The following is a 57664-nucleotide window of genomic DNA, read 5'->3' as shown; positions in this document are numbered from 1 at the left end:
AAAGATTAGAAAATCATGGATTTGCACCATTGACATATATTATCAAGCGTCAGTGATTTTAAGAATTTAATATCAATAAGATGAAGAAAATCAAAGAAATATAACAGGTTGAGAACCTCTCCTACATAGGAAATCTGATTGATTTAGGATAAGTCTATCCATCAATATGGATCTCATATGATGACCGAGTTCGATTCGGTCAGAAGTACCGAGTCGGATTGAATTGGCAACGAGTCGCATTGAGAGATGGGGGAGGAAGGGAGTGGAGAGGAGAGAGGAGGAGGAGGAGGAGGGTGATGGTGGTGGGTGTTTGCTGGGCTTGGAAGAGGAGGAGGATGAGGAAGGGAGGGAGGGAGTGGAGAGGAGAGAGTGGAGGAGGAGGAGGAGGGTGATGGTGGTGGGTTGTCGGGTTTGGAAGAGAAGGAGGATGAGGGAGGGGGAGAAAGAGTTTAGGATCGAGTCCGGGTAGGGTGCGGCGGCTAGGGTTAGAGAGTCGGGTCGAGTTCGATTTTGGATCGAGTCGAGTCTAACTAGATCAAGCTTTGGGTCGAGTTACCAGGTAACTCGAACTCGACTTGGTTTGAGTTCGGATTGGGCGAAGCCTACTCGGTTCGGACCGACTCACCCATTCAGTTCGGGTCGAGTCGAATCTGAACGAGTCGTATGAGTTGAGTTAGCCGGATCGAGTCGTCCAGTACCTTGTGATACTTTACTCTTGAGAGCTAATAACATACAATCGGAAGTAGGTGAACATGTGGTGCAGCTAAATCATTCCCTCCATCATGCCACTGATGTAGAACATCCGTACCATGAAAAATGATAAGCCATCTCATAAAGATCAACTGCCAAGTGGTAAAAAAATAGGCAGGTCCGGCGCTCATTAAGTGGTCCAAATCTATATGTCAAGTTAGATGATTGATTGTCTGTTTGATTCCAACCGCCTGTCGCAATTGATGAGTGGACCTTCCTAATATTTATGGTCTAAACCAAGTGATCTTCATGATGTGGTTTACCATTTGAATGGTACGGATTCTCTAAACAAGTGACACGTTGATGGAAAGAATGAAGCTATACCAGAAGTTAAGCGTACACCAAGCTACATGTGTTCTCTTCTGGAGCTAGGCATGGTACAACCCGACTCGGCAGACTTAACTTATCCAACGATCTGAGTGAATGAGTCAATCCAAACTACGTAGATTTTCCCCAGTTCGAACTCATACCAAGTCTATTTTGGTCATCAAGTGACTTGAATCGACTCGACCCAAAATCCAACTTGGCACTGACTTGACTGGATCTGAAACTTGAATTAACTCAAGTTTGAGAGAGAGAGAGAGAGTGTGTGTGTGTAGAGAGAGAGAGAGGCATGCTCACCTACGCACCTATGCACGTGCGCACCTTTGCACACATGTCATGGGTGTTGAATCTGAACGGTCCATAAGATGCAGAATCCCATGAAACCTCAAGGGGTGAATTTTCACCCTGATCTAAGATTCTGGTGGGCCATAGCAAAAAGAAATTCAAATCAAAGGAAGAAACTGTTTGCATTTTTCATGGCCCACCGAGTTTTGGTTCAAAGTAAAAATTGGTACCAGAGGGTTTCATGAGGTTCTGCTCCATGTGGACTGTTTAGATTTTCGAGACTCTTCAGATATGATTGTGATTGTCGGCCATCAGTTTGAAACCGTCCTTTTTTTTTTTTTTCTTTTTTTTCCTTTTCTTTTTACGTGTGTGGCCCACATGAAGTGTGGACTGGCTTGATTTTTGGGGCATGACATATTCACATTAGGTACTAACTAATGAACGGCCCAGATAGGGCACTTAAGAATACACGGTGTACGAAGTGGTGATCAACGTTCATTAGACAGCTCTTTGCACTAGGTCGGATGATGTGACACGTGGAGTGGGCCTATTGCTGTACCAACGGATATTATTGAATCCGTACCTTTTAATTCGTTGTTATAATTGAAAAATAATATGGTTGACTAAAAATGCATTTCAGTTGGACGGTAGCGATTATTATCCAACGGTCGCATAGTTACCCACGTGTTATATGTTTTTACGTGTGAAATCCAAACCGTTCGATGGGTTGGTCCCTCCGTGAAGATTACCTAGGTGGGCCGGACGTGTACTCTGGACTAAATGTGCAGTTGTCCATTGTTTTCTATTGGTGTAGCACACTTGATGAGTGGATTGGGAGGAGTTTTACGCCACTCGTTCTTTGTGATGGGATCAATCTTTTAGACGGGTTGGATGTTGTACAGAGGGACCAAGTCAAGTGTATAGCGAGGGTACCTATCCGTAAATAATCTAGAACGGTGATCTCCCTGTCGAGCGGTTCACCAAGTTATTGAATTCAAACACTGCTTGAGACAAGGCCAAGCGGTTCACCATGTTATTGAATGCAAACTCTGCTTAAGACCAAATCCCACGCTGGTTTTCTTCTAAAATACAACGAGGGAAGTTTCCCAACGTGCGATTCACAACTTCAGTTTGCCCATCAGTCTGTGGATGGTAAGCACTGTTGAATTGAAGTCATGTATCAAATCGATTCCATAAAGTCAGCTAAAAGTGACTAACGAACCTCGTGTCACGATCGAAAATAATGGTCTTGGGGACCCCATGTACCCGTACGACCTCCCTGAAAAATAGATTCGTCACATGTGTTGCATCGAGGGTCTTCTTGCATGGGATAAAGTGCTCCATCTTGGAGAAACGATCTACCACCACCAACACCGAATTCATGCCGCATTGTGTTCGTGGGAGACCAAGCACGAAGTCCATTGATAAATCCTCCCAAGGACCGTCAGGCACAGGTAATAGGTTGTAGAGGCCCGTATTCTGAGATTGCCCCTTAGAGGTCTGACAAACATGACAATGTTGTACGGCTTTTCCCACATCGCGTACTAATTGAGGCCAGTAATACCGCTCTTCCACAAGAGCTCGCGTATTGTCTCGCTCCAAGTGTCCACCGAGGCCACCTCCATGTAGTTCCTGAATAATCTGCTCCCTCAGAGAACTTTGGGGGATGCACAATCGATTCCCTTTGAAGAAAAAATCGTCCTGTATATGAAGGTCACTGGGGTGATATTCTTGGCACTTCATCTAAGAATCTTTGAAGTCCTCATCCTCGGCATACAGCTCCTTGAGACAGTCGAAGCCGACCACCTCGTTGCTCATCGTAACAAGTAGTGATGCACGACGGTTAAGTGCATCAGCCACTTTGTTCTGCTGCCCTAACTTATGCTTCAGAATGAAAGTGAATTCCTGTAAAAACACAACCCATCTAGCATGCACACGATTCATATTAGTCTGACTATTAATAAACTTTAATGCGTGATGGTCAGTGTACAAAACAAACTCTCTTTGAATCAGATAATGCCGCCAATGTCGCAGCGTCTGAATAACTGCGTACAACTCAAGCTCATAAGTCAACCACTTCTTTCGGGCTTCGCTGAGCTTCTCGCTGTAGAAGGCTACCTGCCTGCCTTCCTGTGATAATACTCCTCCAATTCTAACGTATGAAGCATCACACTCAACCTCAAACAATTTGTCGAAATTAGGAAGCACTAAGACCGGTGTTGTAGACAAACGATGCTTTATCTCATAAAAGCTCTTGTTAGCTTTATCGGTTCACTGGAACGGTCCTTTTTTCATATAATCTGTTATAGGCGCGACTATGGTGCTAAAATCTCGCACAAATTGACGATAAAAAGTCGTCAACCCGTGAAAACTCCTCACCTTATGAATGTTTATCGGGATCGGCCATTCCTTAATAGCTCGCACCTTTTCATCATCGACACGAATGCCTGTGGACGTTACAACAAATCCTATAAACAACAGGCTGTTAGTTTAAAAACTACACTTCTTCAAGTTGAGGTACAACTTGTTAATTTGTAGGACCTGCAGCACCTGCCTGAGATGTTTCCTGTGCTTCGCCTCATCGTGGCTATATATCAATATGTCATCAAAATATACTATCACAAATCGGCCAGTGAACGGTTTTAGAACTTGATTCATCAAACGCATAAAAAATTACTTGGTGCGTTCGATAGGCCGAAGGGCATGATCAAACACTCATACAACCCTTCCTTGGTCTTGAATGTCGTTTTCCACTCATCACTGGGTTGAATACGAATTTGATGGTACCCGCTCCTTAGATCTAATTTAGAGAATACCTTGGCCCCTTCTAACATATCGAGCATGTCGTTTAACCGTGGTATTGGGAACCGATATTTGACGGTAATTTTGTTGATTGTCCGGCTGTCGACACTCATGTGCCAGCTTTCATTTTTTTTGGCGTTAATAATGCCGGTACGGCACATAGGCTCATGCTCTCTCTCAAGAGACCCTTACGGATCAATTCCTCCACTTGCCCCTTAAGTATCTCACACTTCTTCGGACTCATCCGATAATGAGGGCGATTGGGCATGCTAGCCCCAAGGACGAAGTTTATGTGATGTTGGATGTCCCTCATGGGGGGTAATCCATCAGGTAATTCCTCAGGCCAGACTTCTTTTAATTCGTTTAGCAACAGTCTTAAACTTAGAGAGATATTTTAGGGTTCCTCTTCCTCACCCTTCACCACTACGGTGTATACCTCGCCGGTTTCCTTGGATTCCTCCATGAAATTCTGAATGGTTAAGAGGGAACTCTCCTCCACTTTAGAGGCTTCAGGGTGGTTCTCTGGTGCCATAGGGGCAAAGATTATTCTTCGACTATCCTTGACGAATACGTAGACATTATCTCGTCCCCGATGGGTCGCATCACGGTCCGACTGTAGAGTCGACTGAGTAATATATGACAAGCTTCCATATCGACAACGTCACAAAGTATTTGATCCTTATAATTTTTACTAATTGAAAACGAGATAGTGCATTGTTCAGTTACATTGGTTTCATTCACCTTTTTAATCCAGCCAATTGAGTATGGGGAGGATGTTTCATCGTTGGTAGCCGCAACTTGTCCACCATCACTCTCGAGACGATGTTCTCGCTACTACCACTGTTTATGATCATATCACAGACCTTTCCGTTAACGGTGCACCGAGTACGAAATATATTGTGTCCCTGTGGGTGTAATTTCTTTCGTGAGCCATATAGTAATCGCTTCACAACTAAAAATTCGTCACGATCCTCGCCCGTCACTTCATCGCCACCTGTTATTTCTTCAGTGGTTTGTTCATATTCATCAAAGCGATGGTCTTCTTCTGCGGCCTGACTTGGTGTTGACTCAACTTGACTCGGTTCCATTGAAAGTCCATGAGATCGCCATGTCATCTGGAAGATCAATAACATAAGCGTTGTCATTGATCTTTCGAATGATTGGGACAGGTTCAATCTTTTTATTTTTCAACTTGTTGTACGTCCCGGTTGGAAATCTCTCTTTGCGCAGATGGACCATAACGCGGTCGCCTACCTCGAACATTTTTTGTCGCCGATGCTTGTCCGCTTGTTCCTTATACTTCTTGTTCGAGGCATGTAGCTTGGTCTGCACTTCTGCATGGATCCCATGATCTTGTCTGTCATATGTTCTACTTCAATGCTCGTGCCTGGGTGCTTGGGCAAAGGGACCAAGTCAAGTGTATGGCGAGGCACTCGTCCGTAAATAATTTAGAACGGTAATCTCCCTGTCGAGCGGTTCACCATGTTATTGAATGCAAACTCTGCTTGAGACAAGGCGAAATTCCACTGCTTCGGTTTTTCTTCTAAAATACAACGAGGGAAGTTTCCCAACGTGCGATTCACAACTTCAGTTTGCCCATCAGTCTGTGGATGGTAAGCACTGCTGAATTGAAGTCGTGTATCGAATCGATTCCATAAAGTCCGCCAAAAGTAACTAACGAACCTCGTGTCACGATCGGAAGTAATGGTCTTGGGGACCCCATGTAACCGTACGACCTCCCTGAAAAATAGATTCGTCACATGTGTTGCATCGAGGTCTTCTTGCATAGGATAAAGTGCGCCATCTTGGAGAAACGATCTACCACCACGAACACCGAATTCATGCCGCATTGTGTTCGTGGGAGACCAAGCACGAAGTCCATTGATAAATCCTCCCAAGGACCGTCAGACACAGGTAATAGGGTGTAGAGGCTCGTATTCTGAGATTGCCCCTTAGAGGTCTGACAAACATGACAACGTTGTACGGCTTTTCCCACATAGCGTACTAATTGCGGCCAGTAATACCGCTCTTCCACAAGAGCTCGCGTGTTGTCTCACTCTAGGTGTCCACCGAGTCCACCTCCATGTAGCTCCTGAATAATCTGCTCCCTCAGAGAACTTTGGGGGATGCACAATCGATTCCCTTTGAAGAGAAAATCATCTTGTATATGAAGGTCACTGGGGTGATATTCTTGGCACTTCATCTAAGAATCTTTGAAGTCTTCATCCTCGGCATACAGCTCCTTGAGACAGTCGAAGCCGACCACCTCGTTGCTCATCGTAACAAGTAGTGATGCACGACGGCTAAGTGCATCAGCCACCTTGTTCTGCTGCCCTAACTTGTGCTTCAGAACGAACGTGAATTCCTATAAAAACACAACCCATCTAGCATGCACACGATTCATATTAGTCTGACTATTAATAAACTTTAATGCGTGATGGTCAGTGTACAAAATAAACTCTCTTTGATTCAGATAATGCCGTCAATGTCGCAGCACCTGAATAACTGCGTACAACTCAAGCTCATAAGTCAACCACTTCTTTTGGGATTCGCTGAGCTTCTCGCTGTAGAAGGCTACCGACCTGCCTTCCTGTGATAATACTCCTCCAATTCTGACGTATGAAGCATCACACTCAACCTCAAACAATTTGTCGAAATTAGGAAGCACCAAGACCGATGTTGTAGACAAACGATGTTTTATCTCATAAAAGCTCTTGTCAGCTTTATCGGTTCACTGGAACGGTCCTTTTTTCATGCAATCTGTTATAGGCGCGACTATGGTGCTAAAATCTCGCACAAATTGACAATAAAAAGTCATTAACTCGTGAAAACTCCTCACCTTATGAATGTTTGTCGGGATCGGTCATTCCCTAATAGCTCGCACCTTTTCATCATCCACACGAATGCCTGTGGACGTTACAACAAATCCTATAAACAATAGGCTATTAGTTTAAAAACTACACTTCTTCAAGTTGAGGTACAACTTGTTAATTTGTAGGACCTGCAGCACCTGCCTGAGATGTTTCATGTGCTTCGCCTCATCCTGGCTATATATCAATATGTCATCAAAATATACTATCACAAATCGGCCAGTGAACGGTTTTAGAACTTGATTCATCAAATGCATAAAAAAGTACTTGGTGCGTACGATAGGCCGAAGGGCATGATCAGCCACTCATACAACCCTTCCTTGGTCTTGAATGTCGTTTTCCACTCATCACTGGGTCGAATACGAATTTGATGGTACTCGCTCCTTAGATCTAATTTAGAGAATACCTTGGCCCCTTCTAACATATCGAGCATGTCGTCTAACCGTGGTATTGGGAACCGATATTTGACGGTAATTTTGTTGATTGTCCAGTTGTCGACACACATGCGCCAGCTTTCATTTTTTTGGCGTTAATATGCCGGTACGGCACATAGGCTCATGCTCTCTCTCAAGAGACCCTTACGGATCAATTCCTCCACTTGCCTCTTAAGTATCTCACACTTCTTCGGACTCATCCGATAATGAGGGCGATTGGGCAGGCTAGCCCCAAGGACGAGATTTATGTGATGTTGGATGTCCCTCATGGGGGGTAATCCATCAGGTAAATCCTCAGGCCAGACTTTTTTTAATTCGTTTAGCAACAGTCTTAAACTTAGAGGGATATTTGAGGGTTCCTCTTCCTCGCCCTTCACCACTACGGCGTATACCTCGCCGGTTTCCTTGGATTCCTCTATGAAATCCCGAATAGTTAAGAGGGAACTCTCCTCCACTTTAGAGGCTTCAGGGTGGTTCTCTGGTGCCATAGGGGCAAAGATTATTTTTCGACTATCCTTGACGAATACGTAGACATTATCTCGTCCCCGATGGGTCGCATTATGGTCCGACTGCAGAGTCGACCGAGTAACATATGATAAGCTTCCATATCGACAACGTCACAAAGTATTTGATCCTTATAACTTTTACTAATTGAAAACGAGATAGTGCATTGTTCAGTTACCTTGGTTTCATTCACCTTTTTAATCCAGCCAATTGAGTATGGGGAAGGATGTTTCATCGTTGGCAGCCACAACTTGTCCACCATCACTCTCGAGATGATGTTCTCGCTACTACCACTGTTTATGATCATATCACAGACCTTTTCGTTAACGGTGCACCGAGTACGAAATATATTGTGTCGCTGTGGGTGTAATTCCTTTCGTGAGTCATATAGTAATCGCTTCACAACTAGAAATTCGTCACGATCCTCGCCCGTCACTTCATCGCCACCTGCTATTTCTTCAGTGGTTTGTTCATGTTCATCAAAGTGATGGTCTTCTTCTGCGGCCTTATTTTTAGTGCCCCTTTCGTTTATAGTCAAGTGTGCTGCGGGACGTTGTGGACAAGTGTTTGATAAGTGGCCTGGTTGACCACAGCGATAACAATTGTTTAACCTTGGCCGAGCATAAGGATTTGAAATCCTACTTGGACCCGCTGTTGTGGGTGCTGCACGTTGAGGTCTGGATGATCCACTCCCCGTATCACGGTTTGCGGTTGTAGGAAGTTGAGGTATTGGGTCTTTTCCTCGTGGTAGCACTGGATCTTGCGTGGGATCCATCATGGGGGGTCGAGTTGAAGGATATGGACGAGCAGGAGCTGTTGCAAGTTGTGTTTTTGCCCTACCCATCAATTGAACTGCTTCATCTATGGTCCCAACTGGGTACATCTGAACTCGATCTTGAATTGTCGGTCGCAACCCACCTATAAATCGTGTCATCTTCTGTGACTCAGATTCTGATAAATCGTTTCGTGTAGCCAGCCGTTGGAATTCTTCAGTATAATCTGTGATGGTTCGATTTTCTTGTCTGTAATTTTGATATTGTTGGAATAATATCTGCTCATAATCACTGAGGAGAAATCGTGATCGAAGAAGGCGTCTCATCCGTGGCTATGATGAAATGAGCGTCTTGTTCTGACGGGCTCATGAGAGTTGAAATTGTTCCCACCATGCAGAAGCGCCAGATTTTAATTTAAACGCTACTAATTTTACCCTTTTATGATCTGGCACGTCCATGTAATCAAAATATCTCTCTACTTTGGCTAGCCAATCGAGAAAATCTTTTATACGTAATAAACCGTTAAAACTAAGAAGTTCAGCCTTACCTCGATAGTGTCTTTCAACACGATCTAGATGATCACCTCCATGGATTGGTCGTCGGGCAAAACCCTCATTAAGGTCCTCGTCGCTAGAACTTGAATCATCTGGTGTAGCCCTACGGTTTGCCGCTGGTAGTGCTTTACGAAAATCGTGGTTGCGTCGTACAGCAACCATGGGTGGTGGAGCCACCATGGGTGAGGGAGCAACCAAAGGTGGTGGAGTACCGCTTAGGGCTCGAGGCGGAAGTAGAGCATCCGCAAGATGGTCGAGAGTTGCCTGTAACCCTTGCATGGTCAACTGACTCTCCCAGTGAAAAACTTACATTCTTTTCGAAAGATAACGAATCCCTGTATTACCATGCACAGGATTTTAATTCATACCTTCATTGTTTGCCATCGGCCCGAGGAGAATCCTCGCTCTGATACCAATTGACGCAGGGATGAACGTGATGAGGATAACTATTCTGAATCTACGGAGCTTCTCTAGACTCCTCACAGAGACTTCTCGAATCCACGAGGAAAGAAATCAGAAAATAAAAATAGATTCTAATAATTCGAAATTGATTAATTGATGAATAAAAACGAGTTTACAATCCTTTAAATAGGGGTACCAAGCAATGGGAAAGAAATCAGAATCAAACTACAACTCAAACTCCTAAAATCTGCGACTTACTATAAATAGTAAACTTACTATTTATAGACGGTCGTGATGTCTTCTAGTGCGCAAGGTTTTCGGCCAAAAATATTAAGTGTCCTATTTAGCTTCACCAAACCGTTCTCCTAATTATTCTAAGCTCTTTTCACATTGGGAGCAACTCCTAAAGCCCGACGGGTGAAGAGTTATAATCAAACTAAAACTTACTATTTATAGTAAAAACGAAATTAAAGCAGGGAACGACCGTCGATCCAGGGATTTTTCGCAATTTTGGGCTGTGCAACCCGGCGTAGCGGGGTTGGTTGGCTAAAGTAGCTCGTTCTACCCCAAAATCATATATTTTACGTCAGATAACTCATTCCAGATTGCGAGATACGCCCGATCTAAGGTCCAACGGTCCGGATCACTTCTATCATCGACCGGGTCTTTTCTGATCCATCTTAGCCATGAAACTGTCTGCGACCCGCTTTACATCAGTCAGTCTCAATTCAAGTTAGTCCGGGCTAGACCCTGACTCAAACTCAGATCAGGTCAAGCATGTTGGACTCGGTACCGAGTCAAGTTGAGTTCAAATCAGGCCTATTTGAAAATTGGATCAAATCAGGTTTAACCCTAACTTGGTCCAACTCGACCGGATGCCCAACTCTATAATCTCTTTTCTTGACTGGCTACAGGGCTCCCACTCGTATGCCGGTCAGCATACTATAAAAATTGATAGTGATTAGAGACTTTTCAACCGTACACATGGCAAAGTTTCATGGATTCATGAATCCAACCGTAAATATAAAAAATGGCAATGGTCATATAGTTATTGAAAGAGTACTTTATGCAGAAGTAGTATAATAAAATCAATTTAGATTTATTTAAGGCATGCATGAAAGTATACAAATATAAAATATATTTTTAATAGATATATACATGCATGCGTGTGCACATGTACACACACATATATTGAAAGGATTTTAACTAAGTCAAATGAGTATGAGTTTATATAGACATATGTAATCACCTTATCTTAAATTATCAGACACATGTTCTTGGTATTGTTGTCTTAAAGTCAATGGACAATTGGTTAAATGGAAAATCAAATAAAAATTATTAATTTTATAAAATTATTCATATGATTAATTTAAAATCAATTAGATAATAAAACAATATCTTTAAACTTAACTTTTTCATTTCCTAAGGATACTGGACCTTCCATGAAATCTTTTAATCATATCCATTCCACACATATACATTAGATGAATAATAAACAAAGCAAAATAAATAAAATTCAATGGACCAAAGACCATGTATTTAAACAAAGAAATATAGATCATCTAAAATTTTCCCTTTCAATTTGGACCACTCAATATTTTACTTTGAATCCCGCACTCCATGGCAATTAATTAGATTGTTAGAAGTTCTTGATTTTAAGAAGCTTTTGGATCATTGGTTACTTAAGATAAGTAACTTATGCCTTAAGTAGCTTATCTTGATTTCTATTTATTAATCTGAAGCGATTGAGTAACTTTAAATAAAAAATAAAATAAAAATAAAAAAACTTTTGTGAGTAAAAATAGACCAACAAAAAAGAACTCAAAATGGAAAGACTATGGCCCTCCTGACCTCAAAGTTAATGGATCATGCCAGCTTTGGTCCTAACCCGAGACCGACCCTAAGTTTAGTCTGATTGACCCCGAGCTCATTTTGACCAACTTCGGTGACAACCCATTTAACTACGGACTCAACATCAAACTTCAATTTTCTTAAGTTTGAATATGAGCTCGGTTCAAGCCCTGAGTGGAGCTCGGCCCCATACCCCGACTTGATGAGCCTCCCATCACCCAATGTCTAGTGGGATATCTCCCAGAGTTTCTCTAAGAATCCTAGGATAGCGATTGGGCTCCTTCAAATCAGCTTCCTTGCATGGCATGGTACCAAGCGATAGATTTAATACTATACATGGAACTGCCAATAATCATATATATACAGATCCCATCTCCAAAGAAGGGTACACACAACGTCTCACCTAAAACTATTAGACCCGGATCCCTATTCTGGCTTTGGCATCGGAGGGTCCCTTGCCTCTGGCTAGGGTCTCTTTTATCTTCTTCCTGAACAGGTACTCGAAGGTCACTCAAAGGTCTAAAGAAGGTAAATCAGATTTCTTCGTCAACAAAAATTATTCATAATTGATCATAAACCAAACTTATTTAAAATAACTTACCTACTTCTATAAGCAGAAAAAGTAACTTATTTGGTGGTATCCAAACAAGCCCTAAAGCTACACTATCTATATGCATTTTGAACGGTTTAAATAGCTGTATGACACTATCTATTCACCCGCCGTAAATCTTATTAGCATGTGTGGAACTTGTTCACTTGTAAATGTCATTCGGTTTTCTGTCTGGGCTCCACAATAATGATGAGAACCTCAAAGAATAAGTATAAAATCTTTAGGTTGGCCACGGGCGACATCATAGCAAACATTATACATCCAATAAAAACACTTTCAAATATATGGTGGCCCACCTTATGGTTGAATTAACTTTATTCTGGATGGTTGGATTCCGTACATAAACTACAGGGGCCCCCACAACAAGACTAGTAGGATGAGCTTTTCCTACTGTCGCCACAGGAGATCTATCGTTACACAGGTTAAAGTATGCGTGCATTTGAGGGAACCGAAAAAGGGCGGTTTTAAACAGTTTACCAGGCCGTAAAAGGAAAGATTGTGCGCAGTGCACCTTCTGACGTTAAAGTTCTGCATGGATTATTCCGTAATGACACGTGGCAAATATTACAGTGCTGGGTGCTGTTATATTTGTTGTACCGTGATTGGAAAACTCAATTTAAAAGTAGAATATTAGAAAGATATTATAGGGTAAATATCTCCGGGATGATCAGAGGACATTTTATTGAATGGAATAACCACTAATAGATAATAAGACAACGAGCAATTAGGATGAATTTAAAAAGCAAACCAAATAATTGATTAATCAGATAGCTATCTAAGAGGTCAAGCAAGTACTTGATGGTCATCCAAGAGGCTGACCATGCGGCCGATATCCATCCAAGCTGCTGATGGTCATACAGAAGCTCGACTAAATGACTGATGGTCATTTAGGAGCTCAATCAAGCAGAAGATGGTCACCCAGAAGCTTGAACGAGCAGTTGAGTGGAATGCGATCAAGTCAGTAAGGGAGCCTATAATGGTTACTAGGACAGATAACAAGGAAATCTTCAGAAGATTATGTAGTGCTAAACAATTATAGCAACTGTTGAAACATGGAAAGCATTCATAAAGCCAAGTAGTACTGAGATGGCTGTCAATATCTGTTAAAACATTGGAAACATCTAGAAGACAGTAATGCTGAACAATTATAATATTTGACCCGATTAAGGATATAAATAGTGGAGGAATTCGCTAACAAAATTTTGTTTCGTACTAACCTAATTAAACCAAATATTACATTTTAATTATCCTTTTAATTTACCAATTAATTTACATTACATGATATAATCATTTATTTTCCCTGCCAAGTAAATTACATTTCTTATTATAATTCTTTAAATTCAACTTGTTGTTTACATTCCGTGGTGCAATACATGGAGTTAATCAAGTAGCTGTTAGTTTTTAGCTGTAATTTAAATTTATAATTGCAAGTTGCATTTGATCTTTTGCTTGGAAAGGCATTTTGCCGCTATTTCTTACAACTGATGGTAAAAATCCCTTTTTCATTTTACTTTATTCATATTAAAAGATTCATTTTTTATATAAGGTAAATCTATAATCCATTGTTAGATAACGAACCCCACCCTCTAAATATCATCCAATCCTGCTTACACAATAGACGAGTGGCTAAATAGGCGGTTCTCAGGGAATTTTCAATGGTGTGGGTTGATTGCCCACCTTTAGATGGCAAATAAAAATCACAGTGGGTCCTAGAAATTTTCAACAGTGGGCATTCAATCTACACTGTTTCCCGTGGTGTGGTTCACTTAAGGATGAATGGAGTGGATGTAACACATTCATCACGGTGGACCCCGCAGAGCTCCAGGCGCTGCAGGCCTGTGATGGAGATGCCTCTGTCCCGATACGATAGCGACCCCATCCACCATTGCATGCCCGGTAGGATCCCGTGTTTAGTCCCACCCGCATTCTATCACAGTATCTGAACCGTTCATCTGGCGATCCTACCATCGGTTAACAATAGACAGACAACTGCAAGGATGGGGATGATCTTAGCCATCGATTAGGGGAACTTCTTCGATTTGATCATGGACCATTGTTGTTATTATTATGTCCAGACCGGGTGGTTTCATCATCTAATGTCGTAAGGCCCACGAAAACGAACGGTCTGGAATTTCCGAGGGAGTGACACCATCAGCAGCTTTGTTCCAAGTCTCCATCTAGCTTTCTTACGCAGTCAGAACATTCCCAAACGAGAAACGTGTGACCCTTGTACGGTTGTCAATGGGCCGGGCTCGGGCTTAAAAGTCAGAATTTCGAATACTATAAGCCCGAAGGCCCCGCCCGAAACAGTTCAAAAATACGGGCCTAGACCTACCCTAGCCGCGGCCATTAACGTCCCTAGACCGAGGAAATCTTCAATCCGGACACGCCCAATCTTCAAGCGCCAAACCCAAACGCCACATCTACCCCCGTGACTCACACGTGTCTCGATCCATAGACGTCCATCCGTTTTTCCGGCTCATTTTAGGGGTTGAGCTCAAAATTGTAGCATATCCAAAGCTCAAGTGGACCACACCACAGGATACAATGGGAATAATGATTTCAACCGTTGAAATTTCCTAAGGCCCACAGTGATGGTTATTTGTCATCCAACCTGTTCATAAGATCACACAGACATGCATGAAGGGAAAACACAAATATCAGCTTGACCCAAGACTTCTGTGGCCCCCAATAAATTTTCAACGGTAGATATACAGTTCACACTACTTCCTGTGGTGTGGTCCACTTGAGCTTTGGATATACTTCAGTTTTTGGGATCAAGCTTAAAATTAGATGGTGAAATGGATGGACGGAGTAGATAAAATACATAAATCACGGTGGGCCCCACAGAGTTTACTCAATTCATTTAGTGTACTGAGTTACTCAGTACAAATACGCTTCCGTGTGGCCCACTGGTAAATGGACCCCACAGATTTTCGGGCAAGCAAGTTTCCCCATGCGGACCACCCATTGAATGGACCGGATCGTGGATGTGGGCCCATAAATCACTGGTCCGACACTATCTATTTATTTGAGACATTTTTGGTGCAACGTCCATCTAAAATAGGCCTATTATATCAATGGTTCGGATTACTGGATCGCTAGAAACCTGATCGTACCGTTCAAACCGCTGACTGAGCATTGAATGATACCTGTTGGCTCTTACCATCCCTCCCCATGTGAGCTTTGTTCTACTCCCATCAGAGAGGTGGGCCCCACTCCATTCTCACCGTTGAATTCTGGACGGACCCACTCGCATTACGTGTGCCGAATATCAGAACCCCCCGCCATCCGCGGACCAAAAATCCTCTACAACGCTTGTTGTACTAAAAGCATGCAACACCCGACCTCCGTGGGGCTCTTCGTGATGTTTTTATAAAATCCTCACCGTCCATAAGTTGAAACACCTCATTTCACGAAGTAAAATACAATATAAGTGGGATCCGAAGCTCATGTGGGCCACACCACATGAAAAATATAAAATCACCACTAAAACCTTTAAATTCACTCGATGGAGCCCACGTGATTTTTGGATCAAGAATATTTGGTGAATATTTCAAGATTCTTGTGGGACCCACCTAATGAACGGGCGGATGGAATTTGAACAGCAAGGTCTCCCTAGGAAGGTTTCTATAGTGGGCGTTCCGATCCCCACTGGTTCTTTCTTATGGTATGGCCCACCTGAGTTGTGGACCGGCCTTATTTTTATCCGTAGATCCTTTCATGACGTATAATAACTGATGGATGGAGTGGATGTCATGCATACATCCAATGGACCTGAAAACCCCAGTTGTTGTACGCTCTTCCAACAACACGTGTTGCATTCCGGTCCCCATTCCACTATGTGTAACGTGATTATATTCCAAGTATGCTTTACCACCATTTTAGAAATATTGGCAACTCTTCCTTTACACTAGGAACAATTTTTCGGTAATCCAGACCGTCCAAATCTCTGAGACAATTTTTTTAAATGGCTGTTAAGATCCTTTTGGCCATTGAGATTTGGATATCTAAATATTTTACGTAGCGCATTTTATATCCATCAATTGGAAGGTTAGAATTACCTGATCAGTTCTGTTTTCAATATATACACCATCCACAACGTTCCCAACAATTTTAATGGTCTGGATATGTGCAGATGACTGAAAAATATCATGAGAATGAGTCACCACTATTTATTAAATGGTAAAAAGTTATAGGAGTCTAACTCATCTCATGCACGGAGCGGATTAGGTGCGGCCCTTTCTGTAGGACCCACCTTGTATGTAATATATATCCACACCGTCCATCCGTTCTTATAGATAATTTTAGGATATAAGAACAAAAGTGAAAGAGATCCAAATTTCAGAGAGACCGTACCATAGGAAAAAGTGATGATTTACCATTAAAAACTTCTTGTGAGCCAGTAAAAGTTCTGGACCAATCTTATATTTGTTTTTTCACTTCATCCAGTTTTATTTAACCTTATAAACAGGTTGGATGGAAATTAAAAATTATATAAACATTAAGTTGGGCCCTAGGAAGTTTTTAATGGTAGAGCATTCAATCAACATTGTTTCCTATAGTATGGCCCACATGAGATTTTAATATTATTAAATTTTTTAATTGATGATCTCAAATGATCTGAAAAAACGGATGGACAGAGTGGATATAGAATTCATTAAGGTGGGCCCCACGTAATGGCCGCATGGTCTTGGATACGGCTGGGTCCGCACCTAATCCGGTCCGTCTCACCAACGGCTAAAAAGGAGAAATACCATCCCACCCAGTGTGGAAAAAAGAAAAAAGGAGAAGTAAAAAAGAAAAAGAAGAGAGAGAGAGATTACAGTTTGGAGATGGAAGTGAATATGATTCTTTGCTTGGTTTCAAAGATTATGAATAGACTGTGTGTCTTGAGTCAGAAGACTGATGAAGATTTGTTAGCCTTATATGGACTGAAGCTGGTTCTTCCCCAATCAGCTCTTCCATTTCATCCTCTTTATCAATGGTTTTTTTCCTACTCTTCATATGCTTCTAGCTTTTCCTTTTTCAAATTCTCTCTCTCTCTCTCATACATTTACTTCTTGGAATAAAATGGCATCTGGGTTATTGAAATCATTTGTTTTTTCTCATTTTTAATGCTTGTTTTACTGAATTGTACTTGGTTTCATCTCATTTCAGTGGTTTGTCTCCTACCCTTCTAATGCTTCTAGCTTTTCCCTTTTCAAATTCTCTCTGTCTCTCATACATCTGGTTCTTGGAATAAAATGGTATATGGGTTCTTCGAATCATTTGTTTTTTCTCACTTTTTAAACTTTTTAATGCTTGTTTTACTGAATTGTAATTGGTTTCAGCTCATTTCAGTAGTTTTTCTCCTACCCTTCTTATGCTTCTAGCTTTTCCTTCTTCAAATTCTCTCTCTCTCTCTCTCTCTCTCTCTCTCTCTCTCAAACACACATACATCTGCTTCTTGGAATAAAATGGCATCTGGGTTCTTCAAATCATTTGTTCTTTCTCATTTTTTTATACTTATTTTACTGAATTGTACTTGGTTTCAGCTGGGTCCTTACTCTTGCTCCAGTGGTAGACTCTTAGGAGTTTCAACACCTGGCCAAGGGTTCGAGTACCCATAGGTGGTGAAACCCACCGGCGTGAGTATGTGGGGGTGAGTGTGCGTGTGTTAAAAAAAAAAAAAAAGTACTTGGTTGCAGCTCATTTCAGTGGTTTGTCTCCTACCCTTTTGCTGATAGCTTTTTCCGTTGCTTGTTTTTACGAAGGTGTATTGGTTGGATGGTTTTTCTCATACCCAACTGTGGTTTCTTGTCTTTTTTTTTTTTTGAAAAATATATGTTTGGGTTTTTGTTCTAATATATTGGTAATAATCATTTTTTCAATTATTTGTTTTTTTACTTTTATTTTTTGAAGCTTGCTTTAGTGAATGGCCCACCTTATCAGCCATTGGAAATCTCATTTTCATTGGTTTTTCTCATTACCCAACTGTGGTTTCTTGTCATTTTTTTTTTTTTGAAAAATATAGGTTTGGGTTTTTGTTCTAATATATTGGTAATAATCATTTTTTCAATTATTTGTTTTTTACTTTTATTTTTCGAAGCTTGCTTTAGTGAATGGTCCACCTTATCAGCCATTGGATATCTCATTTTCATTGGTTTTTCTCCTGCCATACTAAATAGGGAATTTTACCAAAAAAAAAAAAAACACTACCCACTCATTATGAAATTTACATTTGGGTACCTTTTTCAGTAGGCTTTAATAATATAATTAGAGTTCTTTACTTTAGGTTTCTTGATCGAGACAGTGATGGTGGTGACAACAAAGGGGTTGGCAGCTCGGGTGGGCTCCACCATGATGTTTATGTACATCACCGCATGTTACATTCAAGGGCCAAAAATCAGCCCCATTCATGATTCAGGTAGACCGGAAACGGTGATACAAGGCAAGGCTTGCCCTCTATACTGTATCCCTTGGTATGACTTACCTGAAACTTTAGCGAGTCATCTAATGGTTGGAGTGGATTTTATATAATCATGACAGTGGGCCCTGAAAATCAAGGATGGATGTCTCTCCCAACTATTTTGGCCCACTTGAATCATCAAGTGTCACCCACCCTTCATTTTTTATGGGCTCACCGTGATGTGTATGTGATATCTACTCTGATCATTAGATGTGTAATCCCATGTTAGGCCTGGTTTCAAAAAATCAGGCTAATTTCGTATCAAGTGATTCACACCCAAGGAAACATTGGGAGAGAGAGAGGTCCACCCTTGATTTATACAGGGCTCACCATGCTGATTATATGAAATCCACTCCAACCATAAAATGTCACATCAAAATTTAGGCTTGGGGCCCAAAAATTAGACCCATCTGTAATTCAGGTCCACCACACCAAAAGGAAACAATTTTGAGGGTGAGTGATGCTCTATCCATGGTTTCCAATTGTGTGGTCTCTGAATAACGAATGTATCTGATTTTTGGCGCCCTAGGCCTAACATGGAGTGATGAGCCTGTGGTCAGAGTGGATTTCAAATAAACATCATGGTGGGACCGACCCTACCCGCCGACCCCTTTGCTTCATACAGCCCTCACATGTCTCCTTAAGAAATCTAAATAATAATTATTTAAACTAATGTGGTAGCTTATTGAATTTTTTTTTGAAAAAGATATCAGAATGTAAATTCTATAATATGTAGGGAGTCTTTTGTAAAATTCCATACTACATACATATCAGAGTTCTTTGAATTAGATTTTTATCGGGGTTCTTCAAAGGGAGTTGATACCTTACACCCAACCTGATTGATTTGCTTATGCATTTCCATATTTTGGGAAACAGTACAGTTTTTGGGAAACAGTACAGTTTTCAGTTTTGTACTTCCTCTCTCTCTCTCTCTCTCTCTCTCTCTCTCTCTCTCTCTCTCTCTCAGTTCTTGGCATCTGGGATCTTCAAGTCATTTTCCTTATAATATTACTTTGAAATGCTTCTAATACTTTAATGCAAGCCTTAAGAGCTAGTGGTATTCAGCTCTTCTTTTTTTTTTTCTTTTTTTTTTTTTGGGGGGGGGTGGGTGGGTTTCTCTACCCATCTGTCCCTAATTTCATTTTTTAAATATAAATGAGTTATTTAAATATATAAGTGGGTTCTTCTATTAATTATTTAAATATTAAAATGTTGGCCTTGCCAGATTGTGGTTTTGACTTTGAAGTTCATTTTCATTGGTTCTACTCCTTTCCATCTGTCCCCAACTTTGTGTTTTTCAAAGCCATTTCAATGATATTGATACCTGCATTATTAAAATCATTTGTGTATTTCAAAAATTTCTCTACCCATCTGTCCCTAATTTCATTTTTTAAATAGAAATGAGTTATTTAAATATATAAGTGGGTTCTTCTATTAATTATTTAAATATTAAAATGTTGGCCTTGCCAGATTGTGGTTTTGACTTTGAAGTTCATTTTCATTGGTTCTACTCCTTCCCATGTGTCCCCAATTTTGTGTTTTTCAAAGCCATTTCAATGATATTGATACCTGCATTATTAAAATCATGTGTATTTTAAAATTTTCAAGTGATTATTCAAGTGTATTGCTGGTCTTATCAGCTACTAGATTTTTGGTCATTTACACTGTTCTTCTCATACCCATCTGTTTCTATTTGATTATTATTTTATTTTGAAATTTGTTGATGTTTGTATAACTGAATTGTGCAGCTGGTCTGTCATCATGTATCTCTTGCACCATCCAATAACGGTGGGCAGGGATCTACACCCACATTTTAAAATGGGCTTTTGATAATTCGAATTTTGAAACAGTGCGTGTTGAAGTTTTGCACTTAAAATTTTAATGTCTGAACTTGTTTGAATATATTAGCATTCGCATGTTTCGGATTATTTGATTCCTTCTCATTTTTATCAGTTTTTTTTACTGAACTTTTTCCAGTCTGTGAAATTGTAGTTTCTTAATGCTGTGGTTTTGTTTTTCTGCATCTTCAAGCTGCTTCCTGACATGGATAATGAAAATTTCAGGACACATGTTGGTGTAATCCGAAGACACAGATGAAATTTTCGACACATCGATCTTGGGGTCACAATATGACAATTGGCTTTGGCCATATTTCTTTGTCGATGCTGGTTTTGGTATTGGTTTTATACTCCTTTGGTCCCACTGAAGCTGCAGGTAGGAACCAAAGTGCCAACGTTCCATTAAGGCCAAGAGTCATTAACATTGGAGCTCTGTTTACTTTCAACTCGATGATTGGTAGAGCTGCCAAACCTGGTATTGCAGCTGCAATTGATGACGTGAATGCTGATGCGACCGTTCTTTCTGGCACAAAGCTAAATATTATCATTCAAGACACTAATTGCAGCGGCTTTGTTGGAACCATTGAAGGTATGTGCAGCTCATGTGAATCACATTCATTGAATGTCCTGGTTTTCTTTGAATGATACAAAGTGATAGCTGCAAGAATTTTAGTGTAATAGCTTCTTTGTCAAATTGCATCTTGTATCGTGGAGATAAAATCTTCGGTTGTTGATTTGGGAGCTATTTTCTCCTCTGTTCCAAGGAATCATTTGAAGGTACCCTTTATTAGATTAGCTTTATCAGCATAGTAGAAAGGAACATATTCTGTACTGTATCCTCATTGTTTATCCCTATCCCTCATTTCCATCCAGGAGCATCTTAAGTTTCCCATTTATCGAAAAAATCCCATTATTGGCTCATTCTTCATTGAACCATATGGATCGATCTAGCAATGATGGACAAGGAAGTGGCGATAACTAGCTGCGATGAGAGGGTCGCTCACTATTCGCTAGTGTCTCTTTTGTGATAAATCTGCATTTTGGCTTCTTCGAATAGAACTTGTCACTTAACAACAACAACAACAACAACAACAAAAAAGAAGGAAAAAACGTTAACATCTAGTATTGTCATGGGTCGATACCGGAAGCTCACCGTCCTCAATCCAGGAAGAGAACCAAGCTCCCACTTAAGGAAGTGCTTTGACCATGTGTGTAAGCAATCATGAGAGATAATGGGAAACAATCATCATCATAGATTGTGGGTATTGATGAAAATGAATAGAGAATGAGACATAAGATATACGCGGTTCGTCATCTTGTCACTACATCCATAAGGAAACACCGGCAAATAATTTCACTAGCAAAATAAGGATAATACAAAATATAAGAGAGGCAATACTCAAATATAATGAACAGACAAGAAACATCTCTAGCTACTTCTCATCATACATTAAGAGAACCTTAGGCAAAACCATCCCACCTCTTCTCTCCAACTTGTCAATACATGAGAAGAAACCCTTGGAGAAAACTCTCATTGAGAGAGCCCTCTCTCACTCTCCTCTCCACCTTGCTAGCACAATGGAAAACCCTTTTAGGCTCTAAAGAGAGTGCCTTCTTTTTATCTTTTATGACATGCCTTAACTTGGAAATATTGGTAAAAAGACCACTTTACCCTTCAAATAATACCCCTCAGCTAAAGCCACTAGATGGGCCATTACCGCGAACAAGTGTAATAGCTGTTTTGTCAAATTTGGTTTGCATTCGAATGTCCGAGAAATAAACATCCATTAAGCGCAAGATGCCCTTACACCCAAATCATATCCTGGATGTTTCATATTTGACCTGAATTGCAATACGTATTGACTGGGAGTGGCAGCACTTTAATACTTCCTGAAATTCCCGACACCCAAATGACATGTCCATCAAAATACCTGTGGGAATAGTAATTTGGGGTACATCCAAATGCAGTGTCAAACTCCATTTGTTTCAATTGCCTTGCCATGTTTCTATCACTATGATTTCGATGACTTCACAGAAAAGTTTATTTAATACTTATCATGCTTCCTTGTCTGTGTTAGCGAAACAGGGTCAGATGTGCAGAGCATTTAGGTCTTTATAGCTTAGATCTTAATTGACATGGCCTTAATATTGTGATTCTATTTGCATCATGTCTACTCAAGAGAAAATGGAAAAGGAAACGGTAATAGTTTCTACGACGTCCCACAGGCCTCAATTTCTGTATAATTTTCTTATATCTGAAAATTGTAAGCCTTTGATTCCAAAGGTGCTGTTGTTGCATTGTGATTGAACAAACTGTTTGTGTTTCAATTGTACGGGAGCCTCTGTTCATTTCTTTTAATCGAGGACACCTCACCATCTTTTCTTACTTTTTCATATTTGTCAATGATAAGAAAATCAGATCCTTTCATGCCTGCTACAGAAGTTTCACTTTTGTATCTATTCTCCCTAAAGGTGGTCCTGCAAGAAATAGATAGCTGCAGTTTAAAATGCATCTAGGGTGCGTTTGGAAGTCTCCCAAAGGCCCCAAATGCATATCGAACCATATCCCACAATAGTACAGGAATATGGTATTCTAGGATGCTACTTTTGGGTGTTACAGAATGCAAAATATAGGTAAATTTGATGGGATTTTTCTGAAATCACCTTCCATGGATCTTCTAGTGTGACTGAGAGTCCGGCTGCTACGGGTTGTTTGCTATCTATGTAGAAATCAAATAGCTGGGATACTATATTTGAATGCGGTCCCTATAGCTTTCGCTTTAAGCCTGTGAATCTTGTATTCTATGACATCATGTTTATGCATTGAAATCTATGAAATGAGCTTAATGGGAACATCTTCCCATACTTTGGATGGTTACAAAATCTTAGAGAAATGATGTCTGCTTTTTGAGGGTACAAACTTAACACTCTCTTAAGTTATATATGGTAATGTTCATGTTTATATTTGGTGTCTGATTGTCTTTGGCTGCCTTTGGATGCAGCATCTAATTGGATTGGAATAATTTGTTCGGGATGTGTTTGGTTGTACCAAGTATCATGAAATTTCATGATATTTGGTGCAACCAAACGCACCCTCAACTGGGCGGAAAATAACCAGATTGCAATTACCATGATTGGTATTCACATTAGCAGACTTATCACCACATTGCAGTTATGTTAGTTCCAAATTGGGCTTGAAAGGAATGTAGCTGCAAATGAAGGCTACTTGTAATGACTTATGGCTTGTTTGGCTACCATCAAAGTTGTGTTTTGATAGAACTTTTTGAACACATCTGTCCTACCAAGGGTGTGTGAACAGGCTTGTATGAATGTACTATTTTGTTGTATTGTTTGTTGTTTGTCAAACACTTGGGTCTGGATAAGCATATGTGGTTTGTCTACATCAGTTACATTGGTGCATGGGGACATGGGGGCCCTTGTATGTTAATGATGGCAAATGTGGATTACTTGAAGATTCATCATAGCACATGTCAATCTCTTGAACATGCATCGTGGTACATGTGGCACATGTGGACATGTAGGGAGCTTGAAGGTTGAATGTGGCATAAGTGGGCGGTTGAAGACAAGCAGTCTCACTTATGGCACATTCATGTGTGGCTTATATGGCAAATGTGGCACATTTGCCATGCATGTGTACAAAAGATCGCGACTCCTTCATGTATTATATGGAAAATGTGATAAAACCAACTTTGTGTTTGGACTTCCCAATCCACAATAACGGCTAATTTTTTGGACAACCTTATCTTTAATTTTATTGAAATTAATGTCATGTCTGAATAATTGTCGTTGACAAACCATGGACATATGCCTTGTCTGGACAAAGCTGTCCAAATGGAACTTTTTCAGTAACCAAATACCCCGATGGAAGGTAATTTTTGTAATTCAAATTGATAGTCCATCCAAACACCTCAGTTGTGTAAAAATTTATCTAACGCTCATATCCTTATAGAGGAGGTTACATCCTCTACTCCAGTATTTCAGTCAGTCAAAGATGGTGTCTTGTGCAGCTGAGAACAGCAGCTCTTGTAAAATAAAGAATTCATTGTACTTTTCTTGATTTCTTAACACTGCAGTGGTTATTGTTTCATTTTTATATGGAATTTTCATTATTTTTGTTGGTTGAGTGTTTACATCAGACCACCATGTATAGCTTTGCAGCTGATGGAGAAAGAAGTCATCGCCATCCTTGGCCCACAGTCCTCCGGTATAGCACATGTCATCTCTCACGTTGTCGATGAACTTCAGGTCCCACTACTGTCATTTGCAGCAACTGACCCGACACTTGCTGCACTACAATACCCGTATTTCCTTCGCACCACGCAAAGTGACTACTTCCAAATGAATGCGGTTGCCGACGTGGTTGAGTTCTATGGATGGAGGGAGGTAATTGCCATTTTCGTGGACGATGATAACGGGAGAAGTGGGATTACTGCATTGGGTGACGCCCTCGCAAGGAAACGGTCGAAGATATCGTACAAAGCCGCGTTCCCACCTGGAGCGAGTGAAACACTTATCAATGACTTGTTGGTCGGAGTAAATCTGATGGAGTCTCGGGTTTATGTTATTCATGTAAATCCCGACACGGGTATTAACATTTTCTCCATTGCAAAATATCTTGGCATGATGTCCAGCGGGTATGCATGGATAGCAACAGATTGGCTCACTACCGCTTTGGATTCGATCGAACCAGTTGATCACGAAAAAATGAATCTTCTACAAGGGGTCATCACTCTTCGCCATCATACACCTGATTCCAATCTCAAAAGGAAGTTTGTATCTAGGTGGAATGGTTTAGTTAGGAAAGGGAATGCTAAGTCGGGCTTGAATGCTTACGGGCTCTATGCATATGACTCTGTTTGGATAGTTGCTCATGCCATCAATGAATTTTTGAATGAAGGAGGAACCATTTCCTTTTCAAGAGATTCAAGGTTGCGGGATGAGAATGGAAGTACGCTGCACTTAGCAGTACTCCGTGCATTTGATGGAGGCCAGAAATTACTCCAGAAAGTGTTACAGACGAACTTCACAGGTCTAACTGGCCAAATTCGGTTCGATTCTGAAAAAACTCTGGTTCGTCCTGCATATGAGATTCTCAATATTGGTGGGACTGGGATTCGGAGAGTCGGGTATTGGTCTAATTATTCGCATTTATCAGTCGTTGCTCCGGAAGTTCTATATAAAAAGCCGCCAAACACATCCACTGCTAGTCAACAGCTTCTCAGTGTCATCTGGCCTGGTGAAACCCTAACTACACCACGTGGGTGGGTGTTCCCGAACAATGGGAAGCCACTGAGAATCGCTGTTCCGAACCGTGCAATATACAAGGAATTTGTGACAAAGGATAGTGGCCCAGATGGGGTGAAAGGTTTTTGTGTCGACGTGTTCAAAGCTGCAGTGAGCTTGTTGCAATATCCTGTCCCACACCAATTTATATTGTTCGGAGATGGTAAAGAAAATCCCAACTACAACGATCTCGTGAGTAGGGTCGCTGACAATGTGAGTACACCGCCATTGTATATTTCCTCTATTGCTTGATTAGCATGGTATGCTTGGAGTTTAATGGTGCGTTTGGATGCACTATTGAATTGGATTGCAATGGTTGTTCAATAGGGAGAAAATAAACAAATAAAAAATGCATACATTTGTATTCATATGAATACAAAGAGAGATAATTGCAATCCGATCACTTACACATAGTTAAACTGTCTCAATTCAATTCAATAGTGCATCCGAGTAGCATAACTTCCTCTAACCATCTCATATAAGCACTTTCTCTTGCTCAGAAATATGATGCAGCCGTTGGGGACATATCCATCGTCACGAACAGGACAAGGATTGTGGATTTTACACAACCTTACATTGAATCAGGCCTTGTTGTTGTTGCTACTGTCAAAAAGATCGACTCAAATGCATGGGCTTTCCTGAAGCCCTTCTCCCTAGAAATGTGGTTGGTCACATTTGCGTTCTTTCTCTTCGTGGGAGCTGTTGTTTGGATTCTGGAGCATCGGATTAACACTGAGTTCCGTGGACCTCCAAGCCAACAGCTTGTAACGATTTTCTGGTTAGTATCTTCTAATGTTTGAGAAATATCTTGTTCGAAGAAAGCATATTCCTATTGCTAGATGGGTTACATTTATACTTTTCCCAAATAGAGAATTTGTAATCGTTTTTCATTGGTTTTATGAATTTAGGTAATTTTATACATTTTCTTTTATGTTTTCGGCAATAATACATGTTGAGATAAGCAGGATCGGTCGGATCCGATCCAACCTGAACCGAAAGCCAGGGTCAGGTTGAATCGAGTAGACCCACTCAGATCCGACACCAAACCGAGTCGAGTTCGGGTCATGTAGCAACTCGATCCGAACCGAAATCAGGTAGTATAAAGTTAGATTTTACTCTCTTTTTTTAAATTTACCTTTACCCTTCTTCTACCCGAACCCTAATCCTACCCCAGCCAGTGCCGCCAGATGAACCTATGCGGCACTGCAACCTGAGCTGACTTCCTCTCCTTCCCTCCTTTCTCTCCTCCCTTCTCTCCCTTTTTCTCCCGATTTCCCTCCTCTCCTTCTTTCTCTCCTCCTTTCACTCCCTCTCTCCCCCGATTTCTCTCCTGTTTCCTTCCCAGCACTAAAGTCTCTGGCTCGGCTTTACTCAGCCTGGTCCGAATCAACCGAACAAACTCAACTCGATCCGACTTGGTTTCCCTGACCTAGTCGGACTCGGTTCGGGTCTGAAAGCAAAGAGCAAATGATGCAGGCTAAGAGAAAACAATTCCCTTTTGGTTTTCTGTGTATTTGAGACAACCCTAAAGGGTTTAATATATAAGGCTTTACAATGTCAATACAAGGTAAATGTTAAATACAGAATCATCTATCTATGGAAATTAGTTATACATCATCTATCCATAGAAATGAGCTGTACAAGGCATGTGGCCTGTCTAACATCCCCCCTCAAACTAATCCTGGTCATCAACAAGTAATAGTTTGCCAACTAGAAATGAGTGACGTGCAGAAGTGAGGGACTTCGTGATAATGTCAACAATCTGATCATGGGATGCGATATGTGGAAGAGAAATGATCCCAGACTGAAACTTCTCTCGGATGAAGTGACAATCAACTTTAATATGCTTTGTCTGTTCATGAAAAATCGGGTTAGAGGCAATCTGAATGGCACTCAAATTATCTACATGTAGTAGAGTAGGATTCTGTAGATGAATGCCCAAGCCAGAAAGAAGTCCACGTAACTAGACAAGTTCACTACAAACAGCTAACATCGCTCAATACTTGGCTTCCGTGCTTGATTTGGAAACAGTGGCTTACTTTTTACACTTCCAAGAGATGAGAGAAGTACTGAGAAAAGCACAGTAGCCCATGGTAGATCTGTGTGTGAAAGTACAACCGACCCAGTCAACATTCGAATAAGCACGAAGGTCCAGAGTGGCCGTGGAGGAGAAGAACAGTGATCGATCTAGAGTTCCACATAGGTATCGTAGGATACGCAACACCGCAGTCATATGAAGAGTTCGAGAAGCAGAAACAAACTGCCTGACAACTTGGACATCGTAGGCAATATCAGGGCGAGTCATTGTTAAGTAAACCAGACTCTCAACCAAACGATGGTATAATGTGGGTTCCTGAAGGAGAGCACCATCATTACGACCATATTGAACGTGAAGTTCTAAGGGAGTCTGAACTGTCTTCTGATCTGTCAATGAGGCCAAGGCAAGAAGATCCTTAGTATATTTACGCTGGCTGACTAGGATGCCACGTTTAGAACATGAAAATTCAAGTCCAAGAAAGTATGTCGGATGTCCAAGGTCCTTTATCTTGAAGGATGCTTTCAGAACTTCCTTTAATACTGAAATACCAGTAGCATCGCTACTAGTAAGAAGCAGGTCGTCAACATATACGAGAACAAAGACAATTCAATGATTAGTGGTGCGCAAGAATAAGGATGTATCATGGCCACTTTGAGTAAAGCCAGCACTTGTAACAACATCATGAAAGTGTTGGAACCATGCCCGAGGGGCCTGTTTGAGACCATATAGAGCTTTCTTGCGGCGACAAACCTTATCGGCAGGGATTAAAGATCCAGGAGGAGGTTTCAAATAAACTGTTTCTTGGAGCTCACCATGAAGAAAAACATTTTTTACATCCATCTGAGTAAGAGGCCAAGAACGAACAGATGATATTGCCAGAAGAGTGCGAATAGTTTTCATCTTGGCCACAGGAGCGAATGTCTCATCACAGTCAATTTCGTGTTCCTGTTTATATTCCTGAGCGACAAGCTGAGCTTTGTATCGATCCAATGATCCGTCAGACTTGAGCTTTACAGAATAAATCTATCTACTCCCAATTAATTGGTGGTCAGTGGGTCGAGTGACAATGTCCTACATATGGTTATCATCCAATGCTTCCAGTTCTTCTGCCATAGCCTTCTTCCAACAATCATGAGTGGCCGCCTGATGGTGTGAAGTAGGAATCGAGACAGTATCCAGAGTAGCATTCATGGCAGACAGAGTATATCAAGCGATCAGGCTCTCAATGTACACGAGTGGAACGATGTACCAAGGTAGGATCTAGATCGGTAACAGGTATAGTAGGGAGAGGAGTAGGTGGTGGATCTGTACGTGGTCGTCGTGAGTAAACCTGCAACGGACAAGGGAGTGTACTCGAGGCAACAGGAATGTCAGGAAAAACAATAAGACCAGGAGAGTTTGGTGCGGGCGAAGGAGGAACAGATGAATGGAAGGCAATATGCTCAAGAAAAACAATATGTCGAGACACCCGAACACAACGAGAGACTGGATCATAGCAACAAAAACCCTTCTGAGTTTCTCCGAATCCTAAGTACATACATTTGACTGATTTTGGTGAAAGTTTGTTACGTTCACGAGATGCCAGATGAACATAACATACACAACCAAAAACACGAAATGTGGAATACGTAGGAAGTGAACCCGTGAGAGTAAAGTAGGGAAATTTACCATTCAGAACTATGGTTGGCATCCGGTTAATCAAGTAGATTGAATGCATCATAGCTTTCGCCCAGAAGGAACGAGGAACACTCATAGCTGTCATCAGAGTATTGACAGTTTCAACAATATGGCGATTTTTTCGTTCAGCCACCCCATTTTGTTGGGGAGTATCAGAACAGGTGGGCTGGTGAATAATCCCATGACCCTGAAGATATGCACGAAAATTTGTGGAGAGATACTCTCCTCCTGAGTTAAAGCGGAGAGTTTGAATTTTTACTTGAAATTGAGTGTCCACCATAGAGTGAAATATCTTGAATTTTTAAAAAACCTGTGATTTAAAGTGCAGAAAGTAAATCCAGGTGTAACGTGTGAAATCATCAATGAATATAACTTAGTATTGTAGTCCAGAGAGTGACATAATTGGTGAAGGACCCCAGACATTGAATTTTTCAAAAACATGTGATTTAGAGTGCAGAAAGTAAATCCAGTTGTAACGTGTGAAATCATCAATGAATATAACATAGTATCGTAGTCCAGAGAGTGACATAATTAGTGAAGGACCTCAGACATTCGTATGCACTAGCTCAAACATAGATGATGATTTCGTAGTACTCAGAGGAAAAGGAATACACTTACTTTTTGAAAAGCAACAGGAAGAATAAGAATAATCCAAATTACTTTTATTAAGAGAAATATTCCCTAACATACCAAAAGAAAAGAACTGAATCAAACGATCAGAATGTGGATGACTTAGACGAAAGTGCCAGAGTTTCCACATTTTATTTCCCGAACAAATATTCGAGGAAGCTGGAGAGAAGAAACAACGAGCTGGAGTGACGGATGGGTCAAAGTCCAGCACGTACAGACATCCACGCCGCCTACCCTTCCCAAGTACCTTCCTCATTGCCAGATCCTGCATAAAACAACAATTTGGAAGAAATATAACTAAGCAGACTGAATGGGTAGTTTAGTGCCATCCGCAGTAGAAATAACCTGATTTCCAGTATAGGGACGAATGTCGCGAAGATGTGATACGTCATCAGTCATATGATTGGAAGCACCTGAATCGAAGAACCATGGAGAAGATGAGGATATATCTGACATACCGGCCGCAGAAAGGGCCTACACGATCTGCTGGAGCATTGCATGAGTCAAAGGTGAGGAAAGACCGTCAGCAGAAACAGTAGATGCAGTATCACCAACAGAAGGATCGGAAGAACCGGTTGCAAAAGTAGTAGAAAGAGCACGACCTCGACCACCACGTCCATGGCCGAATGAGGATGCATAGGCACGTGAACAGCAGTCCTGAATACCATGACCAGTCCGTCGACAGTAAGTGCACTAATCTTTGCACTGAGCGACGACATGTCCCACTTTGTTAGATCCGCGACAAGTTAAAGGAGTGGAACTACGGTTAGGGGTAGAGGGTGGATACAGTGAGTGCCAGATCAGATGGTTCCTGAGATGGTCCCTGAGAGAGGACTGGCAGTCGTTGTTCCTCAGCTAATAGATCATTCATAACCGAATTCATTGAAGGAGTTGGGCTACGGTTCATGAGAGCAGTCCTACAATGCTCAAATTCCGGACGCAGCTTCATAAGAAACTGTCTAACTCGCGCACTATCGCGCATTGTTTGGAATATCTTAAAGTCATTAGGGAATTCTGGATCCATCATAACCATTTCTGTCCAAATTGTAACCATTGTAGAGTAAAATATTTGAATACTTTTGTCACCCTGAGTAAGGTGAACCAGATCTTGTTCCACGCGGTATAACCTAGCCGCATTACTCTGTTGATAAATAGTCTGGAGATGCTCCCACATTGCCTTAGCAGTGCGATGTGGTGTGAGGCCAATAGCAATTGACCGATCGACCGAATCATGAATCCAGGTAATAATCCGTCCATTTTTCATTTCCCACTCAGCCACTTTGTCGGCATCTATGAAAGGGACAGTAACAGATCCATCAATTAGTCCTCACAAACCACGACCCTTAAGAAAACTCTGAAAGTGGATGGCTCATAGATTGTAGTTGGTACCATTGAAACTACATCGTCAGGCCTCTGTATGGGAGTCTTTGTCCATAGTTAGGAAGCGATATAAACCACGCCAAGGAAGGATGTACCTTGCAGCAGGATAGTCGATTGCAGTGACAGGCAACAGAACATCAATAGATTAGCAGCAACAGAATAGAGACGTGCGCAGATCAACAGAACAGCAGGGGCGTGTGCAGCAGGGATGGAGCAACAGAGACGTGCGCAGCAGGGATGAAGCAACAGAACAGTAGGGGCGTGTGGGCGTGCGCAGCAAGGACGGATGAGGCCGGGGTGCGATGGAACATGCCTGGGGAGATCGGATGGGGGTCGGGAATGGTCGGATGGATCAGTTGATGCAGCAGGAGCACAGAAGGGGCGCAGGGGTGGTCCGAAATAGGGTTTTTTGACGCAGGAGTGGCCGGATCTAGCGGGAGGTGGTGTCGGTGATGAAGGAGGTGTCGGATCAGGATCGGTATGACTTTAATACCATGAAAGCAAAGAGCAAATGATGCAGGCTAAGAGAAAACGATTCCCTTTTGGTTTTCTGTGTATTTGAGACAACCCTAAAGGGTTGAATATATAGAGCTTTACAACGTCATTATAAGGTAAATGTTAAATACAGAATCATCTATCTATGGAAATTAGCTATACATAATCTATCTATAGAAATGAGCTATACAAGGCATGTGGCCTATCTAACAGGGTTAGGCCAGCAAGGAATCGGTTTGGATCGAGTCAACCTTGCTGGACTTGGTCCCGAATCGGATTGATTCGGGTCAGGTGCTTGCAAAAACCGGATCGAGTCAAGTTGAACCTAATTCGGTCCGACTCAACTTGATGCCCACCTCTTAATACATGTTTGGGGGGGCATCCAGTGTATCTAGTTACTACAACCGTCTCTCTAGTTAATGTAGTAGCAGACCCTCTAGGCCTCTTTGAAATAGCCATTTATATTGAGTTCAACTATTTATCCCCTTTGTTTACCAGAATTAGAACCTTCTTCAATTCAATCACAATGGAATTGGTTTTAAGATTGATTTTATCCCATGGCCATCTTGTAACGAATCCACGACACATCAAATCACCAGCCTCATCTAGCAACTTTGTTCATATTCCATACTCCATCTCTTATTAGTGAGCATTTCTAATTGTAGTTTATCTTATATGGCATTTTGACTCCTTGATTACTCCTAATCTTAGAAGCCTCACTTGTATCGAAAGTAAAGTGGCAAATTGTTAATTTATATCTTCCTAAAATGCATCAGGAAAATGGATTTGTTGTGTTAAGTCTTTCCTTGTTGTGGGAAATGGTTCTCTCTTATCTCTTGTATCATTGCAATGGATCCATGACCCATCAAACCACCACACGTGCCATGTGTCACACAGGTGCGAGATCCAAGTCGGCCATCATGTGGGTCGCTGAGTAGATGCTCTGGATGAAGATAAGGCCGGTGCACTCATCATGTGACCCCAATGTTGGATACAAAATGGACAATTTAGGGGGAAAATGGCCCAAATTTTGTCAGCTATCCGTTTGTTTCATAAACTGTAGGCCACCTGATAAGTGGACCAGGTCTGATTTTTTTGGGCGAGGGCATTTGTGCTGTAGGACCCACCTGAGGACAGCTTGGATTGCCATACATTTTTCTAATCTTGGCCAAGTCATTTGGGTCTCTCAAGGCCCTTGCAGATGGGCTTACCATGTATGTGGCTAGAATTTATGATCTATTTCTTTTTTGAAACTGTAACTTATTTTTTTAATCTCTTCCCTCGAATTTAAGGGCCTCTTATCTGCATTGATATATTTATCTTTTTAAATACAGTTTTATCATTCTTTGTGTTATTGGATTTGTTTCACATTTACGGCAATCCTTTAGGCTGTGTTTGGATGCACTATTCGATTAAATTGCAATTATGAGTTCAATAAAGTAGAAAATTAGCAAAGGGTAGTACTTCTGTATACACAGACAGATTAGGGTCCAAACCGCAATTGCATTACTTCCAAGTTAGACTTGAAAAGAATGCAACTGGCAAATTGCAGGCAACTGCGCCATTTCAGTTTGGTGATTCCTCCTGATAGAACTGAACTCTAACAATCCATTTCAGTTGTGCATCCAAATGCAGCCTTCACACTTCGGTGTTTATTAAGTCTGCATCTAACACTTCGTATCTTACCATTTGACTCCACTCCCTTAATTCTGAGTGTGTTTTGAATTTGGACTTTCCCAAGTGTTTCTCTTATTGGAGTTAGACACATTGATTTGAAATTAAAGAACCATTTCAAGTCTTCTATTACAGTTTGTAGTTCAACCCAACTAATCCATCATGACTTGATTATTATCTTATAAAGTAGATTTATATGATCTTCCAGTTGAAGGTGAGACTCGGGTTTGTATTTTTGTAAATTGAGCCCCGTGGTGTAGCAAGCCAATTAGCCCATTGCTAGTTTTTGGGCCCACAATGGATGGTTGTGACCTGAAAATCTCCTCTATAAGAAAATTCTGACATTTCTATTCGTGGGTAGCGAAAAGGCGGTCAGGACAAGCAAAGACGGTAGCAGTCAACATTCAACTGAAAAATGGCCCAGGAATGGCAATCTGGGAGCTTTTTTGAGCATGGTCCCATCCAACCAATGTTTTTCAACTTGAAAGTATTGAGCTGTACCTGTCTTCCAAGCCCTTATTTTTTATACATATCATCAATTAGTTCAATTTGGACCATTGATGTGAACCCTTGATGCATTGACAACACTCTAGAACAATGAATCATGGATCCCACTTTAACAAACTGAAAACCTTAGCGTAGTGCACATACCTTTGGCTCAAGGATCATATGATACATCTCTTCTGCATACATCTTGATTCAGTTTTCTACTTTGATACTGAATATGAAAGCATTCAGACTAACCTTATTCCTCATCTTGCAGGTTTAGCTTCTCAACGATGTTTTTCGCACACAGTAAGTATATTCTATCGTTGTTATTAGTCCAGTGATTATGTTTCTTTTGGATAAAAAATAGTAACAAAATAAAATAAAATAAAAAACTATACAGTTCCCACTTATATATCTCATGCTGTGTTTGGTTGCATCAAATATCATGAAATTTCATGATATTTGGTGCAAATGAAATTTCATGATATTTGGTGCAAATGAAATTTCATGATATACACCCTTAGCTATCTGTACACACACATGCGCGCATTTATGAGATCCAGGCCGATCATCTTTTGGCCATACCCTGGTTGGGGTGTGCAAAAAATGCTGTGGTGGATGAGTGTAGCCACTGCTTGGATGACCAACATTTGATGGGCAAAAGATCTAATCTTGGGCTGGTTACAATTGGCAGCTATTGTCATCTGATCAATAGATTTTAAGGAATGGCCCATCCATGGCAGGGCACTATAGATGAGCTGCCTGGATTGTGCACGTGTGCTCAAAGATGATATGCAGAATCTCTTTCTACCAGAAGACGTTTGCTCACAGGATCTGAAATTCAAACTCTGACATCCTTTCATTTCGACCGAATGCAGGAGAGAACACCATGAGCACCCTCGGACGTGCTGTCCTACTGATATGGCTGTTTGTAGTATTGATTATCAATTCAAGCTACACTGCTAGCTTAACGTCGATCCTCACAGTGCAGCAGCTTACATCGCGGGTTGAAGGAATCGACAGCTTGATCTCGAGCAACGAGCCTATTGGGATTCAAGGCGGGTCGTTTACCAAGAATTATCTGATCGAAGAGCTCAATGTCGCAGAGTCAAGGATTGTGACCTTAAAACACCCAGAAGACTACGAAATTGCTCTTCTGCGTGGACCAAAAGGGGGCGGAGTCGCTGCAATTGTTGATGAGCTTCCTTATATTGAGCTCTTCTTGTCCAACACCAACTGCAAGTTCAGGGTTGCTGGGCAGGAATTCACGAAAAGCGGATGGGGATTCGTAAGTTTTTCGCCTTCTCTTCTCATTTCTCTTGCAGTGCATAAATGAAGTGATACCCACATAAATAGCTACAAAAGATTGAGTAATCCACTGGACAATCCAGAATTGTAGTCCTTGAGTCGTCTGTGGTCATGGGCCCACTCCCTGTGATAGGATTCATCTGTCCTCCTACTCCATCATGGATGACCCACTGTGGACAAACACCCCACTGATTGAATGAATGCACCGTCTTGTTGGCTTGCAAAGCAACGGTTGAAAGTTGGAACTGAAATAGCTAACCATCCAAATCCATCGAGGAAAGCTCTTTTATAGGGATGAACTTGGTTCTGCAACCTGCTTATCATCGCCTTATGAACTTTTCATGATGGGGCCACCATGTGAACGATTTGGATTGCAGCAGTGGGGTCCTGCATGCTGGAGGGGGTAGGAGACTACTAATTTGGTGAACAGGCAGACTACTAAACTGGTTCTCTTTGTTGATGAGTACTTTTCCCATCTCTTAATCAGTTCTAAGAATGACAAGATGCATCCAAACACCATCAATCTCTTTTTATTGGATATCAGTTAAAATCGATCTTCTATAATTTCATTTTTATCTAGCATGATCAGTAATTTGATTAATTGATACTATAATAACAAATAGAAACATATTATGGATTTAGTGATCTCAACGACAACTTGTAATTTCCCATAGTAATTTGAGTGCTGTGCTGATGTCTTCTATGGTGTGTTTGGATGATCAATTGAACTGAATTGCAATGACCCAAATAGCTAATTCGATGCAGAAGAAGCGACCAATGCCAAGGTGGCCCCATTTTTAATTCAGAATGATGGCCTAACCTCTAATTGTAATTCTGTGTTTTTTGAGTTGGACTTAAAATGGCTGTGAAATTCAAAATTTGGGGGCTATTCGTTCATCGTGGTTGGAAATGGACTCGCCCCACTTTGTTCATTTGATTCATTTCCACTTGAATTGAATTATTGTGATTCAAACAATTGAATATCCAAACACGACCTTGGTTCGAAACTAGTTAGTTACAACTTACAAGCACTGTGTTATCTTGACAGGCCTTCCAAAGGGATTCTCCTCTAGCAGTGGACTTGTCGACAGCCATTCTCACCCTGTCTGAGAGTGGTGAACTCCAAAGGATGCGTGATAAATGGCTTTCCCGCGAGGGGTGTTCCACTCAAATGACCAATACAGTTGATGTGAGCCGCTTGAGCCTCAAGAGCTTCTGGGGCCTCTTCCTCATATGTGGCATCGCATGTTTCCTTGCACTTCTCGTGTTTTTCATAAGATTGTTCCGTCAGTTCAGGCAGAAAAAGAAACATCCGGAGAACCGCGAGAAAAGCCATCATAAGGACGTACAACCCGTTCCACATCCTGAGGATGATGACGGACCCGTTCCACCTCGGGCTCAACCCGTTTATCCAATTCTGATGAGAATGACTAAAAGTTTCAGGGAGTTCTTTAATCTCATGGATGAGAAAGAACCTGAGGTGGATGAAAAGAAGAAGGAGAAGGGAAGCACTAGCAGTAATTAGTTTTGTAAAAATATCTTTGGTAGCAGTCCTTGTGATCAAAGCTCAAGTGCCTGTCCTAGCCCTTTTGCTGAGAGAGAGAGAGAGAGAGAGAGAGAGAGAGGCAGCAAGGAATGGAGGCATGCAATACTTCCTTGTACTACTGAAAGTGAAATTCCTTAACAGTGTCTGTGTAGTTCTTAGGCAGCAAGGAATGCAATGCCCAAAGTGAGAATCCTCATAGAATGTTTGTACCACATTGTATTCTTCAAAGAATAGAAAATTTCCATTTATTATGTGGAGTGCTTGTTTATGGAGTTGGATGATCCTTGGAGGATGGAAGAGGTCATGTGCAGTGACACATAGGGACGTGAATAGGTTCCCGATGGACCCGACCTAATTTTAGCCTGATGGACCCAACCCAATTTCAGTGGGTCTTGCTCCCCTTTTTTTAGACCCATGAAGAAAGCGGGTCGGGTTTGGGTCTCACCTTTCAACCCAGTTAAAAGTTAGGTCTAAATGGGTTTAGGTTGGGTCCATGTGATGGACCTGGTTAAAGTTGGCTTGAGATCAGATTTAGTTGGGTCTCGGTCAAGTCTGGTTTGTTTTAATAGTATCATTATATATTTTTAATATATTCATATATAGAAAGATACTGAATTTATTCAAGCCACAAAGGCAAAAGAAAAGGAAACCACAACAGAAAAGAAAAGAGCAAGAAAAATACAAATACAAATACAAACAACTAAGGCGCCCACTCTCTAAAACATTGAGTAACCCTGCTGATCACCTTAAGATTAGAGCAGCTCCTATTCTTGAAACAACGATCATTCCTCTCAGCTCCTATTCCTGAAACAACAATCATTCCTTTCAAGGGTCAGAGTCTAGATGACCGATAAAAGAACAATCTTTCACCTAACTGATGACCTTTTCCATGGCCCACCCGAATGCTAAGCTCAAAACAAATCAATGGAGCTAGGCATCACCTAGTGAATGCCAAACTGACAAAGGATATTGCTCTAAACCTCCCTCACAAAGTAGTAATGAATAAATACATGGTCTACAGATACTGCATCTTTGGAATGAAGAAGGAAAATATTAGGGAGCATTATGCATCTCTTGTAAAGATTGTCCATGGTCAGGATCTTGTTTCTTCCAGCCAGCTAAGTGAAAGCAACAACTTTTGGAAGAGCCCCATATGACCACACAACAGCAGTATGATTATTGGGAGCTTGAATCACGGTATGAGAGATAAGAGAAGAAATATTTTACTTACTGAAAATATTTTAGACTTCTATGGTTTAAAGAGCCTAACTTGATGCATTCCATTAGTCTTGGGACTTTTGGTGTTTTGGTTAAGTTCTTAACAATTAGTATCAGAACCAACACCACATCCTATGTTTGAGTCACGGAAGGAGTCACCCGTGGAAAGGGCAACATGGACCAGAGTGAAAGCCACCACCACCAAAGCATTGTGGAATGTTATGATACCAATGGTTTAAAGAGCCTAGCTTGACGTGTTCCACTAGTCCTAAGGCTTTTGGCGTATTGGTTGAGTTCTTAAACTTATCAAAATGCCAGACCAAAGAATCCTTCAAGGCCAAGTTGGGCTAAATCCCCTCCAACGGAAAATAAGGCAAGCCAAGTCATCATCAATCTCCTCATCCAAAAAGTTTCTCCGGGAAGGGGGAACCCAAACACCACTATCCCCCAAGAAAGAATAATAGCAAGCAACTGAGATATCAGCCACTAGACAAAGCTCAACAAACCTAAGGAAGACAAATCTAAGATTACACTCCTCCCACCCGATATCTTCCCAGAAGCTGACCCGAGAACCTCCCCAGCAGAGAAACCCAACCCTTCAAACACCTTAAGAATCACTTTTACAATAGACTTTCAAACATGGGACGTGATATAAAGATGATTGCTTAATCCACCAACCCATGGAGGAAGAAGCCCTCAAAAATAGATTTTCTGAAATTATCATCATTCACCCCAATCTCCAAACCCATTTACCCAATAAGGCAATATTGACCTCTTCAAGCCTCTTTATCCCTACACCCATTCTGAAATAAGTTTACAAACTTCCTTCCAATTCAATAGATGAAATTTACCCGATAGCACACCACCCTTGAATGTGTGGTATACTATGTGTGATATGTACATCTGGACTGTTGGTTTCATTCCTCTAAATGTACATTTCTTCGTGCATGTGGGACCACTTGATCAATGGATAGATTGGGAACATTCAAGTGGGGAAATAGGGATTTTATCAATTTCTAGGCCGGCTGAGTTGGGCCACAGCCCAATTTTCGAGTTCGAGCTCGGAGCGTTTTAGAAGTTGACCTTTAAATGGTTTTGTTTTGGACCACCCAAAGATGGACTTGACCTTTATATTGTTTTGGTTTGGACCACCCAAAGATGGACTTGACCTTTAGATTGTTTTGGTTTGGACCACCCAAAGATGGACCCAATCTAGATCCAATTTGAACTTGATCTATGGATTACCATAATGAAATTAATAAAAAAATAAAATCTAATCAATATTAAATATGGAATTAGAAATTAGACCAACAAACTTAGCCCAAATCCAGACCTGATTCATTGATCAATGGGTTGGATATGGATCCTGGTTAATCAGGACTTGACCCAGTTTAGTTATGAATCGGTTCTGTGATTTGGTGCATTGGGCTATATCAGGTGGGCCCCACTGTCTAACACAACGGCATCAGAGGGACCACCCATGCACAAAAAAAAAATGGTTGGGTCTGGCTCGTATGATGAGGGCACCCATTTAATTTTTCGGATTTTGAATTAGTTATTAAGGGCCTATTCAAATCGTTCATCTTCCTTTGCCCAGGTCCAGCCCACCGCTAGCCCTATATGCTATGGCCCAATGTTGCATGGGTTCAAAACGGACGGCCCAGGTTCACCCCGTCCACACTGCCCCATGCTGAGATCTGGGAAAAAATTTGAGGGAAATGGTGTTTACAGGAAATGCTAGTTTAGAAAGGTAAATGAAAAGCCGTTTTCCTTGATCGATACAATATATATATATATATATATATATATAGGAAAAGGTACTATACGCTCAACCTTACCGTAGCATTCTGTAAGGTCGAGCACTGACATACTACTGTCTCTCTCCTTCAAATCCCGTCTCGAGGATTCCCGCAGATTTAAAATTGTAGCATCCGACGGCCAGCAATATGCCAATACTCGGCCTTACGGAATGCTACGGTAAGGTCAAACGTATAGTACCTTTTCCCATATGTGTGTGTGTGTGTGTGTCCGTCTATCTATTTTGCCACCTCAGTTTTGAGTATTGTTATGGGGAAAGAGAGATCGACCTATAAGAGAAGGTCAGGTCGGAACCGTATACATTCGACCAAATAAACGACGACGAGAAGTCTTGTCGAGAACTCACTTTCCACTCAAAGTCCGCCTGCAAGAACACTACCTTCGATGATTCCACGATCTCCAGAGTTTGTCAGGAATGTCCCGTCCTTCTGCTCGACTAAAGAGACGGGTCAGTGTGCCCCAGGTCAGTAGAGGTGTACATGAGTCCAGCTGAGCACAACTCGACTTGGCTCGGCCACTTGTTGACCCCAGCTCGAACTCGGCTCGATCCTCGAGCCTGACTGGCCAACTCGGTTTGGTTCGGTCAGCAGCTCGGGCCAATTCGAGCCGAGTTCGCCTGTGCAACATTTTCACAAATACATAGACTGCACCTTCAAAAATCCCACTGTATGTAAAACAACATCAGTGGTTTTACAAGTATGTCATCAAACACCTTCTAAACATTTTTAAAAAAAGAAAGAGGGTATTTGTTTCATACACATACCTTCCTTGCCACTAGCCACACTTCGTTGAACACTTGGCGAGCAACATCAATATCAAAGTAATTGAATCACCAAACTGGTTTTGATCCAAGTTTAATTCGAGTTGGGTTCGATCCGAGTCGAGTCGAGCTCGGGCAAGCTCGAACTCAGTTCAAAATTTTTTAAGCTAAAAAATTCAGCTCAACTCGGCTTGAACTCAGTTTCGAACCGAGTCGAATCGAAATTCTTCGAGTCGAGTCGAGTGAGCTAATTGAGCTAACTTGGTTCATGTACAACCCTACAGGTTGGCATGACCCAGGTCCCCATGGCCCAAGTCGGCACGAATCAAAATGACATATCTCTCCTAGGTCAGGTCGGTCAAGGCCACCTCAGCCTCCCATTGCACGTTTCCACTGGTCTTATCAAAATAAGATGTTGTCCAAGAGAGATCTGACCAAGGTCTTCTCCAAATATCTCAGAAGATATCCGTGACACGTTCGGAACCCTTGGATTTTTAACGATCCAAATCCCTCAACAATACGCACCTACCAAATAGAGAGATCTCATCTACGCCACCACCTCACCTAAAATCATAAATAGAGACGCCTCTAATGGTGAAAGGTACGCACTATCTTTAGCCCTAAAACTCTCAACACTCAATTAGACCCAAATCCCTTTCCTGACTTAGGCATCGGAGGATCCTCTGCTCTAGTTTTGTCCGTTCCTTGCACAGGTAAGTGGGTTCAGAAAGAGCTAATCAGATTTCTACATCAAAAGGCATAATCCAAAAAAATGATACAGTTTAAAAGTTCAAGTCAACCACACCACAAGAAATAGTGAGGATTGAACATCTACCGTTGAAAACTTCTTAGGTGAAGGAAGTTTTGGATCAAGCTGATATTGATCCTTTCTCTTCATTATGGGTTACGTGACTGTATGAAATGTTGTATAGAAAATAAACATTGTGGTGTTCCCTCATAAGTTTTCAACCGTACGCGTTTAATCCCCATTGTTTCGTGTGGTGTGCTCTTTTTTAGTATTGGATCTGCATATTATTGGGTTCTTGCCTTGAAATAAGCTGAAAAAAAGAAGAAAGATGGACGGCCTAGAGAAAACTCATACAACACGGTGGGGCCTAAAGAGCTTTTCCACGGACGGGGATTGCGTATCGTCCGGGCAGGGCTCTGTGGGGCCCACCGTGATGTAAGTGTTTTATCCACGCCGTTAATCGCTTTTCTCAGATCATTTTAAGGCATATATGTAAAATTGAAGTAGGTCCACAGCTCCAGTAGACCACACTGGAGGAAGATGAAGTGATAATGACACCCACCGTTGAAACCTTTCTAAGGGCCACTGTGATGTTTTTTTATCATCCAACCTATTAATAAGGTCATGTAGATGTGGATGAAGTGAAAAAACAAATATTAGCTTAATCAGAAACTTCTCCAGCTTCCAAGAAGTTTTTAATGGTGGAAATTAAATCCCCACTTTGTGGTCCACGTAAGCTTGTTCCTTGCTCAGTGTTTGTCTCTTACCTTAAAATGATCTGAGAAAAGCATTTAATGGCTTAGATAAAATACTTACATTATGGTGGACCCCACAGAACCCTGCCCAGACGGATTACTATCCGGGCGCGGGTAGGACGCAATCCGCGTCCCTTTTCCACCAGCTACCTCCGCTAACGAACCTCATAGACCGGTTCTAAAGTCAAGACATCATCAAATCTCAATCGGAGGAAACCGGATTCGAGAGAGAGACTATGGCCAATGTCTCTTAGAAGACGTACGTTTGAATTACTAAAACCTCTCTCAATCCCAAAAATCCTTCTCTCTAAAAACGCAATCCAAAATTGTGATGCCTTCCAACACCACAACATACAGACACAACAACTCCGAAATCACACCTCTGCCCCGCCTCCCAAAATCCTCGTTCTTCCCGCCAATAACGTGACAACAGCAGCTGCAGGCGCTCTAGTCACTGACGTCGTTTCTCTAAACAAGACTATTCGTTTTCATCTTAGAAATGGGGATTTTGATTCTGCACGCCAAGTGTTCGAGAAAATGCCTGTGAAGACGAATTTCTCTTGGAATTTGATCTTGACTGGGTACTCTAAGTCCGGGAAGCTGGAAGAAGCGCTGCAACTGTTTGAAAGAATTCCTCAACCAGATGTCTACTCCTTTAATATCATGTTGGCCTGTTACTTTCAGAACTCCGAGGTTGTAAGTGCTCGTTGTCTGTTTGATATAATGCCCGTAAGAGATTCGGCATCTTGGAATACGATGATATCCAGCCTCTGTCAGAATGGACAGATGCTGGAGGCTCAAGAGGTCTTTTCGGCCATGCCGTAGAAAAATGATGTTGCTTGGAGTGCTATGATTTCAGGGCATGTCCAGAGTGGCGATTTGGGTTTAGCAGTGGGTTTGTTCCATCAAGCACCGATCCCAGAAAAGGGGGTGTTTTCATGGACAGCAATGATCACGGGATTCATGAGCTTTGGCAAAGTTGAATCAGCGCGGGAACTGTTTGATGAAATGCCTGAGAGGAACTTGGTGACATGGAATTCCATGGTGGCAAGTTATGTCAAGAATTGCCGAGGAGATGATGCACTGAAACTTTTTAGGATGATGTTGGAAATGGGCATGAGGCCCAACCAGTCGACCTTTAGCAGCGCTTTGTTGGGTTGTAGTGATTTGTCCGCTTTAGAATTGGGTAAGAAGATTCATCAGTTTATCAGCAAATTGTCATTGCATCTTGATACCACATGTGGGACTTCACTGTTGAGCATGTATTACAAATGCAGAGATTTGGATGATGCGCGCAAGTTGTTCGATGAGATGCCCGGAGAGATGTTGTCACGTGGAACACAATGATTTCTGGCTATGCTCAACATGGCTTTGGAGAGAAAGCGATTCAATTGTTTGATGAGATGAGAAATGAGAGAAGGAAGCCAAATTGGATTACTTTTGTCGGGTTTTATTAGCCTGTAATCATGCGGGATTAGTGGAACTTGGAATTAATTATTTTGATTCTATGGAAAAGGATTACAAAGTTGAGGCTAGGCCAGATCACTTCACCTGTATGGTTGATCTGCTTGGTAGAGCTGGCTTGCTAGCCGAAGCGGTTGATTTGATCCATAAAATGCCTTTTGAACCTCACTCGGCCATCTTCGGGACCCTTTTGGGTGCACGTAGAATCCACAAAAACTTAGAATTGGCTAAATTTGCAGCACATAAGCTGCTCGACTTGGATCCCTCGAGTGCAGCTGGTTATGTCCAACTAGCCAATGTTTATGCAGCAATGAACCGATGGGACGATGTTGCGAGGGTCCTCCAGTTGATGAAAGAGAAGAAGGTTGTGAAAATGCCCGAGTACAGTTGGATCGAGGTGAAAAGCTTGGTTCATGAGTTCAGATCAGGAGATCGAATTCACCCCCAGTTGGCTTCTATTGAAAAGAAGTTACATGAGCTAGAAAAGAGCATGAAGGCTGTTAGATATGTGTCGGATCTCGATTGCACATTGCATGATCTGGAGGAGGAACGGAAGGAGTTGATTCTATTAAGGCACAGCGAGAAGTTAGCTATTGCTTTTGGGCTAATCAGCACTCCTCCGGGGACTCAAATTTGGGTGTTTAAGAACCTTAGAGTCTGCAGAGATTGCCACAATGCTGCCAAGTTCATCTCTGCAATTAAAGGAAGAAAAATAATCATTAGGGATACCACTCGGTTTCATCATTTCAGTGATGGAAAGTGCTCTTGCGGGGACTATTGGTGATCGATCCACACCAAAAACTGCAATTCTCATAAGCAATGTGGCTGGTTTTCCTGACTGGGAAGCAAAAGAGCTGGTTTTAGAGAGTTTTCATTCACTGCCCTTGTTCGCTTGCGAGCTCTGGAACAGCTTTTTGTGACCATTTGGAATTCAGTGGCTGTTAGTCGAGAGAAAGTGGAAGAGATACATGAAAGTTGGGCCAGTGAAACTTTTAAATTCATGAGAGAATTTTTTCGTGGAAGCTCCGACCTCTTATAGGGAGGTATGGCTTGATAGGAAGGGGCAGATATTTGAAGACGAAGAACCTTCATGGCTGCGGAAGGTTGCTGAGAAAATCAAGATGGATATTATGCTCTAGTTAAAAGGGGTGCTTTCCAATGGTACTGGTGGCACTGGGCTGATTTGGGGCCTGCATGATGTGGGGTAGTAGATGTTACCTTCAGGTCCTAAAATTTTGGCTGATCCATGAGTCAGGTGGGCCCCACCACAGGGAACTAGTTGAAGAGGAGACGCCCACCAATGATTTACATGGGGTCCAACTTTGTTGTTTATATGGAACGGCCGGTCTCTCTCCTTCAAATCCCGTCTCGAGGATCTCCGTAGATTTAAAATTGCAGCATCCGACGGCCAAGAGTATGCCAATGCTCGACCTTACGGAATGCTACGGTAAGGTCGAGCGTATAGTGCCTTTACCCTACTATACGCTCAACCTTACCGTAGCATTCTGTAAGGTCGAGCATTGGCATACTACTGTCTCTCTCCTTCAAATCCCGTCTTGAGGATCTTCGTAGATTTAAAATTGTAACATCCGACAGCCAGCAATATGCCAACGCTCGACCTTACAGAATGCTACGGTAAGGTCAAGCGTATAGTACCTTCCCCTCCCCCCAGACACAACACACACACACACACACACACACACACACACACACACACATATATATATATATATATATGTCTGTCTATCTATTTTGCCACCTCAGTTTTGAGCATTGTTATGGGGAAAGAGAGATCGACCTATAGGAGAAGGTCAGGTTGGAGCCGTATACACTCGACCAAATAAACGATGACGAGAAGTCTTGTCGAGAACCCACTTTCCACTCAAAGTCCCTGACCAAAGAATATGCACTCAAGAACACTACCTCTGACGATTCCAAAATCTCCAAAGTTCATTAGGAATGTCTCGTCCTTTTGCTCGACTAAAGAGATGGGTCAGTGTGCCCTAGGTCAGTCGAGGTGTACACGAGTCCAGCTGAGCACAACTTGACTTGGCTCGGCCACTTGTTGACCTTGGCTCGATCCTCGAGCCTGACTGGCCAGCTCGGCTTTGTTCGGTCAATGGCTTGGGCCAATTCGAGCCGAGTTCGCATGTGCAACATTTTCACAAACACATAAATTACACCTTCAAAATCTCACTGTATGTAAAACAACAGTAGTGGTTTTACAAGTATGTCATCAAATACCTTCTAAGCAACATTTTAAAAAAAAAAAAAGAAAGAAAAAGAAAGAGGGTATTTGTTTCGTACACATACCTTCCTTGCCACCAGCCACACTTCGTTGAACACTTGGCGAGCAACATCAATATCAAAGTAATTGAATCACTAAACTGGTTCGATCCAAGTTCAATTCGAGTTGGGTTCAATCCGAGTCGAGTCGAGCTCGACTCGGTTCAAACTCGGTTTGAAATTTTTTTGAGCTAAAAAATTCAGCTCGACTCGGCTCGAACTCAGTTTCGAACCGAGTCGAATCGAGCTTTTTCGAGTCGAGTCGAGCGAGCTAACCGAGCTAACTTGGTTCATGTACAACCCTACAAGTTGGCATGACCCAGGTCCCCATGGCCCAAGTCGGCACAACCCAAATCGGCACGACTCAAAATGATATCTCTCTCCTAGGTCAGGTCAGCCAAGGCTACCTCAGCCTCCCATTGCACATCTCCACTAGTCTTATCAAAAATAAGATGTTGTCCAAAAGAGATCCGACCAAGGTCTTCTCTTAAGATCTCAGAGGATATCCGTGACACGTTCGGAACCCCGGGATTTTTAACGATCCAAATCCTTCAATAATACACACCTACCAAATAGAGAGATATCATCTACGCCACCGCCTCACTTAAAACCATAAATAGAGATGCCTCTAATGGTGGAAGGTACGTATTATCTTTAGCCCTAAAACTCTCAATACTCGACTAGACCCAAATCCCTTTCCTAACTTAGAAATCGAAGGATCCCCTACTCTAGCCTTGTCCATTCCTTGCACAGGTAAGTGGGTCCAGAAAGGGCTAATCAGATTTCTACGTCAAAAGGCATAATCCAAAAAATGATACTGTTTAAAAGTTTAAGTCAACCACACTACAAGAAATAGTGAGGATTGAACATCTACCATTGAAAACTTCTTAGGTCAAGGAAGTTTTGGATCAAGCCGATATTGATCCTTTCTCTTCATTTAAGGTTACGTGACGGTATGAAATGTTGGATGGAAAATGAGAAATTTACCACTGTACGACCCATTTATGGACCATTTACCCGGTTAAGCCCACCTCATTTTACCTCACCAGAATAAGCCCCAGCTGTACGGACGCCTTGCCAAAGGTCAAAAATGCCCCCTGCTTTTACCTTCAAGCGGATCGGCTGGTGCTCGAAGACGAGCGCTGACGCTCCTCGAACTCCGAGTTGTACGAAAGGTTCAAAAGATATCAACGTTAGATGGGCCCCACAGTTATGTATTTATTATATCGGCAACATTCATCCATATATCGAGATCATTTCATAGCATTATCCAAAAAAAATCATATCCAAAGATCAACTGGACCACACCACAATGAGCAGCGGGAAAATTGATTTTCACCGTTAAAAATTTTGTGGGGCCCACCGTAACATTTATTTTCCATCCAATCTATACATAATGTCACAAAGACCTAGATGAAGAGTAAAAACAAATTTAATAACGATCCAAAACTGCTGTAACACCTAAAAGGGTTTCAATGGTGGACGTTCAATTCCCCACTGCCTTTTACAGTGTGGTCCACTTGATAGTTAAATCTGTCTTATTTTTAGTCTCAAGCTTTAATATGAACTTGCCAAATAGATGGACCGTTTGGATATAACACAGACCTCATAATGGGACCCACAAAAGCAACGAAAATTCCACAACCAAAAAAAAAAACCAAGCCCAGCCCAAACTGTCGCGGCCGTGCTAGTGTGGCGGATTTTATTTTTTATTTTTACAGGAAGAACTTTTTCCTCTTACATTTGTCTCTGACACAAAATTTTATATATATATATATATATATATATATATATATATATATATATATATACATATAAGTATATAAAAATATTTTTTTATCTTTAAATTCATTTCTTTGTCTATTTATTTAACAAGCATATCTCTTAAACTATAATGAGTTACTAAACTTACCACATATGATTTTGGGGTAGGAGAAGCTAATTTAGTCAACCAATGAAGTTATTTTCCAAGATTCCATCAGGTCGATGGTAAAAAATCCATTTCATTCACTTCGCAGTTAATTTCAATCAGTTTGCTGTCAATTTCATTCACTTCGCAGTCAATTTCATTCACTTCACGGTCAATTTCAATCAGTTCACGGTAAATTCCATTAACTTTGCGATTAATTCCATGCATTTCATGGTGAATTTCGACGAATTCCCTTCACTTCACAGTCAATTCCATGCATTTTGAGGTCAATTCCCTTCACTTCACAGTCAATTCCAGGCATTTCATGGTCAATCCCGACAATTCCCCATACTTTATGGTCAATTCCATGCAATTCATGGTCAATTCCCTTTACTTCACGGTCAATTTTGTGGATTTCACGATCAATTCCCTTCATTTCACGGTCAATACTGATGATTCCGCTTCACTTCACGGTCAATTCCATGCATTTCATGGTCAATTCCCTTTAATTCACGGTCAATTCAATGCATTTCACAGTCAATTCCCTTCACTTCATGGTCAATTCCATGCATTTCACGATCAATTTCGGTGATTCCCCTTCACTTCACGGTCAATTCCATGCATTTCATGGTCAATCCCCGAAATTGAAGGGAATTGACTATGAAATGCATTGAACTGACCGTGAAGTGTAAGGGAATCCCTGGGATTGACTGTGAAATGAATGGAAATGACCGTGAAGTGAAGGGAATCAACCGTGAAATACACGAAATTGACCGTGAAGTGAAGGGAATTGACCGTGAAATGCATTGAATTAACCATGAAGTGAAAGGGAATCGCCGGAATTGACCGTGAAATAAATGGAAATGGCTGTGAAGTGAAGGGGATTGATCATGAACAATTTTCCATAGCCTAAGATTGTATCTTTATGTTATCGTCTCGATCCTATAGCTGGTGGGTTATGAGTAAACCATTCTTCGATTTCATTAATTTCGAGAGGAAATGAAGAATCGAGAGTTCTAAGGTATTTCAGAGGTTTGAAGGACTAATAATGTTAAGAAGGGCACGGAAAATAAAAGAGGAAGAATATCGTCTCCTCAATTTGGTATGAACCTTGAATTCATAAATGAATAAGGAACTTATATTAATTTAGTGAAGTTCGCCCCAAATACAAACTTAGAGAGTATTAAATAATCAAACTCAACTCTACTTTAGAGTTGTAGTTCAATCGTACTATAAACTATTTGAAGTATAAAAATATATTAAAAATAATCTAACTTAATTATATAGGATGATCCCTGGCATGATTAGAAGAAATTTCTAAAAAGAAACAAATTTTTAAAACTCAAATATAAAAAAGATACATCCGGTCTATCGGCAACTCGAAGTTGCAGAAGTTTTTAGTTTCAACCCATCTATTGTTCATAACATTTTTGTCACATTTGTCACATGTAGTTACTAAATTATTTTTATATTTTTTTTGGTAATCCATAATTAATTTAACATTTATCTCACAAATTTTTATTTCATTTTAAGCTCTAGAAAAATTATAAAAATTTCTGGAAGTAACAGTTGTTCAAAATCAATGAATTTTGTATGATTTCAAAATGTCTCTATTTTTTGTAACGTTTCTTATAATTTAGTAATTAAATAATTTGTAAAAATTTTATAATGTTTCATCATTAAGTTTAAAGTCATCCCACAAAATTTTATATCATTTGGAGTTATAAATAAATTATTAAAATTCTAGAAGTAAAAACTATCTGACATTAAAAAAAATTGGATAGTTGTCAAAACATCCTAAAATAAAATATATTATAATTTTTATATAAAACTAAACTTATTAAGCTTCAATCTGACTTTTAAATCACCTAAATTGGAGCTGTAACGAAGGAGATGAATTTTTGAAGTCGACCTAAAATTGCAGGAAATTCCGGCGGTAGATCGCCGATCCCGCGATTCTACCGCTGGCGCCTGGCCCCTGGCGTGGTGGATCGCCAATCCTGCGATTCTACCGCGGGCTACTGGCCCCTAGCGCGGTGGATCGCCGCCCTGGACAGTGGATCTGCCACTTGATATTTGAAATCGTTGTATCTCTCAATCTAGAATGAGTTACTCGGCGTGCCATATATGAATTTGGGGTAGGAGAAGCTACACTATCCAAATAACCTATTTATTTCGTAATATTCCATCAGGTTAATGGTTTAAAATCTATTTTATTTATATTTTTACTATTTATAGTAAGTTTTTGTCTAATTATTGTAAGACCCGTATCCTAGTCCGTACCGTTTCGTAGGCTTTTGCGGTCTCTTCGGTCGAATTTCGGCAATCCTCGACCCATATCAGACATTTGTGAACGATCCTAAGCCGGGTCCCGCATACTGAAGTCAGCTCGAACCGAAACTTGTACCCTAGCGATCGCGCCGTCGCCGCGACTCGTGCACCTAACCGATACCCTGGCTAGGAGATGTGGGTTCGCGTTCATCCCGAAAAAACGCCGCTTGTTGCGAATTTTAAGGGAATCTCTACAATGCGTCCCATCAATCAATCAATCACCCAAGTCAAGTACACACCTTACCCCAAGTACAACCAACCCATCCCTCCTTTTCCCTTAAGTCAACTCTCTCTCCCCCTCACCATTCCCCTTTTACAAATTTTCAAAACAACCCATACCTTTCCTTACAACCACCACTCCATCCTTCCCTTTAATCCCATCATTTCTCTCTCTCCCTTATTTCTCAAAACACTCTCCCAAGTAATAAAAAAAAGTCCTTACATTCAAGCCTCTCCAAGCCTTCCCAAACAACAAGTGTGGCCCACCCTCTCATCTCTTATCTCCACCATCAAAACTCTATCATCCACCGTTAAAAGTCGAGTATAGGAGCATACAAGCCTAATGGAGCAAGGAGGCCAATAAGGTGGGTGATCCACCATCGATTTCAATTTTAGGGCCCACTTGTTATGGGACCCACATTGATGTATGCAATGTAGAGAGGGGCCCATAGTGGCGGGGTCCCTCCATCTCACCATTTCTCTCTCTTTCTCTCTCTGTCTCTTGTATGGATGGTGAGTGTGTGTGTGGCCCACCATGAAGTATGTAGTTTATCTATGCCGTCCACCGAGTGGCCCACATGATAGTCCATTTGGATGGGCCCAAACGAAGGAGAACACAAATATTAGCTTGATCCAAGAGTGTGGCCCACCTGACATGGGGCCGCCCTATTTCGTAGGGCCATCCAAACCGTTCGTGTGAGGCCTACAAGTGGGGTGTACCCTTTTTTTCCAGGCCGTACAACGTCACTGGACGCTGCCAGTTGCACAGATTCACACACCCACATTTTCATATGTACATTTATTGTATATTATATATATATATATATATATCAAATATTATATATTATAATATATTATATTAATAAACATTGTAGTGGGCCACTCCTGCATGTGGACCCACCATGATACGTGCGTACATCCAGCCACATCCAGCCGTCCGTCCACCCTTGGACAGGGATGCTGGATGCTGCTGATTGTTAAAATAATAATAATATATATATAATGAAATAAATAAATAAATACATTGTTGTGGGCCCACATGGTAACTATCCACGATGCAGATGATTGGCTGACGTCCATACACCAGCTATATGGTTGATGTATTGACGTCAGTAAGTAGGTGGGACCCCCAACTTCTCTGTATTATTGTGCAAACGGTCGGCCAACATTCATCCCCAACATCCAAATAGTGGGACCCACCTGCTGGATGAGCCACCGTGATGTATGGTTTGTATCCACGTCGTCCAAAAATTTTGGACGGGTGGGACCCACCCTGTATGTGTTATAACTACACCGTCCACCCAACTGAAGTGCTGGCCATGTACGTGGACCCCACCGTGATGTATGTGCTTCATCCATGCCATCCATTAGGGCCCCATGACGTCAGCAGTCTTGTGGGGCCCGCTGATGTATGTGTTACATTGAAAACTGCCCATCCATTTGGCAAGTCTATCTCGAGGCTTAAGACTAAAACAACAACAACAACAACAACAACAACAACAACAATAATAATAATAATAATAAAAGGCAAATCTAGGATCAGGTGGACCACATTATAGCAAATAGTGGATTTGGATGTCTACCATTAAACCCTTTGAAATTTTAATGGTGAAAATCTTTATCACCACTTATATATGGGTGTGGCCCATTTGATATACGCATGACCCATTGTTGAGGCCCATCTTAATTTGTATAAGGCCCATGTTGTGAGGCCCATTGTGATGTATGCAAGGCCAATGGGTTATGGCCCATTGCAATGTACGTAAGGCCCATTAATGCGGCCCATTGATACGGCCCACTTGACAAATATAAGGCCCATGTGATTAGGCCCATCTTGATATATACATGACCCATGTACATGAGGCCCATGGGTCGAGGCCCAATGAGATGTACAGGAGGTCCATTATAACGTGATTCCACCATGGTTTATGTGTTGACCTTTATAGCGGGCTATGCCTTGGGAGCAATGATAGTTTGACGTCCACATTGTAAGGATAATGTTGGTTAAATATCCACATTGCCACTCTCCCTAAGGCCCATTGATAGGCCCATACTTGTAGTTTGTAGGCCGTCTAGGCCTATCTTTGTTATGAACAGAGCCTATCACCACATAACATGTTTAGAATAGATTCATGATTCATGATTATACGTATCATATGTATGCTTAATATGAGGAGTGACTGGTCATAGCATATGCCTTTGGGCAGATTGTTTATGGGCTCCCTGATAGGCGGAGTTGCCCTTCATAAGCGCACGGTATGCGCAGGACTTTCGAATGACTGGTAGTGTGATTCATGCACTTCACATTTGTATGACATGATTTCTATACGCCCTAACGACATTAGGGTTATGACCTCTACAGACACATCGTGGAGGTAGGATCGGATACCAAAAATATTATTACTAAGCATCGGGCCGCCATAGATGTCCTTGAGTGAAAATCCATAAACCCGATGGTACCAGAGGATGACTCCAACGTCGAGACCGAGTGGATATATGAGCGTATGAGGGCCGAATAACAGGAGGCCGTGTCTCCCACTATGTCGTGGTCGGTTGGAAAGGAGTGTGGCCTTACTCACCCGAGAGTAGGGGACAATATTAGGCTGAGTTTGACCAGCTCGTGAATGGGTTCACTATCGACGTGCCAGATAGGTATTAACAGACTATTGGCCAGGCGGATAGTAAGGTTTCTTACGCTCACTTGGATTGTGCAGCTTGAAGAGCGGCAGTGCCACTAAACCCCAGTGATTATCCAGAATGAGAACTGTACTGATATATGATGAGGATTGACATGCTTGAGTTGCATCTCGCATCGCATGACCATGTTATGACCGATAACATTCATATCTTGCACCGCATAGCCTTGGTACAGCTGATTGCATTCATGTACTCATCACCATAATTCCACATTACTCTAATCTTGCATTCTGAGCACGCTTATATTGCGCACACACTTACACCACCCTTTAAGCTTTCTATAAGCTTATGCACGATCGATGCGTGCAGGTGACGCTAGGACGTAGCCGTAGCCTCGACAGAATTGGAGCGTGCAGTCGAACTTTTGGAGTTTTCATTATTATCATTATCTTGTATTTTCCTTTCATACGCATTGTACTCAAAAGTTTTTGATGATAGTGAATTTTGTGATGGTGTTCTTGTGGTTATTGTTCGTGGGTTATGCTTATGGTTATGCTTGTACAGAATTAAAATCATGTTTGAAATCCTCCTTGTAGGATCTCAGGATCGAAACCTGGTGTATGGGTGTCGGGAGCCGAGAATGGGGTACTATGGAGGCTGTCAGCGCCGGATTCGGCGATCAAAAATTTCATGAGCCTGGTCTCCGAGTTTGGGGCGTGACAGAAGTTGGTATCAGAGTATAACTTGGGAATAACCGAGGAAAACATCACATGTTTGTTATGAGTTTAGGACAATTAGGTCCCGAGTGCGTAACCTTTCGATTGAATTCCTTAACGTGCGATTCTCAACGTTGATCGGCGCCCTTATTCTTCTTATAGGACATGCCGCGTAGGAGAGTGACCCGATCGACTCCTGCTCCACCACCTGAGGCTCCAGCTTTACCACCTGTGGCTCCCGTTCCACCTCCAGAGATCCCTGCTCCACAGCTTGAGGATGTTGTTCCTCCACCTGAGGCTGGTGCGGATTCGACCGTACCTGTGAGTGCCTCTCAGTTACAACAGATGTTACAGGCTGTGACAGCCGCACTTCAGGGACAGGGCAGGCGCCCAGTTGTTTCTCCAGCCCAGGCAGAGCAGGAGCGCGCGAGCGCCCTTCTTCGAGAGTTCAGACAGCTCGATCCTCTGAGTTTCCAAGGCGAGCCAGATCCGACAGCAGCTGAGAGGTAACGCTCCAATGTGGAGAAGATCTTCGATACTATGACATGTACGACCCAGCAGAGAGTCCGGTTGATTGTATTCCTTCTCCAGGGTGAGGCATAACACTAGTAGATCTCCGTTACCCGCGTCGTAGGAACCGACTATGTCTGGACATGGGAGGACTTTATTGATCGATTCGAGGAGTAGTACTTCCCTGACCATATTCGATGTCAGAGAGCACTGGAGTTTGAGACTCTGGTATAGGGGGACATGACCGTGGCGTAGTACGCGACCCATTTTGTGCCGCTATCGAGGTTCGCGCCATATTTGGTTAACGATGAGGGGTCGAAGTCCTGTCGTTTCGAGAACGGCTTGCATTATGGTCTTTGAGGTTGTATGATTGGGCATGAGCTCTCGACTTTTCAGGCAGTAGTGCGGAGGGCTCAGATTTATGAGACAGTGGGCTAGCACACAGAGTGATCGAGATCAGAGGAGAGACCGGAAGAGGTAGGCCCCCTCCAGTAGCTCCCAGAAGCATCGACGCCCATAGAGGTACAAGAGTCACCCACCTGCTAGAGCACTAGCTGTACCATCGACACCTCTAGCACCACCCTAGCAGCTATTTGTAGGGACCTGTTTTGGATATGGTGGGACAGGGACCGCCTGTCTGAGTGTCCTCGCCCTCATTTGCAGCAGTCGAGAGAGCCACAACAGCCTCCAGCGTAGCAGTGACCTCAGCAGCAGCCTCCAGTACAGCCGCGACCCCATCAGCAACAACTGCAACCACCTCAGCCGCCGAGGCCCCATCAGCAGCAGAGACAGTAGTATAGGGCGCCGCAAAGGCATCAATAACACCAATGACCTCAGAGGGGACAGGTTCCTCCCCAGCCAGCTCAGGCTAGATTCTATCCAGCTCAGTAGGACCACAGTCATCCAGAGGAGTCGTTGAGGGTATATTTCCAGTCTCTTCATGCATCGCCCGAGTATTATTTGATTCCGGTACTTCGCACTCATTCATGTTTGAGGATTTTTACCGATCAACTGGATTACCGACAAAGTCTGCTAGTGATAGATTGACCGTATCGACCCCCTTGGGAAAGATTATAGTATTAAGCCGTTTCTGTTCGTCTTGCCCTATTCTGGTCGGTAATATATTTTTGCCCGCTGACTTATTTGTGCTGCCGATGATAGATTTCGACATTATCTTGGGCATGGATTGGCTTGCCGAGTATCACACTATCTTGGACTATTCTGTGAGGACAGTTACGTTCTGCATATCAGGCTTGCCGTAATTTCAGTTTGTTGCCAAGTCCCGAGGAGAGTCATTGTCTTGCTTGATATCCTATGCCATTGAGGAACCCATTGCCTTGTATATCGATCAGTTGTTGGTGGTCTATGACTTCCCCGATGTGTTCCAGTAGATTCCGGGATTACCGTCGCACCGTCATATTGAGTTCCATATCGATCTTGTGTCCGATACTGTGCCTATATCGAAGGCCCCGTACTGTATGGCACCGATGGAGTTGCGTGAGCTGCAGCGACAGTTGGACGAGTTGTGTGAGTTGGGATTCATTCGTCCGAGTAGTTCTCCGTGGGGAGCGCCAATACTCTTCATTAGGAAGAAGGATGGCTCGTTGAGGCTCTGTGTGGATTACCTCGAGCTCAACCAGGTCATGATCAAGAACAAGTATCCACTCCCAAGGATAAATAATTTGTTTGATCAGTTGCAGGGTGCACAGTTCTTTTCGAAGATTGACCTGCGTTTCGGTTATCATCAGATTCGAGTTCGAGAGGAGGACATCCCGAAGACGACTTTCAGGATGCGTTATGGTCATTTTGAGTTTCAGGTCATGTCCTTTGGACTGACCAATGCACCCGCGGTCTTCATGCAGTTGATGAACGAGGTCTTCCGTCCATATCTCGATCAGTTTATTGTGGTCTTCATCGACGACATTCTGATATATTCAAGGACCCGTGAGGACCATATGCAACATCTGGAGATCGCTTTGCAGACCCTCTGTGCCCACCAGCTGTATGCGAAGCTGGAGAAGTGTGAGTTCTGGCAGGAGGAGGTGAGATTCCTCGGTCACGTGGTGACGAGGGAGGGTGTCGCGGTGGACCCCTCGAAGGTTAAGGCGGTGCGTCAGTGGGGTCAGCCCACGACTGTGTCCGAGATCTGCAGTTTCCTTAGTTTAGCGGGATACTATCGACGTTTCATTGAGGGCTTCTCCCGTATTACAGCCTCCCGTAAATTTTGTTTGGTCTGATGCATGTGAGCAGGCATTCGTAGAGCTAAAGGACCGTCTAACATTCACTCCTGTCCTCACTCTTCCCTCTAGGAGTGATGGATTTGTTATATTTACCGATGCCTCACGTATTGGTTTAGGCGCTGTCCTGATGCAGCACGACAGACCTATAGCCTTCGCGTCCCGTCAGCTCAAGGTCCACGAGCTGAACTACCTCACGCATGATTTGGAGCTAGCAGCAGTTATCTTCGCACTGAAGGTGTGGAGACACTATCTTTATGGGGTCAGGTTCGAGCTCTTCTCTGACCAAAAGAGTTTGAAGTATCTATTCTCTCAGTCCGAGCTGAATATGAGACAGAGACGCTAGATGGAGCTTCTAAAAGACTATGATTTTGACATCCAGTACCACCCAGGCAAGGTAAATATGGTGGTGGATGCCCTTAGTCGTCAGCCACGAGGCCTGGTGGCACATATGATGATTCAAGAGTGGAGGATGCTCGAGGATATAGCAGAGTACGACTTCGATTTTGGTTTGCAGTCTACTATCGTCCAGCTATCGAGCCTGTCGATTCAACCCTCTCTTGTCGCAAGGGTGATCGAAGCTCAACAGACAGATGAGTCATTACAGGATTACCGAGCAGAGGCAGCATCTAAGAGTCAGACAGATTGGCAGATTGGATCTGATGGTGGACCTCGCTTCAGAGGCCGATTATATGTCTCAGATATTCCTGAGCTGCGTAGAGATCTTATGACTGAGGCACATCGATCGCGATTTTCCATCCACCCTAGCTCGATGAAGATGTATCGTGATATGAGAAAATAATATTTTTGGGCATGGATAAAGCGTCAGATCACCAGTTTTGTGGCTGAATGTGACACATACCAGCGTGTCAAGGCCGACCATCAGAGACCCCCTGGTCCATTGCAGCCGTTGAGTGTCTCGATGTGGAAGTGGGAGCATGTATCTACCGATTTTATCATGGGTTTACCGAGGACTCGGCGCGGTCATGACGCCATCCGGGTTGTCGTGGACCATCTGACGAAGTCGGCACAGTTCCTTGCGATTTGTGCGACTTAGCCTTTGGACC

The 57664-nt window shown here is 42.1% G+C and overlaps 1 protein-coding gene and 1 pseudogene across 3 annotated transcripts; both read left to right on the top strand.

Annotated features, from left to right (window-relative positions):
• The first annotated feature begins 16959 nt into the window (after positions 1-16959).
• Positions 16960-37240, top strand: LOC131239548 (glutamate receptor 3.4-like). 3 transcript variants are annotated; one of them, XM_058237316.1, is made up of 7 exons: positions 16960-17146; positions 20674-21037; positions 24620-25965; positions 26253-26530; positions 34410-34441; positions 35014-35423; positions 36492-37240. In XM_058237316.1, the coding sequence occupies exons 1-7, from the start codon at positions 17144-17146 to the stop codon at positions 36966-36968; spliced, it is 2910 nt and encodes a 969-aa protein (XP_058093299.1). In that variant the 5' UTR covers positions 16960-17143; the 3' UTR covers positions 36969-37240. The 3 variants fall into 3 exon arrangements, with proteins under 3 accessions (XP_058093299.1, XP_058093291.1, XP_058093307.1); XM_058237308.1 differs by lacking the exon at positions 16960-17146 and adding an exon at positions 17218-17321; XM_058237324.1 differs by lacking the exon at positions 16960-17146 and having other exon boundaries at positions 20898-21037; positions 24628-25965.
• Positions 37241-42388: 5148 nt separating this feature from the next.
• Positions 42389-45405, top strand: LOC131239538 (pentatricopeptide repeat-containing protein At4g16835, mitochondrial-like; annotated as a pseudogene).
• The last annotated feature ends 12259 nt before the right edge of the window (positions 45406-57664 follow it).

The sequence above is a fragment of the Magnolia sinica genome, chromosome 1 (assembly GCF_029962835.1).
Source record: "Magnolia sinica isolate HGM2019 chromosome 1, MsV1, whole genome shotgun sequence".
In the NCBI taxonomy this organism is placed as follows: Eukaryota; Viridiplantae; Streptophyta; class Magnoliopsida; order Magnoliales; family Magnoliaceae; genus Magnolia; species Magnolia sinica.
The sequence above is the reverse complement of the archived record's forward strand: the minus strand, read 5'-3'. Positions and strand labels throughout refer to the sequence as shown.

Coding starts and splice junctions, on each gene's coding strand:
- LOC131239548 (XM_058237308.1), top strand. CDS start 17,277: ATGCTTGTTTTACTGAATTGTACTTGGTTTCATCTCATTTCAGTG. Junction 25,966..26,252: donor TGAGTAGGGTCGCTGACAAT/GTGAGTACACCG, acceptor TCTCTTGCTCAG/AAATATGATGCAGCCGTTGG. Junction 35,424..36,491: donor CGAAAAGCGGATGGGGATTC/GTAAGTTTTTCG, acceptor TTATCTTGACAG/GCCTTCCAAAGGGATTCTCC.